General features: G+C 40.0%; 2 protein-coding genes across 6 annotated transcripts; one reads left to right on the forward strand and one right to left on the reverse strand.

Moving 5' to 3' along the window:
- The first annotated feature begins 14,857 nt into the window (after positions 1 to 14,857).
- On the forward strand, positions 14,858 to 30,044 carry LOC131233856 (probable ribose-5-phosphate isomerase 3, chloroplastic). 3 transcript variants are annotated; one of them, XM_058230674.1, is made up of 2 exons: positions 14,858 to 15,890; positions 29,657 to 30,044. In XM_058230674.1, the coding sequence occupies exon 1, from the start codon at positions 15,031 to 15,033 to the stop codon at positions 15,871 to 15,873; it is 843 nt and encodes a 280-aa protein (XP_058086657.1). In that variant the 5' UTR covers positions 14,858 to 15,030; the 3' UTR covers positions 15,874 to 15,890; positions 29,657 to 30,044. The 3 variants fall into 3 exon arrangements, with proteins under 3 accessions (XP_058086657.1, XP_058086658.1, XP_058086656.1); XM_058230675.1 differs by lacking the exon at positions 29,657 to 30,044 and adding an exon at positions 27,547 to 28,158; XM_058230673.1 differs by lacking the exon at positions 29,657 to 30,044 and adding an exon at positions 27,580 to 28,158.
- On the reverse strand, positions 29,220 to 42,032 carry LOC131233854 (uncharacterized). 3 transcript variants are annotated; one of them, XM_058230670.1, is made up of 7 exons: positions 41,804 to 42,032; positions 41,565 to 41,714; positions 35,556 to 35,639; positions 35,355 to 35,480; positions 35,143 to 35,247; positions 29,956 to 30,168; positions 29,220 to 29,503 (listed from the first exon to the last, which is right to left on the reverse strand). In XM_058230670.1, exons 1-7 carry the CDS (start codon positions 41,895 to 41,897, stop codon positions 29,412 to 29,414), a joined length of 864 nt encoding a protein of 287 aa, XP_058086653.1. In that variant the 5' UTR covers positions 41,898 to 42,032; the 3' UTR covers positions 29,220 to 29,411. The 3 variants fall into 3 exon arrangements, with proteins under 3 accessions (XP_058086653.1, XP_058086654.1, XP_058086655.1); XM_058230671.1 differs by having other exon boundaries at positions 29,224 to 29,503; positions 30,052 to 30,168; positions 41,804 to 42,031; XM_058230672.1 differs by lacking the exons at positions 29,220 to 29,503; positions 29,956 to 30,168 and adding an exon at positions 32,510 to 32,822 and having other exon boundaries at positions 41,804 to 42,029.
- Positions 42,033 to 54,378: the final 12,346 nt, after the last annotated feature.

The following is a 54,378-nucleotide window of genomic DNA, read 5'->3' on the forward strand; positions in this document are numbered from 1 at the left end:
CTTGCTAATCCCAACACGTAGCAATCTGGGCTTCCTAAGGGCCCAATAAGCACAAGATGGGCTCTACAAGTCATGGTGGAAGCACAATCCATAATGAGAGCTGACCAGTTTGGGGTTAGCCCAATAAGGTGAGATGGGTCACACTAATGACAGTAGGGGCACAACGATTTGGGTTAGCCCACAAAGAGGGGATGTGAATGGGCCTATCAACAGGCCCTAGGGAGGATTACAATGTAAACATTTAACCACCATTGCTCCCAAGGCATGGCCCATTTAGAACCTATCCTATAATAGGTCCATAGTCTTTACACTAACTAGGAGATAGATGGGCATCATAAACATACACATCATGGTGGAATCACATATCACAATTACACACACACACACACATACACACACACACACAATGGGCCTCACTCAAGGGCCTCATAGGCATCACATTGGGCCTCATCTCATGGGCCTCACATACATCACATTGGGTCTCACACAAGGGCCACATATACATCATATTAGGCCTCACACAAGGGCCCATGAGCTAGGCACAAGGGATGGATAGTGTGTGTAACTCATACAACATAGTGGGCCCGATTGGGATAGCCCATGGTTTAATAAAAATGGATGGGTAACATGTGTAATATATACACTAAGGTGGGCCTCACAGGTCAGCCCCTGTGGTCCAGAAAATCAGGTAAACAGTGTGCCTATAACACATAACAAGTTGGGCCTGGTGGGGCAACCCATATAGCCTAGAAAATAAGTGGACAGACATGAATATAGAATACACACATTATTGTGGGCTTGTAAGATGGGGCCTAGCTGAACAGCCTGGATGATATACACATCATGGTGGGCCTGATGCATCACCAAATGGACCTCATGTGGCAGCCCATTGTCCAGCCAATTTAGCTGGGCAGCAACTAAATTCATCAAGGTGGCCCTACACATGCAAGATGGGCCCCACCAGATGGACATCGTAGATATACAACACATACGTTTTAAGTAGGCCGTCTGCCCCAAATGGCGATGATGAAACACGTACAACATGGTGGGCGCTGCGATTCCACAGCAGGTGAGCCATGCGTTCATGGCTGGGCAGTGTAGATGTACAACACATACATCAAAGCTAGACCTACTGTCCAGGGGTCTGGACAGTGTAGGCATCACAAATACATCATGGTGGGCCACGTCCTGAGATGGATGGTGGATATACATACCTCATGGTGGACCCCACACGTCCAGCAGATGGACAGTGTGGATATATAACGCATACATCATTGTGGGGGCACGTCCCACGTGAATGGCCACACACATCAGGGGCCCACCGTCCCTATGTGGGCAGTGTGGATGGCATAGATGAAACACATACATCAGAGGCGGGTCCACACGTGTGGCCCACCTCAGCTTTGAATAAAGCTGATATTTATGTTTTCCCTTCACCCCATCCAGGCATCCTGGACATCTAGTGGATGGATGACTTAGATGGAAATCAAGATGGCCTCAGGTCTCTAGTTTGGACGGACGGCCTGGATGGAATCAAGGTGGGTCCCACGTGTGGGCCACCATAGCTTTAGATAAAGCGGGTCCTTACTCTTACTCGAGTGGTAGACTCTTAGGAGTTTCAACACCTGGCCAAGGGTTCGAGTACCCATAGGTGGTGAAATTCCACTAGCATGAGTGTGTGGGGTGTGTAAAAAAAAAAAGCTTTAAATAAAGCTGATATTTGTGGTTTCCTGGGCGTCCAGGCCTACTGGATGGTACCGGCAGTGCTGGGCCGTCCAGGTAGCTGCTGGACGTCAGTAAGGTGGGCCCCACGGATGTTCGGCATGGATAAAATACATACAACATGGTGGGCATCCATGTGGGTGGGCAAACCATCTAGAAAATCAGGGCGATCTATATATTTTCCTTTATCCAGATTGGCCCGAAAATGGGCAACAAGGTGTCCCAAAAATTTGGATATGTGATCATCCCATACATGGACAACAACATGCATTAGGTGGGCCATCATGTAAAGGATCAAAAGAGGGAGAGAGAGAGAGAGAGAGAGAGAGAGAGAGGAAAAATGAGAAATGGAGGGGCCCCGCCACTATGGGTCTCTCTAGGATCTACATCTTACATTGTACATTCATCAAGATGGGTCTCATGCATTACATGGCCCTCAAATCAGTAAATCAAGGTGGGGATGCCATCCCCAACACAAATCAAGGGTCTAGATGACCTGTTAATAGCATGGATTAACTCAAAACATCATGATGGGGTCCATGGAAAATGGCCCTATCATGGATCATGCATGCATCAAGGATGGGCCATTGGCCAAATCCAAAGGGTCAAGTAGAATCTCTACCATTGATTGGTGGGTCCTACATGATCCTAAGCAATAAAAGGCAAAGATCTAAGAAAGAAAAGCAAGATCTAGTCCTAAACAAGCACCCACCTTGGATCTTGAACTTCTTCTTCCACCACTAGGTTCCAATGCTCCAAGGAAAAAGATTTTATAGTTGAGATGGGGTTTGGAGGGCTGGATTGGTGGAGAGAATGGGTGGGAGATGGCTGGATTTTGGGGTTGCTTGGACGTCCCAAGCTTTACTAATGGAGAATGGAAGAAAGAAGGATGGAGAGAGAGATAAGAGGAAGAGAGAGGTAACCGTTACTTGTAAGGTAATGATGATAGGTGTAAGGAAATCATGGTGGGTGTAAGAGTTGACTTATGGGGAAGGGAGAAAGAAATCATTACCTAGCATGGGGTGATGACATCACCCCATGATGGCCAGAGGAATGGTGCCATTGAGATAGGTAGGTCCCGAAACGTGAGATCCACGACCATTATAATGCACGGTCCACATCTTATGATTTAAGCTTCGCATTGATACACGAGATGCGACGTTGGAACTGTGGTGACTATGCGGTCGCAATGGCATAGGTCTCTGGTTGAGTCATCTCGGGTTTACAGGATGCGACTCAAGGGTGTGCGCAAATGATATATATGCATCACGAGTCGCTGAAATTTGACTGAAATGACCGTGGAATCCTAAGGAACGGAATGGTCACTAGGACACAGGCCTGACAGCTTTCTCCTCCTAATAAACATTTTATCCTTGAAATTTACTATCACGCAGAACAAATTAAGGGGTGAGAAGCATCATCATTTATATATAATAATCAATACAATACAAAGCATAATCAATCTACAAACAAATGGGGATGGTGCTCTTTAATCTCAGCCCTGCCCTCCCAAGATGCCTCATCAACACTGTGGTGACCCCTACTTAACCTTGGATCCTGGATCAGAAATGATTGAAACTGGGATACCTTGCAGCCTCAGAATCTCATCAATGATTAATCTAACAAGACGGTCCTAAGGCCTAGTCGCGTGAATCATCGGCGACTCCTCCTAATGACTGAGGGTCCTGCTGGGCTGCATAAAGTCTGCCCTAGGCTTGCTGGGGAGGTGTGTGTCTCTTCTGTGGTCATTGCTGCTGCGGTCCCGGTGGTAAGAGTTGCTATCGCTGCTACTGGTGTTGAAGGTGAGGACACTCCTGCCAACGGTGTCTTGTCTTACCGCATCCATGATAGACACCGACGAACTGCCTCGGAGGTGGTGCTGGGGGTGCTACCGGTGTTCGAACGGCTGGGTGGTTCCTGTGCCTATGCGGCCTTCGATGTTGCTCCTGTTGGGAGTTACTGGAGGGGGCCTGCCTCTTCCGGTCTCTTCTCTGATCACGATCCTTCTGCGAACTAACCCACTCGGACTCATAAATATGGGCCCTCCGTACTACCTCCTCAAAAGTTAGGAACATATGCCCAATAACACAGCCTCGGAGACCGTAATGCAAGCCATTCTCAAAACGGCGGGCCTTCTGCCCCTCATCATTAACCAGATACGGCGCGAACCTAGATAGCGCGACAAAACGGGACTCATATTGAGCTCCGGTCATATCCCCCTATACCAGAGTCTCGAACTCCAATGCACGCTGCTGACGAATGTGGTCGGGGAAATACCGTCGATTAAACCGATCCACGAAGTCCTCCCATGTCCAAACGAAATCAAGCCCTGCAGCACGTCAACTGAGGCCCACCAATGCTCGGCCTCATCCTCAAGTAAATATACCACCAATGGGACCCACTGCTAGGTCTTACATCTCATGGTCTTGAATATCTTCTCCATCTGGGAGCACTATCTCTTGGCTACAGACGGATCGGGCTCTCCCTAAAATCGCGAGGGATCGATTTGAAGGAAATCTCGCAATAAGGTGCTCGCACGCTCCTGCTTTGCCTGCTTCGGGGTCTCAGCAGGGCGCCTTCCCTGCCCCTAGAGGGCAGTAGTCACAGCCTGTAACATCTGTTGTAACTGGTCAGCACTCACTGACACGGTCGGTGTTGCACTAGTCTCGGATGGAAGCGCAGGGTCTGCAGGAGTCTCGGGCGCAGAAACAGGAGGCTTCGGTGAAGGAACGGGAACCGCGGGTGGTGGAGCGAGAGTCGCTCGGGTCACTCTCTTAGGCGCCATGTCTTACAGGAAGGAACAAGGGACCTATCAGCTTTGAGAACTCTCGAAGACACACATGCGTTAAGGAACTAAATCAGAAGGTCACGTACTCGGGACCTAATCGTCCTAAGTTCGTGGCAGATATGTGACGTTATCCTCATGTATTCCCAAGTTATGCTCTGATAACAACTCCTGTCACGCCCTAAACTCAGAAATCGGGATCACAAAATTCCCGATTGCCGAATCTGGTGCCGATAGCCTCCGTAGTACCCTATTCTCGGCTCCTGACACCCATATGCCAAGTTCTGATCTTAGGATCCTATAAGGAAGATTTTAATCATAAACCTTTTTTTTTATAAGAAGCATAACCATAAGCATAATCAAGTCACAAATAACATCACTACATATTCACTAAAATCAAAGCGTTTGAGTATAATGCGGAAGGGAAATACAAGATAGGTATCAAAAACTCCAGAAGCTTTACTGCACGCTCCTGCCTCGGCTCGACTACTTCCTAATGTCACTTGCACGCATCTATCATGCATAAGCTTATAAAAAACTTAGAGGGTGGTGTACGTGTGTGCGCGACGCAAGTGCCAAATATACAATACAAGTCCATAAATGACACAATGTCGGAAATACTGGCAAGTTCACAAGTCATATAATTTCAGAGTAAGCAGAAACAATTCCATGAGTCGTACAATATCAGAGTACGCAATGCAGATCGGTTATGCAATGTGGGTTCTTGGTAAACCAAATGCCATGTGCTGCAGATGCAATGCAATATGCAGTGCGAAAGAAATGACCAAGCTAGAATGTGAAGTCGGGATGATAGTACGTGGCATCACAGGCTGTAGGGTCCATCACAAGGGAATTCTATCCAAACAAGTCTTATACCTAAATTTGCATAGCCAGACTCAATGTGGTAAACTCTTGATCTCATGTTGGTCGCGTGCCCCAACTGAAATCCTGACCATTACGAAGGTACACATAACAAATTAGTTACGCACCACTAGCCCGAGTGGATTATGGTGAATGAATGAATGAGTAAAATGTTAAGCATGCAACTCCTGCTCAGTAAGTCTATATATCAGTACCCTACATCTCTAGGATCATCACTGAGGTCTAGTACACTCTACACCAGCTTGTCGCCCCATCAAGCGCATAACTGGGTAAGTGGAAGAGACCTCATTATCCGCCTGCCAATATCAGCCCGGCTCATCGATAGTAGACCCATTTCTTAAGCTGGTCAGACTCAGCCTAACATTGCTTACTCCCTCAGGCGGATAAGGCTACACCCCCTTCCAACCGACCACGACATAGTGGGAGACACGACCTACTGGTATACGGCCCTCATGCACTCATGTATATCCACTCAGTCTAGATGTTGAAGCATCCCCTGGCCTCAGGGGTTTAGAGAATTTTACCTAGGGACATCTATCGCACCCATACGTTAGAATTAAACATTTCTGGTGTCCCATCTGATCATCCACGATATGCCTCTAGAAGCCACGACCTTGATGTCGCTAGGGCGTACGGTGGTCATATCACAAAATGTGAGATGCATAAGTTACACCATCCAGTCATGCATCGAACCTACGCGTACCGCGCGCTCACGTTGGGCAACTCCGCCTCTCAAGGAATCCTATAAACAATTAGCTCAATGGCACATGCTATGCTCAATCACTCCTCATAACAAGCATGTGAATGATGCATATGGGCATGTATCATGAAGTATACTAAGCATGATTATCCATACATCATGATGGGCTTATATAACACAGCCCATGGCCCGTGTAAATGAATGAGTGGTGTGCACATAATCACACACACATGGTGGGCCTCACACATCACAATTGGGCCTCATATATACAATGGGCCTCACGCATATAATGGGTCTCACATAAGGGCCTCATACATCACAATCAGCCTCACACAAGGGTCTCATACAATCACAATGGGCCTCATGGCATGGGCCTCATACTCATCAAAATGGGCCTCACACAAGGTCTCATACATCACAAGGGGCCTAATCACATGGGCCTCATACAACCACAATGGGCCTCATACATTCACAATGGGCCTCATACAATCCCAATGGACCTCATACAATTACAATGGGTCTCAGACAATCACAATGGGTCTCATACAATCACAATAGGCTCCATACAATCACAATAGGCCTTATACGATTCCAATGGACCTCATACAATCACAATGGGTCTCACATAATCACAATGGGCCTCATACAATCACAATGGGCCTCGTACAATCACAATGGGATGTATGGTTCTCATACGATCCCAATGGACCTCATACAATCACAATGGATCTCACATAATCACAATAGGCCTCATACAATCACAATGGACCTCATACAATCACACAATGGGCCTCATATGATGACAATGGGCCTCATACAATCCCATGGGGCCTCATATGATCATAACGCTATGCTAACACATACTCAATGCATATATTAATCATAGTCGTAATCAATAATCGGCCTATATATATGGTAGGATCCATAGAAGGACATCAAATCTAATTCATAACATGAGGATCGGTCTTCGACAGTGGATATACCAAATCTGATACCACTGACCCTTCCATCTACGATGACGATGCACTCTCCTCATATCAAGGATGCGCCTAGATGACCTACTCATATCAAGAATGGGCTTAAGATCAAGGAGTAGGCTTCCTTGCCCGTCCCATCACGTAGCAATTTGGGCTTCCTAAGGGCCCAATAAGCACAAGATGGGCTCTACAAGTCATGGTGGAAGCACAATCCATAATGGGGACCCAACAATTTGGGATTAGCCCAATAAGGTGAGATGGGTCATACTAATAACAGTAGGGGCCCAACGATTTGGGTTAGCCCACTAAGAGGGGATGAGAATGGGCCTATCAATGGGCCCTAGGGAGGATTACAATGTGGACATTTAACCACCATTGCTCCCAAGGCATGGCCCATTTAGAACCTATCCTATAATGGGTCCATAGTCTTTATATTAACTAGGAGATAGATAGGCATCATAAACATACACATCATGGTGGAATCACATAGGCCATATATATATATATATATATATATATATATATATATATATATATATATATATATATATATATATATATATATATATATATATATATATAAAATGGGCCATACATCACAATGTGCCCCACTCAAGGGCCTCATAGGCATCACATTGGGTCTCATCTCATGAGCCTCACATACATCAAATTGGGTCTCATACAAAGGTCACATATACATCATATTAAGCCTCACATAAGGGCCCATGAGCTAGGCACAAGGGATGGATAATGTGTGTAAATCATACAACATAGTGGGCCCGATTGGGGCAGTCCATGGTTTAATAAAAATGGATGGGTAACGTGTGTAATATATACACCAAGGTGGGCCTCACAAGTCAGCCCCTATGGTCCAAAAAATCAGGTAGACAGTGTGCCTATAACACACAACAAGGTGGGCCTGGTGGGGCAGCTCATATAGCCCAGAAAATAAATGGGCAACATGAATATAGAATACACACATTATTGTGGGCCTGTAAGATGGGCCCTAGCTGAATGGCCTGGATGATATACACATCATGGTGGGCCCGATGCATGACTAAATGGACCTCATGTGGCAGCCCATGGTCCAGCCAATTTAGATGGGTAGCAAGTAAATTCATTAAGGTGGCCCTGCGCATGCCAGATGGGCCCCACCAGATGGACAACCTAGATATACAACACATACATTTTAAGTGGGCCGTCTGCCCCGAATGGCGACGATGAAACACGTACAACATGGTGGGCGCTGCGATTACACAACAGGTGGGCCATGCTTTCATGGTCGGATGGTGTAGATGTACAACACATACATCAAAGTTGGCCCCATCGTCTAGGGGTTTGGATGGTGTGTAGGCGTCACACATACATCATGGTGGGCCACGTCCTGAGATGGATGGTGGATATACATACCTCATGGTGGATCCCACATGTCCAGCAGATGGACGATGTGGATATATAACGCATACATCATTGTGGGGTCACGTCCCACGTGAACGACCACACACATCAAGCCCCCACCGTCCCTACGTGGAGGGTGTGGATGGCATAGATGAAACACATACATCAGAGGTGGGTCCACACATGTGGCCCACCTCAGCTTTGAATAAAGCTGATATTTATGTTTTCCCTTCACCCCATCTAGGCGTCTTGGATTTCCAGCGGATGGACAGCCTGGATGGAAATCAAGATGGCCTCAAGTCCGTGGTTTGGACGGACGGCTTGGATGGAATCAAGGTGGGTCCCACGTGTGGGCCACCATAGCTTTAGATAAAGCTGATATTTGTGGTTTCCTGGACGTCCAAGCCTGTTGGACGGTACTAGCAATGCTGGGCCGTCCAACTAGCTGCTGGACGTCAGCAAGGTGGGCCTCACGGATGTTCAACATGGATAAAATACGTATAACATGGTGGACGTCCATGTAGGTGGGCCAGCCATCCTGAAAATCAGGGCGATCTATACATTTTCCTTCATCCAGATTGGCCTGAAAATGGGCAGCAAGGTGTCCCAAAAATCTGGATATGTGGTCATCCCATGCATGGACAGCAACATGCATTAGGTGGGTCATCATACAAAGGATCGAGAGAGAGAGAGAGAGAGAGAGAGAGAGAGAGAGAGAGAGAGAGAGGAACGAGAGATGGAGGGGCCCCGCCACTATGGGTCCCTTTAGGATCTACATCTTATATCATACATTCATCAAGATTGGTCCAATGCATTGCATGACCCTTAAATCAGTAAATTAAGTTGGGGATGCCATCCCCACCACAAATCAAGGGTCTAAATGACCCATTAATAGCATGGATTAACTTAAAACATTATAATGAGGTCCATGGAAAATGACCCCATTATGGATCATGCATGCATCAAGGATGGGTCATTGGCCACATCCAAAGGGTCAAGTAGGATCTCTAGCATTGATTGGTGGATCTTATATGATCCTAAGCAATAAAAGGCAAAGATCTAAGAAAGAAAAGCAAGATCTAGTCCTAAACAAGTACTCACCTTGGATCTTGAATTTCTTCTTCCACCACTAGGTTCCAATGCTCCAAAGGAAGAGATTCTATGGTTGAGATGAGGTTTGGAGGGCTGGATTAGTGGGGAGAATGGGTGGGAAATGGTTGGATTTTGGGGTTGCTTGGACGTCCCAAGCTTTGCTAGTGGAGAATGGAAGAAAGAAGGGGGGAGAGAGACAGAGAGGTAATCATTACTTGTAAGGTAATGATGATAGGTGTAAGGAAATTATGGTGGGTGTAAGAGTTGACTTATGGGGAAGAGAGAAAGAAATCATTACCTAGCATGGGGTGATAAGATGGCCTAGGGAATGGTGTCATTGAGATAGGTGGGCCTCGCAACGTGCGGTCCAGGGCCATTATAATGCACGGTCTACATTTTATGATCTAAACGTCGCATTGATGCACGAGACGTGGTGTTGGAATCACGGTGACGATGCGGTCGTGATGGCATAAGTCTCGGGTTAAGTTGGCTTGAGTTTATAAGATGCGACTCAAGGGGGCGCGCAAATGCTATCTACGTGTCGCGGGCCTCTGGAATTCGACCGGGAGGACTACAGAATCATATGGAACGGAATGGTCACTAGGACAGGCTTGACAGTGGGTCTCATTGCGCGGGGCACAATAGACCATCATGACCTTCTAATGCACGGTTAGTTTTTCATCTTTGCGTGCCATGCAATGGAACATTATCAACATTCTGTTGCGCACCGCGCAAGGGAATGAAGTTGATTCTTAGATTCTTCTTTCTCTTAATTAGTGTTTGAATTATCTTTGTTATCATCAAAATATCTCCGATATTATCTTTATCTCCATCTCAGCGATACCGATAACACTGGTAGCGATACCGATAACGTTGGTAGTATTAGAAATTCCAGGTATTAGCAATGTATCACTAAGTATCTTCGACGTATCAACATCGCTAATGTAATTGCCAATATTTTCAACTATGTAAATTCTAGGTGTTGCTTGTATTGCCAATGCATCAATATCACCAATGTGCCGCCAATATTTTTGACTATGTAAATTCTAGATAATGCTTGTATCATAAGTGTATGGATGATATTTCAATGGAAAATTTTTATTTCGATTTTTTTATGGGCTCATGGTTGTATGTAGTGTTCAATTTGTCATTGATAATATTAATAATATCTTGATATTATCGATATCACAACATGTGAGATATTGAGACCACAATCTTTCGTTCCCTTTCCAATTGTTGATGATTTCTTGGTGAAATATCATGTGTTGTTGATATTTTGCAATATCGATGGATGTTTGGATGGAAGGTTAAGTAGTTAAATAGGTCGGATGGGATGGTTGCATTGATTTCTTACAACAACACATGCTTTTAAGGCCTCATTAAAAGGAAGCTTGTTACGTATGCATTCTTTTGCAATTTTTTTTATATAAATATTTCTAAATATGTAAATATGTCCATTTTAACGTCTCTTAAAGTTTCGCTAAAAATTCCACCGTTTTTCCTATGTTTCCCAGCATTTCCGGTTATCAATGATATTATCGACGATATCGATATTGTTTCCATATCCCTGACCAAAGAAACTTGTAGCGATACCGATACTTCGAGCATTGCTCTTAATTTTGTGCTCCAACAAGTAGCATACTATAATTTAGAATTGTTTCAAATAGATGTTGAGATGCTTTTTCGTAACAAAAAATTAAAGAAAAAATATATGTGAAGAAACTTAAAAGTTTTTTCGATAAACTTAGAAGAGTGTACAAATTAAATAAATGTTTCTATGATCTAAACCAAGCATGTATTTGACTTTTCTAATGCCTTCATAAAGATGGTAACTAATCAATAGACTAATATGTCTATGTTTCAGAATATTGAGAACAAATTCACTATTTTGTCACCATATGCATATGATATATTGTTAGTTAAAAATGATCCAAAATGTTAAAAACACCAATTTATAATTAAACTCTCAATTTAAAATTAAAAATTTAGATGAAGCATTATATGTATTAAGAATAAAATCATATTTGGTGACAGCATTGTGAAAAGTTATAAACCACTATATATATATATATGTTTATTTCTAAGTCAGGAAAGATAGAAAAAAGAACACTTGAGAGGTTTAATACGAAGAATTCTAAACTAGTGTATACCCTTTATAAAAGAATAAAGTAAGTTATTGTTTCTATATGATGAAGAAGTTGATACCTTGGAGGCTACTCTATATACAAAAGCCTTAGATTGCATGTTGTATACTATGTCTGGTAATAGGCCTAATATATTTCATGCAGTAGTCATAAGTATATAACAAAACACACTAGGTAAATACTAACAAGAAGTGAAATGGATCCTTAGATATCTAAAAAATTGAGAAGATTATAATTATACTTTTCAGGGAGATGTAGTAGAAAGTCCAAAGAATACCATGATGCAGATTTTATAGAGAGCAAGTTTCTTTTAGGATGTGTGTTCCTCTTTGAAGGAGTTACTTTTATTTTTTGGTAAGGTAAGAGTTATAGATGCATTTCTTACTATACTTAAGAAACATAATACATTGATGGTATTGTCGCAACTACCTATCCCGTCTACATAAAACACTTTACAAACTACTTGAATCTTAGTATAATAGATGGACTGGTTTATGATAATATGACTATAATTTTATTAATCAAAAGTGGAACAAATAACTTCAAGGATAAACACATTGATATTTAATATTTCTAAATACAGTGTGAGTATTAGCTACATAGAGACGAGAGATAGGGCAATCACTCCTTTAACAAAGGGCATTTCTTTTGAGAATTTCTAAAGGCCTGTAAGAGTAAGTAGTCGTTTGGCACTGTGGATTCGAGTGGATTTAAAAGGGTTTCAAATCCCCTAGTTGCTTGACAACATAAGGAAATCGGGGGTTTCAAATCCCCTCAAAAATCCATAATGAGAGCTTGGATTACACCTAAAATTATTTCAATAGTTGCAGGTGTAACATGTGTGTCACTATACTATCATTTTATTAGGCGCATGCCCCACTAATGATGATCAACACTGTCCAAACATTGTCCACGTAAATCAGCACCGTCCAAACATTGTCCATGTAAATCAACTGTTAAAAAATCGTTGGTTGGTCACTCAGTCATGATCTTGTGCTTGTGGCCCATTCAAGACTTGAAATTTCATCATTTTCAGGCAAAGCATATATTTCAACGGGCTTATCACAACCATTGTATCAAAAATTACATATCTCACTAATTAGAGATATTAAAGTTGATTTAGTAATTAAATTCAAACCCTTATAAGTATACCATGCATAGCTACTTTTGGATTAAAGTTGATTCACACTCCAAGGTGCCAAACAGGCTGGGAGGATTTCAAATCGAGGGGGTTCCAAATCTACGCTCTCAAACAGGCCCTAATGAGACTTAATAATGTCCAAATTGGAAGTCTCAAATTAGTTAGGACTAAATCCAGTACTTATGAGTATAAAACCTCATGATCGAAATCTTAATATGTGGCACCTCTAGTCTCACGGATGGTGAATTAGTTGAAGAGGTTAACACCAATAATGACCCGTGGAAAATTTTAATCCCAATTGCATTAGTTGTGGAGGGTAAAATTAATGATGGAAAAGAAATAAAAAATAAAATCTGATGATGGATGTGTTTGTAACAAGAATACATAAATACCTTGCGTCGCTAAAAGGTGCAAGTATATATGATGGCCAAAAAGCCTCTTCATACCTAAGATTTGAAATTGAAATCAATTTCTTACATTTTTAAGAAGAGATTAATATTTTACTACTTACCATTATAGAGAAGAGATCCATGTAAAAATTTTGAACTATAAAATGTGTTCTTGAGGACTTATGATTATCTAGAAATTTTAACTCACCAGCTATCTGAAAATCATAGTGGTAATTCATGATTATGGATTCGAGACAGGATTCTACTCCTTTAAGCTTGGAATATGAATAATCACAAAAGAAGAAATAGTAAGCAAGAAACTCTACCAAATGGAATATGCAACACTCATCAAGATGATTAGATGGTGCAAAGTCTCTACACCCAACCCGCTGGCTTTAATAGAAAACAAACTATATAATGTTTGTGATTGATTGATATAGGAGATTTCGTCTGTTTCTAATCCAAGATGCCGTGGAAAAAATGGATCCAAATCACAGATTAAACGTTGATCTAACCAAAGAAGGTGCAATTTCATGCTATACATTATATAGTGATGAGATATACATTGATATGAATTACATGAGTTGAAAATTGGGCCATGACTTGCCAAAAGATTAAGTGGTCCACTAATTAAGCTGAATAATTAGCCATTCTTTTAAAAGGTCTGTTCGTTTTTCTTTTTTCCTTGTGAGCCCTTGTTTTTGTTTTCCATACCTGATGAGTAGACCAGAGTGTTGGGTTAGGTCATCTACATGGTTAGCACCTGATGCTCCACGGAAAGGGTGTGATGGGTGGGCCCAAAAAAACCAAATTTCCATCAGTCCATCCGTACGAGTTATAATTAAATATGGACCTGGGCCCACATATTGTTAGTGTTACACTGGTTGGATGGAAAGGTGGTGGTAGTGTAAGGTTTGGGTTTTTAGCTTGCACAGAGGCAAGTGACGCCCACCGTTCAGTGATAGGAAACAGTTGATCTTGTGGGCCCCAATTTGGATGGGCCATGCACCAAATTTGCCCAGATGGGAAGAGTTTTAGCCGTTCAGTAGTGGTCAGGAAATGGACGGTCAGGAGTAGGACAGATAATAGAGCAAGTTAACGTTCTAGGAAGAAAAACGCCAAATATCGTTGTATGGTCCATCACGTGTTTAGATCACTGAACCATGGCCCCACCAGCCTGAATAGCAATTCAATAATACGCCCCCACATCTTTCCACAATACGCATGCCTTTTCAATTCTGATAACTTGGGCCCATGATTTGATAATCAAGACCGTTGGTATACTGATTCCCACCATGGATGGAGAATTCCCAAAAATCTAACAAATTTTAACTTCCCAATGACCAATCTGAGGATAATTTTCAGTTGAAGGTGAACCACTGCCGAATTTCCTAGACCACAACACATGATCCAACCATTGATGTCATTGATTGAAAATCCAGATACAGATGGTACACAATAGATCAACGATCTAGATCACTAAAACACGTGTCCCACTTGCTGGTAGTGAAAGCCCGTGCATACCGTTAAAAGATGTGGGCCACGTACATCACACAAAATCCTCTTCCTCGAATGGTTGGAGGGAATTTTTAAGTAGGAAAAGGAGAAAATACTGAAACAGATCCTAATCCTTCCCAATCTCCATCACTCTCCCACCAAAAATCCACATCACACCTCAAAACAACAACAGCAACAACCACAACAAAAGGGTGGGAAGGAAGAGAGAGGAGAGAGAGAGAAAAAAAAAAAAAAACCCACCTTCCATTTCTCATCCCCATCTCCACAACCCCAACCGCAACCATGGCAGCCACCTTATCCCTCCTCCTCTCTCCTCCCTCCCTCAAATCCCACCATGCCCTTATCCTGCGCACCCCCTCCCGCCTTAACCTGCGCACCCCCATGTCCATCCGCGCCCTCTCCTCCCCTTCGCCCGCTGCCCTCACCCAAGACGACCTCAAGAAGCTCGCCGCCGACAAGGCGGTCGAGTACGTCCGCAGTGGTATGGTCCTCGGGCTCGGCACCGGCTCCACCGCTGCATTTGTTGTGGCGAAGATCGGTGAGCTCCTCAGCTCGGGCCAGCTCCGCGACATCGTCGGCGTCCCCACCTCGAAGCGCACTTACGAACAAGCTGCCTCCCTTGGTATCCCACTCTCCGTCCTCGATGACCACCCCCGCATCGATCTCGCCATTGACGGCGCCGATGAGGTCGACCCCTACCTCAACCTCGTCAAGGGCCGCGGCGGGGCACTCTTGAGGGAGAAGATGGTGGAAGCTGCGTCTGCCGAGTTCGTTGTTGTTGTCGATGAAACGAAGCTCGTGTCTGGTCTCGGTGGGAGTGGCCTTGCAATGCCCGTCGAGGTTGTGCAGTTCTGCTGGAAGTACAACCAGACCAGGCTCCAGGAGCTGTTCAAGGCAGAAGGGTGTGACGCGAAGCTGAGGGTGGATGGGGATGGGAAGCCATACGTGACTGACAATTCCAACTACATCGTTGATCTCTACTTCAAGACGCCAATCAAGGATGCAGGGGCCGCTGGGAAGGAGATATCGGCATTGGAAGGGGTGGTGGAACATGGGCTGTTTCTCGACATGGCTAGCGCCGTCATCATTGCGGGGAAGGAAGGAGTGAGTGTGAAGTCAAAGTGAGCTGCTTTGAGAGATGGGTAAGAGTTTTAAAACTATCTTCTTTCTCTTCTGGCCTTTCTTATTTGGAAATTTTGCAGCCTTTTTTGATGTTTTATGATTGCATTGTTGTAAAACCCTTCTTGTCACTAATAGAGGGAAATAATGGAGGGGATGTTCTTTATCTAAATGAACCTCATCTCATCTAAAGAAAAGATATAAACAAATCTCTGTGTCGGCACACTCAACTGATGGATGGCTGCTTTTGGTAGAAAGTTTGTAACTTCTCTTGGTCTGCATTTTGATTACAACATTAGGATTGGTGGGTTAGGGCCTGTTTGGATGCCTGTAAGTTGGGTAAGTGGGAAGTTACTTATAGGGAAGTCACTTACAGGTGGTGTTTGGGGGAGAAAAATCACCTGTAAGTCACTTACAGGCAAATCTACCAAAAAACTGCAGGGGGATGGGGGTGGGAAGTCACTTCCCTGTAAGTCACTTACAGGCTCAACGGTCAGATTTTTAAAAAGAGGGGAAGAGGGAGAAACGCACCAACCCACCAAATCTCTCTCCGTCTCTGCAATCTCTCGCTGCAGTTACTGTCTTCCGTCTCTTCTCCTCTTACAACGGTAGGGTTTCATGTACCCTTTTTTACTCCTTTGAAAACGGGAGTGGTTTGACGTTACTCTATAAGGCACGCTGGCATCCAAACAGTCACTTATACGCACCTGCGTATTTTTTCACACGTGTCATGGGCCTCTAATCCGAACGGACCATGTGATGCAGCATCCCATGAAACCATCAGAGACTGTGGCCTGTGGTTGGTGATCCTGTGATGTACTCGCAGTGTTGGTGAATCTCTTAGATTGCACAGTTAGAATGCAAGTAATTTAACGATCTACATCAGTGTTTGTGAATCTCTTAGATCCTGAGCATCAAACTCCTCATTAGAGAATGAGAAAAACTTTGATGATAGAGTGGGATTGATGATGCGCTGGCCCTTGGAAATTACATCAGATTGCACAGTTGGAATGCAAGTAATTTAATTACTAGATTTTCTATTAATGTTTTTAAGTTTATTCTCAATGCTTAAATTGAGTTATTACTCCATATTATAGATTTTTTGAATTCGTGGGCCCACTTTTATAGCCCACTTGATGATTGTTTTAGCTTAATAATTATCTCAAATACTCATCTTGACGGACTTAACAAAATAACATATTTGATCTCATGTTTTTTTATATGATTATAACATTTTAGAACGATTCCCCAATCTAAGATATGCTCGATGTGAATATACAACTTTCTACCTGTAAGTAACTTATAGGTTATCCAAACAGAAAAAGTAACTTACCTGTAAGTGACTTACAACTTACATCCAAACAGGTTACCTGTAAGTAACTTTCACCTGTAAGTCACTTACAGGTAAGTCACTTACAACTTAAAAGAACTTACAGGCATCCAAACAGGCCCTTAGTGTGATTTTCAAGATATGCTCCATCCATGGTGCGCCCCAGAATTTTGATGGCGTGGATAATGTGCCCAAGTGATAGACAACTGTTATTTTGGGTTGAAATTTTGTAACTTCTTTAGGCCTGCATTTTAGATTGCAACATGAGGATTGGTTGGTTAGTGTGATTTTCAAGAATATGCTCCATCCAGTGTGCCCCAGCGCATTCATGGGCAGGGTCAACTGATGAACATCTGCTTTTTGGTAGAAATTTTGTAACTTCTCTAGGTCTGCATTTCGATTGCAACATTAGGATTGGGTGGTTAGTGTGATTTTCAAGAATATCAGTGTGCCACACAATTTCGATGGTCCAGATAGCTCATGTGCGCGCAGGCCCAACCGATGGACCACTGCTTTTTGGTAGGATTTTATTTTTTAAAAACTTGTTTAGATCTGCATTTCGATTGCAACATTAAGATTGGTTTGTTAGTGTGATTTTCAAGAATATGCTCCATCCACAGGGTGCCCTACAATTTCGATGGTATGGATAACGCATGCATGCACAGGCCCAACTGATGAACATCTGCTTTTTGGTAGAAAATTTACAACTTCTTTTGGTATTCATTTTGGTTGCGGCATTAGGAATGGTTGGTTAGTGTGGCTTTCAAGATATGCTCCATCCCCAATGCGCTCCATGATTTTGATGGTCTGGAATGTTACATGTAAGTACAATTAATCACCCCCATTTTTGAAATGATGGTGAGCTATTGTGGAAGTTCTTTTTGTTGAAAGGTGAGAAACACACACACTACCACCCCACTCACGCATGGGTTCTTGAACCCAAGACCTTAGAGATGAGACACACAGTGTCTACCACTGAGCCAAGAGAAGAGACCGAGCTACTGTGGAAGCGAAGCCTGTAGAATGCCAAGTGTGGTCGCTTGTGTGATAAAAAGGACTTTTTTTTTTTTTTTTTTTTTTTTGAGAGTGGAAAAGGGTTCTTTGCCCAGTTCTGCACAAATGGGAACTAGCTTGGAAATGATGGTGTTCTGGGAAAGGTGTCATCCAAGCACGCCAAGAGGTGATTTGGGTAATAACGTCAGTTAACAGTCATCCAAACAGGCCATTATGCTTCACCACTCTTGTAAGATCCAACGATCTAAAAATCCACTCTTGTAACTTGTTATCTGCTTTTGTTCTTTGGTTGATAATAGATCTTTCTTTTTAAAGATATTAGATCAGTAGAGGCAGCTGAAGGTCAACACATGCCTTTGTTGAATAAGTTTATAAAATATATCTACTGAGCTGGTTGATGTATTTATCTGGTTTCTCATTTGATGTCCATGAATGTAATTTACTCTAGAGGCCTGCTCAGCAACATTTGTAACTGAGATTCAGTGCAAATCTCATAGCAGATTGTTTGGCTGACATTGTATCTAGCAGCCTTAGTACTCAGTACATTTGTTTGTAGAACTTTCCTAGTGAATCAAATTCAACTCAAGTTTTGTTGAATCTCATGGCTTAATTGATAATTTGATAAGCAATGGTTTATTATTATTATTATTATTATTATTATTATTTTTTAATGTTCCGAAATACGGTTTGCCGACAAGTTAGCTAATTGATTACTAACAGATTTTGCAATTACTTTCTTCCGCAATATCTTCACAAGTCATGAGCATGAAGAAAGTTCTACGAGTCAGATTTCTTTTTGTAAGGGCTAGAAACATATGTGAGACGAATGCAAATTACGGATTTGGTAAAATGTGAATAAAGTTCCATTCCATCAAGAGGTATACAGGCTAATATATAAAGGGACTAGAATGGCCCTAGACATAAAAGAACACAATTAATTGCCATTTACAACTAAAAAAAAAAAGAATCAAGCAAGACAAAAAAGTACTGGCACAATTGACAGTGTGGGAGATGGGAATGGGTCAACTCTTGGAGGCCTCAAAATCAAAGAGAAAATCAGCTTTTGATAGGTATTGATTCTTTTCATTTGTGATTGGAAATGAGGGCCTGTGTATGTTATGGAAAGGGAAGGCAGAGGAATGGATTGTTTAATGTGGGGCCTTTTGGTTTGTTTAAGTGGGAGTCAATATTCAAATGCCTGGGTTAGTCAGCATTTAGGTGATCAGATTCCGGATGTGTTTCTTGACTCTTCACTCGAGATTCCTCCTCTGTTAGTTTGCAGATAACCCTTACGAAAGGATGGAGATGTTTTTGGAAATGCATAAGATTAAGATCTTACCATTAGAGCATGCTTGGGTGATACTCATTTTCATTTTCCATTAAATCTACAACAACCTGTGGCATTTGTTGGGAAAGCTGCTTGTTGCCCCCTTATTATAGGAAAAAAAAAAACAGTAGTGAGATCAAGTGATTGTTCATCTCTGACACACTTGTATATGGGTGCCAGGCCACCAAAATCTGAACAGTTCATCATAAGAAAGGGCTTCCAAAATTTCAGTCCAGTTTGCTACCTTTGTGGGCAATAATCTTCACTTGAATATTAACCAATGGGTCACTTCTGACAACCGAGTGCTGAAACACATGTTACGGCCTGTAGGGAGAAAATACATAAAAACTAGTTTTTTTATGGCAGTGCACCCTCACTTCATTCTCAAGTGTAGAGCTCTCATTGATGAAGGGTGGCTGTCAAACTCTTAGTATGCTCCATGTTTGTTGGCCCCTCGAACAGACCCTATCATTTTTGGAATCTAATCTTTTGTTTTCTTTTCAGAAAAAAGATGAAATGACTAATTGGTATGTGTTGAGGGTGAGGAGTGTGGAGATAGATGTACTTATGCATGTGAGATCATAAGGAGTATTATACTATTCTCTCTCTTTGGATTAATTTGAGAGTGTTAGTCAGTTAGATTAACACAATGTTTACCATAAATCTCTCTCTCTCTCTCTCTCTCTCTCTCACACACACACACACACACACACACGCGCGCGCGCGCGCCCTTCAAATTAAATTGGCTCGCACGCACACATATTTGAAGGCCCTTCAAATTAAATTGGTATTAGGGCATTTTCCTTATCCTGCACTAGCGAAATCAACATCAGTGGGCCTGTTGTTGATGTCACCAATCTGCACAACTTATGTAAGCAGCATACCGGTCTGATGGATGGTCCTATGAAGGACAAAAAAGTTACAGAGCCTGGTAGAGGATGATTTTAGAGGAAGCTTTTGGTGTTTTGTTTTTCAAGATTTTTCAATAAAATTTAAGTGGTTGTTTCAGATCTAGAGGAAATTAGCAAAAAAATAAAAAAATAAAAAAAATAAAAAATTGACTTTAGTATTATGCTTGTGCCATTTTTTCTGGAGTTTTAGGAGGGGTTTGTTTGCATTCATTTGTCTCAGTTGACAAATTGCAAACCCACAAACAAGAATCATGTGACTCTTCTGAGATTTGACGGAATCATGATGTCTTTTGTGGGGGGATCTTGCCACACAAGCCTTATTTTGTACTTTTTTGGGGCTGTTTTGGTTTAAACTCCCATGTTGGTGATTCTATATGGTGTTTTATGATTTTTTGTGGCTGTTTGGGGTGATATTTGGGGTTGTTTGTTTTGGTCAAAGTGTTTAGGGATGTTCTAGCATTGACGTGGAAACTATGCCACTTTTGTGATGATGGGATTGTGTTGGATTTATTTTAGATCCATGCTACTATCTAGGGATGTTTTTAGTGGTTTTTGTTTATGGATGAGGGCAGAAGTTCAGCAGAAGGTATGTTGTCAAATACAAGTGACGCTTCGGTTATGATATGATGGGGACGCTAGTTCCTTAGAAATTAGGCTATTTAGATGGTAAATCTGTTGAACGAAGTGCAGACGATCTAGCCCATGCAGTCTGGGAGGCAAAAAATATAACAATCATGTAATTTATTTTTATTTTTCCTTTTCTTAGAAGGAAAATGCTGTGAAGGTATTTCAGCCCACCAGAGGGAGGGATGGAAGGAGATTATTACACAACTCTCCATGGAATGTGGCTTGAGAACCATTGTCACCATTGATCCATCAACCCATGTGATGATATATGTAGAGCTAGGATAGAAGAATAACAAATGATTGATATGCTGGGAGGGTCATAGTCCAAAGTATGAGACGATTTGTACTCAGATTCTCAGTTGAGAATTAGGACAATTTACTCATTGTTTTAGCAAGAAGGGAGCTGTTGAAAAGTTATGCTAGTTGCAAATAGTATCACTGAACGATCTGCCTTGGTAGTCTCTTATGGTCGTGGTGTTGGTGGAAAAGGTGATGGTGGTCAGTTACACAGTTGTCAGGCCGTGGCGGACTGGCAGTTGATCTAGTGAATATGGTGATCATAGTGTTCATATGGGATGTGGTGGTGTTCGCAATGATGTTGGGTGTCGTTATGGTATTGTTTTGAACAATGAAACAGACGACCGGTTTCATCTTTTAAAAAAAATTATTACCTTGAAGAAAGAAAAAAGAAAAAGAAAAAAGAAAAAGAAAAAAGAAAAGAAATGGACAACCTGTATTGTACACACAGTGGACTGACAGTGATACGAGGGAGACATGCTGGAGTTTTGTTGGTTGTCTTCCAAGGGATGCTTATCCTGCATCTGCTGAAGGCAAAAGGGGTGCTCACATTGAGTTATATGACATATCTTACTCAGGTGTTTCCAACAAATTATCCTATGATGAGATCTCAGAGCTCAGTCGTTGTCTTACTGTTCTTGAAGTGCCTCTTCATCACTTCATTCTGCTTCTAATCAGGTAGGTATATCTGCCTTACCCTGCTTAGTCTCTACATCTTCTATGAGTCTATCCTGGATCATAGATTCTGGCTTCAGATCATATGATTCGTATGAAACTCTCAGTTTTCTTCCTATTCCTTGTTATCTAACACTGCTCGAATGAAGATTGCTGATTGGTCCTATACCCTTGTTGAGTGAATAGGTATAATCTATATACCCCTTCATTGTCTCTATCTTTTGATTTTTAATGTTCCAAATCTGTCAGTTAATTGGTTGTCTGTTAGCAGCGTTGTCAAAACCCCATGATTTATGTTTACGATATATGATTTAAGTCGAATCTTAAGCAAAATGATTTGAATCCCACCTTGAATCCCTTTTTATGTGAATTCTATGATTATATTACTTGAATCCTACAATTTACGATTCAAATTATACTTGTTCTCTTCTATTTGAAGCTTCACTTGGCTTTCATTTTATGTTTATAAATTGGTGGGGGCTTTAGGAATGGTTTAGGAAAAAACCTTTCAAAAAGAAAAAAAGAGGAAAAGGTAAATTATTTTATTTTGTTCTCTATTAGACATTAAATGGTATATATATATATATTCCGTTCAACGTTAAATCGGAGCATCAGAGCTTTATTTTTATGATTTCTTACTTCTTAACTGGTCAAAACACCAAATTGATGTATGACTTCTCTGGAATGTTTTTATGGGTGGTTACAATCATGTTGACTTATGTAGAATGATGGTTAGAAATCAAAATATCTTTTTTCATTAGCTACAAAATCAAATGCTACTTTTTCAACATGATTGATCGATGAGTTTTTTGTTTTATTTTATTTTTTAGTTTATATTTTTTACATTTTTTTTTTTCAAAATTTTAAGAAAATCATAAAAAGTCTTACAATTTATGATACAATTTGCGATTGGACCAGCCCCTATCACAATTTGTGATTCGATAATGATTTTGACAACACTGTCTGTTAGTAGTCTCACCAAATCACTCAATTGTAGTGTAACATTTTTTTTTTTTTCTTTTCTTTCTCATTGTGTGTTGCAAAACTTCAAGACTGGAGGAGTTGGGAATTCCTGTTGCTCTTTCGATCGAACTCCATTACGATAACTTGGTCGCAATCAGTGTTTGAAGTATCGGTATTGTTATAAGTTTCGCTGGCTAGGGATATGGAAACAATATCAATATCGCTGATAACCGGAAATGCGGGGAAACATGGGAAAAATAGTGGAATTTTCAGCGAAACTTCAGGAGAAGTTAAAATGTACATATTTGCATATTTAGAAATTTTTTTTTTATAAAAAGACTACACACATAACAAGTTTCCACTTAATGGGGCCTTAAAAGCATATGCTGTTGTAAGAAATCAGTCCAACCATCCCCTTTGGCCTATTTAACCATCCAAACATCCATTGATATTGCAAAATATCAACACATGATATTTTACCAAGAAATCATCAACAATTGGAAAGGAAAAGAAAGATTGCGGTCTCAATATCTCGCATGTTGCGATAACGATAATATCGAGATATTATCAATATTATCAATGACAAATTGAACATTGCATACAACCATGTGCCCATGAAAAAAATTTTGAATTTTTTTTGTTTTCTAATAAACAAAATTTTGATGATATCAATACGTTGGTGATCTTATTGAAATATCGTTGATACACTTATGATGCAAACATTACCTAGAATTTATATAGTCGAAAATATTGGCGATACATTGGTGATATTGATGCATTGGCAATTCAAGCAACACTTAGAATTTACATAGTTGAAAATATTGACAATTACATTAGCAATATTGATACGCTGGCAATACTTAGCGATACATTACTAGTACTTGGAATTTTTGATACTACCAGCGTTATCGGTATTGCTGAGTTGGAGATAAAGATAATATTGGATATATTTCGATAATATCGGAGATAATTCGAACACTGGTTGCAATCCATATTTTCGGTGATCAAACATGATGTACCAAACACATTCAAGCCAAATCTCATTTTCTCAGTGAAAAAATGTCTTCTAAGGAAGTGAAAATGGATATTGGAAATTTGAGGATAGGCTTGCTGATTTATTATTATTATTGTCGTCATCAGCTTCATTGGACTTGTTACATCCTCTGGCTTCAGGGGGAGTATAGAGCTAGATGTAGTTTTGCATGTGTGGTCATGCATAGTACCATTGCACTTCATTTGTTTCTCTTTCTATCATAGTTCGTCCCGTTCCATGTCTGTTGCTGATGGAAAATAAGAAATCAACCTTTTTTCCTTTTCCATACGGGGAGTCTCTTTTGGGATCAGGAGTAGAACTGTTGATAGAGAATTCGAAGTTCTACCTAAATTTCGGCAAGAAGCCAAGATTTTATTATTATTATTATTATTATTTTTAATCTTTAGAAAACGTACCAAAGACATGCCTTGTTTTTGTTCTACTAGCCAATGTTTTAAATATTGACGATATCGGCCGATATGTCCCACAATATATCTTGTATCCCACCTGTGTGATACGAAACGCACAAATAGTGTTGATGTATCCCACATGTTCGATCCGTGTGCATTTTCAATTTTCGATCTCCCTTTTGTTAGTTCAAATTATGTTAAATCAGTGTCAAATGGTTACAAATCCATTGGCTCTTTATGTTTTACATGAAAAATCATGGAGTTGGAGCTTTGATTTTGATATCCATTGATTATTCATGTTCTCCATTTTTTTTTTCAAAAATTTCCTTCAACCACTTGTCAGTTGACACTAATTTCGAAGTATTTAGGAGTATTTGATGAAATTTGATGAAATGATAATCACATACACTCTAATTCTGAAATTTGAATGTAGGTGGTCCAATTTGGTAAAAATTAGGAAAAATTTAAAATTTTTCCAATTTCTCTCAAATCGCTTGCAATGTATGTCGTACTTCAAACATGCAATCAAGCATGTATGAGGGTTGATCTACTGATTTGTTAAGTATTTGTCAATTCTCGGAAAATAAAAACATTTTTAATTAAAAAGTTAATAAAATTTTTTATTAAAATATTATTTTTTTCGAAATTTCTCTTCAACTAGTTGTCAATTGAGACTAATTTCGAAATATTTAGGAGTGTTTGATTAAATGATCATCACATGCACTCTAAATGTTATGCGTTCAATTTGAATATAGTTGCATTAGTTTAGTCAGATAGCGCATACAAGGTATTTCGTATTGGTAACAATGGCTGTAACAGTCACCACCATTACCGAAACTGGTATCAGCTGTAGCGGCCAATACAAGGGTGTAACGACTGTTACGATCACTGTAATGGTTGAAAATTTTCTTTTGCCTGAAAAATTTTGAAAAAATATTTAGAAAATTAAGAATAATGTAAGTATTCCAAATATGTATTCATTTTTTTTTTTTTTAAATTTATTTTGAACATGTTTGTGGTAGTGTAACGGTCTACTCTTTGGTGAGTGTTGTATTGGGTTGTCTAGCGAATTTGTGAACATGATTATATGTATCTAATGTTTACACATCACAATCAAGCATTAAAACTAGAAATAAGAAAAAAGCCATAAATACTACTTTTTCAATTTTTTGGAAAAAAAAGGCCATCGAAGCTTCTATTTGCTCAAATTGCTTTAATTCATGATTTTAATATTAAAAACTATAGTAAGAGTGGTCAAAATATATTGTAAAATGATCTAGGAGAGTTTCTGGAATTTTTTTTTAAAAAAAGAAGAAAAAAAAGAGAGAGAGGGAAGAAATATGGATTTAAATAGAAAAGAAGTGGTTGTTTTTTGACCGTTACGGGGGTAATGGTTGTTATGCTTGGCCACCGTAACGGCTGATACGGTCCCAAAAAACCAACTGCCCTATTTCACCCCCGTATCGTGTATCAGTCATGGCCGTTACCTACATGTATCGGCCTTTACGAGGGTAATGTGCATTTCTTCTTTGAGATGCTATGACTTAAAGTGTGTATTAAGATTTTTCTTTTTTAACAACCTTGAAGTTTCATTTAAAAATTCAATCATTTTATCAATGTTTCCCAATGTTTCTCAAAAAGTGATAAATTACTGATGGGGACATCATGCGCACACGCATGCCTCCCACCCTATTCACGTATTGAAGGAGGAGGAAGGCCTTACTATCGATCTGGATCGACGACAACATCTATGGATGACCTCTTAGGAGGTTGTGTTATGAATCATTGGAGTGGACTTGATCATCATGTGGATCCCACCATTGGATTTCATGATTGGGGCCCACTACCCTAGATGATCTAGGATTTTGAGTTTTGGTTATTATTGCTATTAGAAACATCATGAACGGTTTTGATTGCGTTGATTAGTTGTTATTTTTTTTACTTCATCTCTAAGTCTTAGTGTGCGCACATGGTGCGACTTTTAGGGTTTAAGGTTTTCTTATAAATAGGCAACCCTATGTAGGTTTTTTTTCATTGAATATTATGAATAAAATTTTGAGTTTTCCTGCTTCTCTAATTTTCTGAGTTGTGGAAATCCAATTGTGTGCGAAACCCTCCCTTCTTTGAAAGGCTAACTACCATGATGCGAAGCCACACCCATCTCAAATTGCCCCCATCTCCTACCATCAATATCTCTCATCTCCCACAGCCATCCATGCTTCAAATCCACCTCTTGTTGCACCCATTCCTTCCTTTACAGTAGATTTGCAGAATCAGGCCCTGCAGGAGGGCTGAAACTTCGGCGGAGCACTGTGCATAGACCGGACGTTGGATTAACCTAAAACTTGGTGTGTAGGTGGCCCACCCCTAGCCGACCAGACCCAAGCTGACCCTTTTTGGGTTTGTGGGCCCCACACGTGTGGGCAGGATCCCACGCATGTGGGTTAGGCCCGGGCCGTTGTCCACACATGTGGATCACCTCGGGTTCGTCTCTCTCCGCTGTTTCACCCCTCTCTCACCTTATTTCCCTAACCCTAACCATAGATAATCTTAAATTCCAAGTTATATTCCACTTTTGTAAACCCTAGGCTTTCCTGAATTGAAACGTGTGAATCCCTTGTATTGAGGAATAATCCTTTACAAGAGTGGATGAATCTACTCTCCTTTGAGCATTGTTTGGTTTATAATTTTTAATTGATCCAGCCCTAACATGTGTAGGCGTTGACCCATGTAGATTCTCCTTGTTGAATGCTTGACTTTATGTGGGATGTGGAATTTTTGTAATTGTTTCAAAATTAGTATGATCTAAAGCCTAAAATCTTGCATATCATATTTAATTTTAATGTCCTGCATCAATTACCCGATACAAACGATATAATACCGTGCGATAACCGATATGTATTTATATACCAAGGATGCGATACGTATCGCGATACCGATATTTCGAACATTGCTACTAGCTATGTTTGTGTCAACTATCAAGTTTGTTCACTTGGTCCATTGTGCCTTTTGATTTTGGTATAGTATTTTCTGATCTATAACCTTGGACTACTTGATTTGTTTGCCATATATTTTCTTGGTGTTTTTGGAAGGCTGTCATGTGATGAGGGTCACTTTGATACTAGGACCAATGGATCACTGACACAGTGGGGCACGTTCTGGATCATGTTATTTTTCTCAAAAAAATCAAAATCTCACTCTCTTGATGAACTGCAAAGAAATTGGGCATCTTTGGGGCTTTTTACTGGGAACTGGTAGAGTTGTTAAGGCTCCAGATTTTGCTGTCTTCCAGCATGATAGTTTGCTTGGATAGATGCCCGAGGGAGGAGATTGGTGGGAAGTTAGTAACCATCCAGCGTCATTTCAGGTAACAGCAAATCTAATCCATCTCAAGCATTTCACATGCAAATGATCTTTTTGGTAGGGTTGGTCGGTGTAGTCGTTGTTTGGAGACAGGGACAGACACTCTCAGTGCAGGTTTTACTGGAAGACCACGCGTTTGTTATTAATGGCAGAGATTTTCTGTTTGTGTGTTGAATCTTGTCCCCTGTTTTGCAGTCTCTGCCTGATCCTTTGCTGCCTCCATTAAAAGAGGCATTGGTACTGAGTACCCATTAGGTAATTGTTAGGAGTATGTTAGCCTTGCTTGTATATGTACTTGATGACTGAAAGTTTACTTTAGTTGACCCTTTTCCGCCTTTACACATATTACAGGTTCTTTGCCTCTCTTTTGATTATGAATTTATCAACTAACATGATATACTAGGAGAGTCAAATGTTTTTCTCCTCTGCAACGATCTATCTCAGCTTCATTAACTGTTGGAAACTAGAAATTCAAAAAATCTTTATTCCCATTGTTGTGAATCAAATCCTTGAAGATTTCTTAGAGAAAAAAAAAGGATCTAAAAATAAATAAATAAATAAAAACTTTGGTGATTTTAATGCCTTGAAGCATAACAGTCGCCTCCGGAAAATCAGAATCCTGATGACTGACCAGGCCCGAGAAAGTAAGAATATGAACCCAGATGATCTCTAAAATTCCCACTCAAGCCAGCTGGCCCATGATTCCCAATTGAGTTCCATCAAAGTTTAGCTTGTACCAATTGGGAGGTGGCTAGGGATATGTCAAAAGTTTGACTCTTGGTGGTATGGTTGATAGAATTGTTTTATGTGATTCTGCTTGTTGTCACTGTTAATTCCAATTCCCATGTCATTGCCCAATCACCTGCCAAGCAGCATAGTAGATTTCACATTCTCCTTTCAGTCATCTTAGTCTTACCATTGGTCTGCATCTGTCAGACATTGGAATACTGCAACATATTATACATTTTTCTCCAGAATGCATGCCAAAAGTGATAATGATGTCTGTGGACTTTCTCATAACAATTTGAGACAATAGTCTTTCAGAATACATGTATGACTGACATGCCTCCTTGAAGAATAAATCTGCGACATGAGTTGTGTCTGTGGACTTCATAGGCAATGAATTATGACATTTTCAAGAATTTGATCCATAACAATGAAATCAAGCCATTATCCTGTTGAGGCTGCGATTGACCCAAAATAAAAGTCTATGCTTGACTGTTGCAATGGAGAAGGAAGCTACAGGGGGACATAATCTAGAATACTGTGTTGCCCCTTCCCCAACTAAAAATTTGACATCTTTTTAACAATCCATCAAAATCTCGATGGAGTAACAACCATTGTTGCAGAGGGATATATAATCTAGCAGCTTCATGCGAGTGAATGATCTCTACGCCTGTAAATCGCCATATCTTGATATATGACCTTTGGACACCTACAGGATTATCTTCTATACACTTTGTTTTCTTTCGAAATAAAAATTCTTTAGCATGTCCTTTCTTAAGGAAAAAGCACTGCTTCCTTTCTTCTGATTGAACTTCCTGTCATTAAGGTTTTTCTCCTGACTTCTACTGATATAGGTTGATCCACTTGTTCATGTTATCCCTTTCATGACCCATTGACTCATTTGATGCCTTTTTACCATCATATGTTCTGGTTTCTTCTGTAAGTAATTCTGATTTGTTTCTGGAAGAATCAATGTTGAAGAAGAACATGCATTACAGATTGCTTGGGGAGGTGGGGAGGTTTGGTCGTGGAATGCTGTAAACTTTCAAAGAGCTGAGGATGATGAAATAGTGATCAGGTTATTACCTTGGCTTTCGTTGATGTATTTTCTAGGTAATGGTGTGAATTGTTGGGTTTGGAGATGGGAAGTCTTGGGATCTTCTTCTGTAACCAATTCCAATTTGTTTCTTGAAGCAATGCCATTGCAGAAGACCATGCATTAAGAGATTACTTGGGGAGGAGGCATGCTAAGGTGGTGCAATGGCATAAGCTTTGAAAGACTCTTAGAGGATGAAATAGGGAGGCTGGTTGTGTTATTACTGAGGTTTGTGGTGATTGTAATGTTGAGATGGAAGGCTTGGGATATTCTTTGTTAGTGTTTTACAGGGTTCTGCATAGGAATGATATTTTACCTACTTCTTGAGTTTTTGCGCGGTTGCTGTAATTCCCAAAGAGGCATGTATCTATTTCATGTTGGAGAAATTTCATCATCTTTTCATTCCTTGTACCTCCAAAGGGGCCTTTGTTTTTCTTTCTCCATGTTGTTGAATGCTTGATCATTGGTCCCTTTCCATAACAGGAGGTGAAATCTTTGGGGGGCTTGCCTTTTGCTGTCTTGTGGGGATCTGTAAGAAACGAAATCATAATTTGGAGATGAAGTTGCAACTGCTCTACTCATTACAGATTTAAGGAAAGAAGAGAGTTCTGTCATTTTTTGGGAATTGGATGCAGGACTTTCACCACTTTGGAACATTGGATTTTGTGAAGGGATTGGAGGACAACTGTGGATGATGAAGGTATGGCCTTGTGTTGGAGTTCTTAAACTAAAATTCTGAGAGTGGGATGAAAGGAATGGGACCCTCGCCCTCTAGGTTGAGGGCTTTCTTTTCACAAACTTTCGAATGCAGTATGTGCAAAATTTGGGCCATTCATAAAATGGCCCTCCTTAGTCCAATCATGAGGCTCTTACACTCCCAAAGTGGGCTACACATACATAAGTAGATGGACCGTTGGTGATATTTTTCTAATCCACGTGGTTCACCTAATGAATGGACTGTTGTTTTTTCGGGTCAAAGCATATTCATTGTGAAACCTGCCTGACGAAGGGGTGGATGATTCACAGATGAGGAACATGTGCACATGTACCAAAAGGAAAATACCCAATCTCATGTGGGCAAAAGTCCTGTTGGCAGGTCTCGGAGCCTGTCTCATTTTTTAATTTTTTAATTTTGTGGGGGGGGGAGTGCTTTTGCTGTTCTTGTTGGTATTTAAAGTTTTCTACAGAAGTGTTTCTGACCTATGATAATTAAAATCCTTAAGTTAGATAAAGATTAGAGAACAAGGGATCTCAGTCAGGAGGTGCGAGCCCTACATCACTGGTGTCTTGAACTCTAGAGCTATTAACATTTTAGAATTTATAGTGATCATACCAATCAGGCCACAAATTTAACGTGGCATTGTTTCAGAAATATCTTAAAATGATTAATAGATTTGAGTTGTAACCAATCTTTGCCATGTATACTAAGGATTTAGATTAAGAGGATCTTCCATACCACACTCAGTAGCTAGGCTCAAGCTGACCCTGATAGACTTGGACCTTTGTGATTTAAGAGGAAAGCTAACCCTTTAGCTGGTTCATCTCTTAGTTGGAAGGCTGGGAATGGAAATGTCTGATTTGTTCGGGATTAGGAAATGGAAGGAGGCATCTCATGTGGAACGGAGTAAGAACTACCGGAAAATGGATGAAAAGTGGAAATGAAAGAGGGGGTTCGGGAAAAATGTAAAGGGAGTTAATCTTTAAAAGAAAAAAAAGGGTTTGTTGGAATCTTTATGTGAATCTATAATTTTGACAGATTTTCTTCAATTATTAGAGAAGAAACCTAGCTCTGGTATGTTTTTGCCCTGTGAATTGGTCATTGTTGTGTGTATTTTACACAAACGTCAGTTCATGTGATTGTGCTTGTGATTCATCCATGTGGTTCCTGAGTGGTGTTGAGGAAACATTTAACCAATTGATCGTGCGGGCAGTGAGGGTTTCAAGTTTGTCTGGGTAGAATATTATAGAATCTCTTCAATTTATCAGAAGGGTGTCCATTTGGGGCATACTCCTCTCCCATGATGTGATTCATATGGACAAGATCTCTTGGAGTTGGCAGTTGAAATAGTAGAGCATTGGCATCAGATCCCAAACATCTTTCTTTCCCTCACCGTGTCTTATGTTGATGCCTGACTTTTCTTACATGAACCCAGAGCTTGTGTGGAACACATGAAATCATGGTTTCAAGATTAAGAGACTTGGACTGACTTGTTTGGTCTCAGTTGAGTCGCAGCAGATGAGCTTGAGGTGACTCAGGCCGAGTCAGTCTGAGTTGCCCCCCCTTTTCCTCAAAATAGAATAAAACAAAGAAAAAATAAATTAAAAAAATGATACCTACACTAATGTAAGATAAAATGTAGTTAATATGTGATACAAAATGCAATAAATATCAATTCTTGTGTTGAAATGCCAAGTAGGAATTTAATTATTATTATTTTAATAAAAAACTTTTATTAATTAAAAAATTGATGGGAGACCCCTAAATCATCTCTAGAGACATCAATAATATCTTGATCTAGGGTTTGGGGGGCAAAAAATGGAAAATCACACACACACACACACACACACACACACACACACACACACAAGGTTCAGGTAGGGTGGAGTTGCATGGGACTGTCTTGGACTAGCTCAACCGACTTTCAAGTGACTCCTAGTCGGCCTGAGTCTGCTGTGTTGCAGGCCTCATGGTATCAACTCGATCCTGGTCTGATTGAGTCCATGTCGACTTGGACGAGTCTTTAAGCCATGTATCAAATACAAATTGAGATGGGATGGTTTGTTTACTTTCACTACATTTGTGTTTACAAAAGAAAGCATGTACTACAAAAGATGATAACAAAACACATTCAGTTCCCATCAACAGAAGATGCTCAAAGAAAATTCATGGTTACTAAATGTCTGTATACAGATGCTCCCTCATTATTCGAGTGTCCTGGATCATGGCATTCAAAAATGGGAAAAGCATTGGACCCTCCTTGTTTTGATGGTCAGAATCAGGACATATTTACAAAACTCACACTCTGAATTTTACATAAGAAAGAAAACTATTCGGTGTAGACTAGCGGTATAAAAGGGAGAAGACCTTATACTAATCCTTTGGGCTCTATATCCATGGAATTAGTAGTAGAGAAATCATTAAGCCAATCAACCAGAGCAAGTTCCCCAATAGACCTGAGTAAGCTGGGTTTAAGAAAAAATGGAAAAAAAGAAAAAAGAAAAAGAAAAGGTCAGCCATGTATGTGTTATTTTGGGTGTCCATGATCATGAGACATGAACCATGGAATTGTCAACATGCTTGCAGTGCCTAGGTCACAGTTGAATTCCAACTTAGCGATATAAAATGTAAAAGTAATTGTATCCAAAAAAAAAATCAAGATACCATAAATTGATAATTAAAAATAAAAAGGAAACGTTCTTGTAGCCCATGAATGTCTGGGCTTTTGCAGCAAGGTGGGTGGGTCGGGAGTTCATTGTAAGCTTGACCTCAAAAAGGCATGATCATATAGACTGGTGTCCTTTCTGGACTACATGTTGGATAAGTTGGGTTTTGGAGATAATGGAGTGCTTGGACCCAATCCTGTGTTTCCTCAGCTCAGTTTTCAGTCCTTACCAATGGTTCTCCTTTTGGCTTCTTTAGGGCCTATGGGGGTCCTCTGTATTAGTCAGGTCCGGATGCAGGCCTCTTTAGGGGATTCTAGGTACAGAATTTTTCTCAGTGCATCTGTCGCCTTTAGTTTACTGATGATACATTGTTGTTTTGTGAAGCCAACGAGAATTCATAGTGGTTTCTTTAAGCATGTCGATTTGTTGGTTTGAAGTGGTCTCAGGTCTGAATGTGAATTTGTCCATGAGTTAGTTTTTTGGGATAAATTTATCCTTGGAGGTAATATCTATCTTAGCAGAGTCTTTTGGGTGTAAAGTCAGATCCCTATCTACTACATTTTTGGGTCTTCCTTTATATATAGGAAACCCCCTCTGTTTTTGCGGGATAAGATCATAGAAAGGATGGAGAGGAAATTATCTCCTTGGAGGTAATATCTACTTATCAGTCTTTGGGGTGTAAAGTCGGATCCCTACCTACTACATATTTGGGTCTCTCTATATACAGGAAAATCTCCTATGGTTTTGTGGGATAAGATCATATAGAAAGTATGGAGAGGAAATTCTCCTTGGAAAAATCAATTCCTCTCATTGGGTGGTAGGTTGACTTTGATTAAGGTCTCCCTTTCTAATCTGGCTATTTATTTTTTGTTATTGTTTCATTGTCTCAAGTTGGTCCTCAAAATTTGAAAAACTCTGCAGGAAGTTTTTGTGGCAGGGAGGTTTTGCTTCAAGGAAATTCCCGCTTCTAAGTTGGAAGTAGGTTTGTTATCCCTCATTTGAGGGTGGAGCGGGAATTAAGAGGCTGGATTTGGTCAATGAGGCTCTCTTAGGCAAATTGGCTTGGAGGTTTGGTTGTGAGGACAACATCTAGAGATTGGTTATTTCTGCTAAATATGGGATGTCTCCCTAAGGATGGTGAACTAAATCCTCCTCTCTACCTAGCTTCCTTTTTATGGAAAGGAATAGCTAAGCTAGGCCCAAAAGTTTTCCAAAGGATGTCTTTTTTCCTTGGGCGATGGTTCAAGGATCAGATTTTTGTCTGATCTGTGGTGCGGCACCCCTTCCATCTCAAAAGCTTTCCCTACCCTTTCTGCTATGTGCCCCCTATCTGAATATTTCTGTGGCAGATTGTTTTTCCTGGAGAGCGAGAAGGGGGAATTTTCGCTTCATCTGTTTGAAAGAAATCTTTTTGATCCTAAAATTTTGGATACTATGGCGCTTCTTTCTCGTCTACAGGGTCTTTCCCCTTCCTTGAACTCGGAAGATTCCTTTGTCTGGTCTATTGCAAGCTTGAGATCCTTACAGTTCTCTTGCTCTCCTGCCCTCGTCAAATAGATGTCATACTTGAGCAGTTTGGTTTTATGGAGTGCCTCATAAGGTTGCAGCTTTTTGTGGCTGGTGGGCAAGAATCGGGTGCTTACAATTGACAACTTGAGGAAAAGAGGCATGATTCTGCCTAATGTGTGCTTGTTGTGTCTTGAAGATGCAGAGTGTGCGGATCACCTCTTCCTTCACTGTTCTCTCTTTGGATGTTTGGTGGAGAGCTCTCAACTTGGCTGGGGTTTCGTGGACAATGCCTGAGTGAAAATCTCTCCCTATGGTTGTCATGTGGGTTATGTGGGCAGAGAGAAATAATCGTTGTTTTAAAGATATGAAGGTCTTCTATGCGTGAGTGTTTGGTGGGGTGCTTATGTTTTTCAGAGACTAGGCACCTTAGCTCTTTTCTAGGGTTTTTTTTTCTTCAGTCTTAGAGGCTGGGTAGTTGCTTTAAAAAATAAATTAAAAAAAAATTCCTGTTTTGTTTCCTTTTTTTGCTTGTTTTCGGTTATGCCTAATAAATGATTTATCTTTCAAAAAAAAAAAAAACTTATAAACAGTATTTGCATGACATCCTCACCTTGATTTGCTGCAACACCACTATCGGAGAAGGTAGGCGGTGAAGTAGAAGATGAACTATTTGTCAATCCAATTCCAAGATTCACACAATCCGCTCCGATTGAGCCTGGAACCACAGCAAAACTCTCATGTGCCAATTATGGGTAATATTACACTGGATATAGTAAACATATGAGATTGGAATTTTCTGAAACTATGGGTGGATTTTCTTACATTCTCTGAAACATGGTAAGTCGGTGTCATTGAGAAGGTTGGCGTAGCCTGTTTTACACTCACATCTATGCCCAGACTCCGGTGACTTCACGCACGTGCCTTCTCCACAGTAGGACCACTCACAAGCTAGACTACACACATGAAACTTAGTATAAACTGAAGGTGATGACTGGCGGTGGTGTCATTGGTAATGGTGATTACCGTCGAAGATGGAATGATTTGTGGGAGGTGGCAGTATTGCTGGAGTAGGGGCTGGTAACTGCTCGCATGAGAAATTGACAGTACCTGTGAAACCAGCGACAGTGGCAAGGTACAAGACGCTCTCAGCAAGGACATAAATATAAAAGAAACAGAAAGTAAATGGTCTGACTGGGTTTTTAACTGTATGAATGTTTCATATCTTAGATACCGTGTATTGTGGAATTTCAGCTACTCAAAAGAAAATTTTCAATGGTTCATACTCTACAAATTAATATTGGTGGTGCACAATCTTCCTTGTTGGTTCTTGCTACTGTCGCCATGTAAGAATGGGAATTTGGCAACCATCTACCTAATCTTCCTTCAACATTGTTATCCACAATAGCAATAAATGATAGACGAAAACAGAACTGTTTTTGCAGCTGGATTTGAAGGTGAGCTCAAGAGCGATGTGATATTGCCTTGAGAAATCATATGTGATTGTTGTGCTATGAATTGGAAAGTTTCATTTTGGTTCAAAGCAATGATCTCCTGGCATCATGGGATTCATCAATGCCTCTGTAACTTCAGAAGAATCCAGACCATCTATTTCCAACAATGACACTGTTCTATGACCCGCCAGAGTACTTTGGGTTTGCGTTGCACCTCCAGGCTATTCCTATATTTGACTTTAGTGCTTGCGACCTCAACCTGTTTTTTAGGCAGTTCAGCCCTGGCTATGGCTCGTTTTTGCTTGGAAATCTGTTTCATGTAAAATCATGGGAAAAAAAGAAAAAGAAAAAGAAAAAAGAGTCACTGTTTGCCTAGTAGTTAATAGTGTTTGGTTTTTAAGCAGGAGTGGGAGTGAGCCAACCCATTTTGCAAGGGAACACAGATGGCTGGGCCAGGTTCAGGCCAGGCTGAGGTCTGCCAAGCCCAGCCCAGCCCAGCTTGTGATGAGCCAAAACAAGCAGTCTCAAGCCCAGCCTGTGATTATTACACATGGCTAGGTCCGATTCTGGCCCCATCTCGGCCACCATCTTTTGTGCAAGAACTAGGCTTTTTGTTAGGCATCCAAAATCATGCATGATCTTTTAAAAAAAAAAAAAAAAAAACCTTGAAACCCTAAATGGGCTGGGCTGACAGGCTCTCAGATGCAGCCTAAGGCTAAGCCAATTAATAAACGAGCTTAAATTTTAGGTCCGGTCCTGTGTAGTATTTCAGCCCAAGCTCAGCCTGAAGTGGGCTAAACCCAAAAGTTCAACTGGCCTCAGTCCATTGACAGCCCTGAGAATAAAATAAGCTGACTCAGCAGAAACATATCTACTATAAAGTACAAGGTAACGAATTATTGTTCACGGCATTTTCTTTGTCCAGAAATTTCTCACTAGATTTTCAAAATTTGAGGGTTTTTTTTTTTTTGGATATCATCAGAAAAATCTTGCCAAAAAGAAAAATATTTAAAATATTTATTGTAAAGAAATGTTCCAGTGCTCTTGGGCAATGTTAGTGCTCCTAATGGCCTAAGTTCACTTAGTCAAATCAATTAATCTGAACTGTCCATTAAGTTCAGAATATGTTTCTTAAGCTACTTTGCAAATTTTTTTTACTGATCAGATGATGTAATCAATCCTTAATTTGGCCTTATTATCCATAACTATCCTTTTTCCAAGTCATGAATTGGATGGGTACAATTGCTCGTGATTCAGGCTGGACACAATGAACATTCTAAATATGGGCTAAGCTTTTGACCTATCCAAGTCAACTCGGCTGAGTTCCTAGTTGACTCGCATTTTGGGGCCAGGCATTTGACCTAGCCGAGTTCCTATTTGACTCATTGATTTTCAAACAATGGTTATAATATAATTACTAAATTAGAATTCCTAAAGTTGATCCAATATGATAATAGCAGGCAGAGGCTTCATCAAGCTTATGACAGTACCATGTGCGTTTTTTCACCTGTTTGGGAGCTTGTGAATGGGAAATGGAATTAGTGGTAAATGCGTTGGGAATAAATGACTTGTGAAATTATGTTTAGATGGAATAAAAGGGAAGAATTGGAATGCATTTAAAAATGTCAATATATTTACATGAACATATGCGATATTCTAAATAAACTTTAATATATGAAATTAGTGCACATATATGATATTTGACAAAATGATTGTAATAAACTCATTGAAATATATACTAAGCCAAAAATGAGAAAATTACGAGCGAGAGCCTTAAGTGGGCCAAAAACGTAAGGATCACAAATAAGTGACTTGTCAATGTTTTTAAATTGTCCATTTGTACGACTAACTTAGGACAGTTTAGATCATTCTATTAGTGTGATTTTAGTGATGTAGCTGATGATTAGCTTGTTTCGGAGTATCATTAGTGCACCACGTGTATAGTGGATGCATGCGTAGCAACTCTCCAAGGGAGCCCAAAAAGGCATTTAACTCCAAACACGTGCCGTTTAGATGTTAGTAAATAGAGATAAATGGAGGGAATTGAGAGTATATGGAGGTAAATGGTGTCTGATGTGTGTTTGGATGGAAATAAATACATGAAAATGAAATAAAATATGAGTAAATGAGCATGTAAATGAAATCCTCTCATCCTCTCCACAAGAGAGGATTTGGAAGTAAATGGGGTGACATGAGTATACAAAGGTGGTGCCACGCACATGTCCGCTGTACAGATGGCACGCTAGTGATACTCTGAAACAATTCAATTACCAGCTACATCACAAAAATCACACTAATGGAATGATCCAAATCATCCTAAGGCTGGCCATCTAAATGGACAGTTAAAAAGCATTGGCGAGTTGCTTGTGTGTGATAGATTCACAAGAGTTTCAACACGTGGTCATGGGGTTCGAGTACCCATTGTGGTGGACAACCAGTGGTATGAGGGTGTGGGTGTGGGGTGTGAGTGTGTAAAAAAATATTTGTTTGTTATCCTCACCTTTGTAGCTCACCCAAGGCTCAATTTTTTTTAATTTTTGGTGGGCCTATTACAATCAATCTATTACATATCACATATTGATGTAGAGCGGGTCGTGGACACTTCCATGTCTAAGATGGACCAGAAAAGGCTCGATTAGAGGCAGAAGCCATCAAGACCGTCAAAACCTTAAAACAGACATATCTCGCAAACCGGAATGAGTTACTCGACGTACCATATATGATTTTGGGGTAGGATGAGCTACTTTAGCCAACCAACCTAGCTATGCTAGGTTGCCCACACCAAATTTGCAAGATTCCATCCTATCAATAGTCAAATTCCAACTTTAGTTCCGTTTTTACCATAAATAGTAAGTGTTAGTTTGATTATAACTCTTCATCCATTGGGCTTTAGGAGTTGTGTCCAACATGAAAAGTGCTTAGAATAATTAGGAGAATAACATGGTTAAGCACATAAATAGTAAAAGTAAAATTAATATTTATAGTAAGTTCCGAATTTCTAGGAGTTTTATTTATAGTTTGCTTCTGATTTCTCTCATTGCTTGGTATCCCTATTTAAAGGGTTGTGAACTTATTTATTTTATTAATCATCAATTAAATTTTGAATTTATTAGATTTTATTTTTATTTTCTTGCTTTCTTTTCTCGTGGATTCGAAAAGTCTCTATGAGGAGTCCAGAGAAGTTTAGTGGATTCGGAGTAGCTATACTTGAGGAAGACGGTGATCGACCTCATCACGTTCATCCCTGCATCACATATGTACACTAATATTAAAGCTAATTTAGGATATCATTAATGTTTTTGTGAATATATTGAAAATTCTCAATTCCTCCCATTTAGTCCCATCCAAACAGAATATTTGAATTTCAAATGCGTTTCATCTACTCCCATCCAAACACAGCAAAATAAGCCATTTACTCCCTCCAATTCAATTTCCCATTTACCTCCATTCACAAGCTCCCGGTTCCATTGATGTATTGGAATCCTCTGCAACACCTATCTGATGCAGTAAGTAAAACATCAAGTATGTGGGACCCACCATGTTGTATATGTGAAATCCACACCGTCTATCAGATTCTTTGTTGATTTTACGAACAAAGGAAAAAATCAGCTAGATTCACAACCTAGATGAGCCACACGAAAAGTTACAATTGGGATAGGACGCCAACCATAGGTGTGTAGGGCTATCTTTCATCGGTTCTGTTTATCTAGCGTAACTCAATAGGATGAATAGAATAATACAAAAATCATCCTGAAACAGAACTCAGTCAGGCCACACCCGGAAAACTTAGCGGTTTTACGAGCAGTCTTACAGTTTTTTTTTTTCCATTGTTGTGGCCCATATGAATTTTTAATGGGGCTTTTCTTTTGTATTTCCAGTACAAATAATGATTGTCACCTAATGTGAGTGGATTTTACATATGCAAAATGTGGACTCACAAAGCTTAGGTGTTTTATGGTCTGCCTAATCTAGGTGATGCAGAGGATTCCGATCCTCCTGATCAACGGTCTACATTCAAGATGCATGGTTTCTAATCCATTATTAACAATATATTTGTAGGATATAAGACAAGCAGATATGAAGTCGGGCTAGACAAAAATGACTCGAGGAAGGTGACCCACCTGGCCATTGCCACCCTTAAGCAGGCACCCAAGAATTTCACACGTGGGACGTTAACTCAATTTAAAGATCCTAAAACGTGTAATCCACCGTCTCCAGGTCGGAAGTAGATTGTATGGTGACCCTGCCACTAGGTATATCCTTGGGCGCTGTAGGCTGCTAGGATGTATGTGTTTTATTCGTGCCACCGTCAGTCCATTTTTTCCAGCTCATTGTGGGGCATAAGCCCAAAAATGAAACGACGGTGATTGAATGCCCACATTTTAAAAACTTTCCAAGGCCACAAAAATTCTGTATCAAACTGATATTTGTGCTTTCCATTTATCAAATTGTGTCATTATCAGTAGGTTGGATACAAATAAACATTATGGTGGGCCCTAGGAAGGTTTTAATGGTCGGCGCACCAACTAAAATTTTCGACTCCATGAGGCCTACTATATATGATGTATGTGTTTTATCTATGTTTTCTGTCCATTTTAGGATATAAGCCCGAAATTAAAGCATATCTAAAGTAGACTGCATCATATGAAACAATAGGGTTAACGCGGCCGCCCTAGAAACCTTCCCAGTACTATTTCTCATCCTAACTTCTTTCTAATGTGACACATGCTTTAGATAAAGAGGAAATATAAATATCAGCTTGATTGGATAAAAGATATATAATGGCGGGCTCCACATAAGCCTTATACTATGTAGCTGGACTCAGATTGGGTACTACCCTGCCTGTGCCGAGCTGCCACATGGCAGGACCCAACCCAGGAAACCCTTTAGGTGGTGACCTCAACATAGGACATAGCCCACAAGTGAAGCATATTCAAAGCTCAAGTGGACCATACTAATGTCGAAAACTTCCTGGGACCACGGAAGCTGATATTTGTGCTCCCTTCATCAGGTCTGTGCCACATTATCAACAGGTTGGACGGCAAATAAACAACACGGTGGGCCCTTGAAAACTTTCAATGGTGGATGTCATCATCCCCACTTTTTGATGTGGTGTGGTCCACTTGAGCTTTGGATATGCTTCAATTTTAGGCTCATGTACTACAATGATCTAGAAAAATGAATGAACAGCGTGGATAAAACACATACATCACGGTGGGCCCCACAAAGTCCGGTCACTAGGGATGTGCTGTTGGGTTCACGGTTCAATCCGCGTCACCCAAAATTAAATTGATCCAACAATTCTAACCTCTAACTCGTGTACACGTGGTAGTTGAAATGTTTGGCATTTTAAAGCATTGTCAGCTGTCCAATAAATGTCCACCTATGCGATAGCTAGATAATCAAATAGGTCTGAATTTAGTTTACGACGCATCTAAATCAGCAAGCTTAATTTGGACAGTTCAATTTGACTGACTCGTATGTCATGTATGCAATTGCTAAGTGATTCCTAAGTGCCCGCTTATCATCCATCACACTCTGCCAGAGTATCAAAGATAAAAAAAAGAGGAAGAGATCTTACAATTGGGAATAACACAAGGGAGGAAGCGGAGATGATCACCGATATGAAATTGCTTCCATCCCTCATCGCATTCGCACACAAATCCAAACGTCTCGTTGAGATTAACCGTGCAATTCCCTTTCCCGCACTTAATTATATCGCACGCCTTGTCTGCAATCGCACATCCAAACACCCCCAAAACGAAAAATTGTCAATCAAAACCCTAGCAGAGAAAGAGAGAGTTGGAAGAGCAAGATTACCGACGATAGGAGAGAAAATCGGCGCGAAAGCATCGTCGATTGTTGCTGCGGCCATCGCTTGAAATAAGAAGAAGAGGAGAAGAGAGAGATCCATGGACTGTAGGTGAAATCGGGGGGGTTTTGCGAGTGTTTGGGAATTCAATAGGAGAGAGATGGGATCTGGGCCGAGTTTGAAATTTTGGGAGGAGACTAGAGAAAAGACGGTTCGAGTGATAAAGACGGTTCGAGTGAGTCGGGACTTTGCGGTTTGTTCCAGGACTGAAATCCTTTCAACACCTGCTACTGTAGGTAGCGATTGGAACAGCCGAGCTCTGTGGGGTCCATTATGAAACGTTTGTCAAATCCATCTGTTTATAAATCTCATTTTAACCATACATTAGAAAAAATAGCTTGATCCAAATTTCAGGTGGACTATAACACGGGAATAAAATGTAAAATCATGTCTGAAACCTCTAATTTCACTCCATAAGAGTGCCTCACCTGAGTTTTAGATGCCTATTATTTTTGGGATCTCTTTTCATCATGGTGGGTAACGCCTTATGAACGGACTGGATTTCAAATAAACTACAAGCTTGCATAGGGAGGTTTCTACGGTGGCTGTCTACATCATCACCGTTCCCTGTGGTGTAGTCCATTTCAATTATAGATCCATCTAATTTTTTAATCTTATGACTAATATTATGTTTTGAAACGGGTGGACGGATTGGATTTCACAAAAACGTCATGATGGGCCCATTGTGCTTCGGTGATGCACGCTCTTTATATATAACAGTAGTTGCGGTGGATTCCGTTCCGTCCATGAGGGAAGGGAGACGGGTTGGCTACTCCCCCTGCCACCAGCCATTGGCTGATGGTCGGTGCTCTGTGGGCCCCACAATGATGTATGTGTTTCATCCATTACGTCCATATATTTTTATAGATCATTTTATGTTACGAAAGAAAAAATGAGGTACATATCAATCTCAAGTGGACCTCATTACAGGAAACAGTGTTGAATGATTGTTGACCATTAAAAACGTTTTGGGTGCCATAAAAGTTTTGGATCAAGCTGATATTTATTTTTTACCTTAATCTGAGACCTAATAAACAGTATGGTGGGACTTAGGAGGATTTTAACGGTGGATATCCAATCATTGTCGTTTTCCTGGAGTGTGGTCCAACTAAGATTTACATCCCTATCATTTTTTTTAATCCCAAAATAATCTTTAAAAATGGATTAACAGAATGGATGAAACATATACATCATGGTGGGCCCACAGTGCGCCGACCGCCAGCCACGGGGCTGGTGTCAGGGGGAGTAGCCAATCTGTTTCCCGAGGGAAGAGCCTCTTGAACCGCGATTACGTTTAGCCTCGCGTAGAGGTACGCGTGGCAGGTGTACTTGTATCATTTTGGGACCGTTCATCTTGTTGGCCCTACTGTAGATGGAAAAATAGTTCGTAATACATGTAGGTCAGATGATCCTAGCCATCCGGTCAATAGCTTTCAAATCGATTTTGATGGAAGAAACATGATGGGTCTGGGTTTTGAAATAGGAAGCGGATTGCGTGCGGAGTAATTCGGTAGGCTTTAGCGTAATGAGAAAACTCTGTGAGACCCACCGTGATGTTTGTTTACCATCCACGCCATCCATCCGTTTCTTCGGATCATTTTAGATCATCAACCCAAAATTGAAACGTATCCGAAGCTCAAGTGGACCACACCACAGGAAACAGTGGGAATTGAACGCCTACGGTTGGAAACTTCTTGAGAACACAGAAGTTTTGGATCAAGATGATATTTGTCTTTTTCCCTTCGTCAGGTTGGATGACAAACAGACATCACTGTGAGCCCTAGGATTGTTTCAACCGTAGATGTCATTATCCCCACTGATAAAACCGATGGACGGGGTCGAGAAGAAAAATACATCACCGGTGGACCCCACACAGTGTACTCAGTATGCAATCCGCGTCCTTTGAAATATGGGCCATCCGTAAGAGTATCCATGGATGAATGGTTCCGATTATTGATACATCACTGCCAATTGGTATGGAGTGTTAGAGGCAGGGGTAACAGTTTCAGTGGGTGAGGCCATGATTGTGGGGCCCACATTAATGTATGTGTTTTATATCCATGCTGTCCATCCGTTTTTCCAGATCATTTTAGTTCATGATACCAAAAACGAGACGGATCCAAATCTCACTGGACCACACCACAACAAAACAAGTTGATTGAACTCCTATCATGAAAAACTTCCTAGGGCTCACTGTAATGTTTATTTTCCATCCAACCTGTTGATAAGGTCACACAGACCTAGATGAAGGGTTAACACAAATTTCAGCTTGATCTAAAACATTTTCTGGCCTCAAGAGGTTTTTAATGGACGGAATTCAATCCTTTATATGTGGTCCAACAGAGATATGGATCTGTCTCATTTTTGTGACAGAAAACTGAAATGATCTGGAAAATCTGATGGACGGCGTGGATATAAAACCAATACATCCATGTGGCCCCACTGTTAGGGCCTCACCCACTTAGCTGCTACCCTTGCTTCACCTAATCCGCGTTACCCCCATTCGGATCCACCACATTCTACCGAATCTACTTTTTGTTTTTTCGAATCTAACTTTTAAAAGCATCCACGTGGGACATGCTGTTGTCGCTAGTTTGTTAGTTGGGATATAATAGGGTAGACTTGGAAGTACCGTAGTATGGTAGAGCTATGTCTCTTATGCAAACGTGGCACAGTAAATTGTCAATCGTAACCGTCCATCCGGTGGATCTCATTTAAGACATCTATTAGATGTTTATATCATCACTTTTCTTCACTTTTTGGAGCATTTCTAAGCCTACACGCGTGCTCAGGACATGTCATCTAGATTCCCCCACATGTGCCACCATTGCACACGAGCATGCGATCCAAAGGGTTCATCGGGAGGGTTCACGTTGTTTTGATTCTCTGCAGAAAAGGTCTGGTTATTAAGTACATGGGCCACAATTCACGAAATATATAATAACGTACCAAAGAGTTTTGGGCAAGTTCCGTAATGTTTCGAACAACGTGGATCACCTGTAGCATGGTTACTGTAAATGGTGGGACACACCTGATGGATGGCATGGATCTCGTGTCGCTCAACCATGCTGACAAATAGGAGCGTGTACAGGAACTTCAATGTACACGCGCGGGGAATTATCATTCATTAACGTTGCGTTCAATTATTTGGGCGGTCTGGATTTGAGGTGTATTCCACGTGTAAGGTAGGAGGCTCAGCCACGTAAATTTCTTCACAGAAACGAATGATCTGTTCTTCTTCTTACATAACATGTACAAAATTGCAGCAGCAGGAATTCCATGCTACAGAGGAAGAAAGAGGCATCCTGACTGGTGGGGATGGTTCCATGTGGGCCAAGTAGGATCGCACACAATCCGATATCACATGTTGCCTGTTAAATAGAAGAGTCATCACTATTTTAATGGTGCAATTAATTTTCTTTTATAAATGCAATTATCACAAGGAGCATGACTTTATTATCTCCCCGAAAACGAAGGCATGTCATGGAGAACGATGGATAACCATCAAAGACCTAAATGTTGGGAAATTTGGAAACAATAATTTTGGATTAAAAAATTGATCAAAATTAAGTTAAAGCATGCATTAGATACATTCTCTTTAAAGTATAATTTGCCCCCTCTTCTCCGAGATTAGAGATCGCGGGTGGGTTGTAAGTTAAGTGCTTCGAAAGGCATTGTTTGGTGATGGGTGTAGCAATCACAGAGAGACCACCTTGAAAACTCGGCTAAAATAATCACCTTCTCTGGCAAACTCAATGAGTCTTCAGAATTAGTAACTTAGTGAGTTTGGGAACCCAATTTGTTATAAAACAAAGAAAAAAAAGAGAATTATTATTATTATTATTATTATTTTCTTAGTTGAGATCATTGTTTTTGAATTGCTATGCACTTGGAGGGGTCTAGTTTATATAAATAGACATAATGAACTGTTGCGGTTGAAGTCATCAAGGATCAGAAAGTTGCAAAAATGTTGTTGATTGTTGGCTCATTAATTTAATTAAAGATTTACTATTTGGATTACTAATGGCTGACCGTTTTTGCACTGTAAGCATTAATCAGTGTCAGTTTCTAACTGTTTTTTGCAACGGACAAATTAGACTATTTTCAGAAACTAATATAAGCTTCCTTCGCTCGCACTTCGTACCTCTTACACCGCAGTCACATTGTCTTGCGAGGGAGTAACTACTCGTGACACGATGCGTACATGCAAAGTACAAACTGTGCTATTAACGCCTCTATAACCATTCGGCCACTCAGCCACATTGCCCACACCCATGCCCTAGCTCTCACTCGCATAAGCACGTGTGGTTATGTGCGTGTGTTCTAGTACTTCGCATGGAACACGCAACCCAAGTTCTTTCCCTCTTTTCTCCAAGTAACCTATTCATAGGATAATTTATAAAGCCAAATAAATTTTCATCTCTAAGTTATGTAGGACATGAAAATCCACATTTTTACAATTTTGTAAAAAGGTTTTAAAGGAAAATCGATTTTTTTGAACTTTTGATTTTAAAATTTTCAAAAACAAGTATAACTATTTATTTTAACAAAAAAAAGAAAAAAGAAGAATTCTCAACAATCCCCCATTTGATTAAATTAAATAGTGAAAACATCTGTCGGAGAATAGATATAATTCTTATGCATACAGAAAAATATATTTCAATTTGAATATTTCTTTAGTGTAAGTATTTCAAAGTTCAATCAAAATTTCTAGTAGTCACAGTTTTAAACAAGTTATTCCTTAATGAAAAAATTAGATATACCACACACACAATCACATTTGTATTATATAAATTCACTTATATTACTTGCTTAACATATTTAATGGTCATGTGCTCATCCAGTTTCATGAACGATCTTAAGAGAAACTCTAACTCTCATGAGAGATGGTATCACATTTACGTTCACATAGGTAAAATTCTTCCAGTGTTTCCATTACTATAAACACTTGTCATTTATACTGGATTTCATTAAAAGTCCTAGATGAGGTCATATCTTATTATTTTTATTGCTGAAAATTTTCACATATCGGTGACTTCTTCTTATTTATTGAGCCCAAAGTTAGAGATTTTCTAATGTTGAGTTGGGTTTCTATCACTGGTGGAACTTTATGTTAAGAGTTTTAACCACATCCCTCTAGATGATGTCCTTATTACCTTTCTTATTAGAAGTTTAGTGAAAGGCTCAACCAAGTTATTATTTGACTTTATATATAAGATCGTAATGATTCCATTTCAAATAATTGCCTTACATAGTCATGTCTCAGACTTATGTGTCTATATTTTTCATTATATATGCCGTTGTAGGCTCTTGCTAGAGTGGTTTCACTATAGGCTTCGCACAAAATGTGATTTCTAGTAGAAGATTCCTTAGTCACTTAATCTCTTTGTATGTTGCTGCTAGAGCTATAAATTTAGATTCCATCGTTGAGTGTGTTATGTCTGTTTGTTTCTTTGATCTTCAAGAGATACTTATACCTCCTAAGATGAATACTTATCTTGTTATGAAATTATTGTCCTCTGTACTCGATATCCAACTTACATTGGTATATCATTCCAATATGACCAGAAATTTTGAGTAGAATAGATTATTTCTTTAGTTGCTTTGAGGTAACCAAGAACCCTATCAATAGCCTTCCAATGTTCTAGACTGTGATTACTAGTAAACCTGCTTAGTTTACTCACAATGTATGCTATATCTGGTTTTGTACATTATATAACATACATAAGATTGCATATAGTATTAGCATATTCAAGCTGTATAACTGTTTTACTATCATTTTCTTTCAACTTGATACTTAGATCAAATGGGGTATTTACTTCTTTAAATTTCAAGTTGTTAAACTTGTTCAATATCTTCTTAATGTAATGAGACTGACACAGTGCATAATCCCCACTATATTTTTTAAAACTTTGATACCTGGTATGGTATTCACTTATCCAAGATTCTTCATTTTGAAAATAGAAGAGAGAAGCCTCTTCATTTCAGTTACACATTTCATTGTATTACTGATAATTAGCATGTTATCAACATATAGACATATAATAATAATGTAATCACTACATACCTTATACTAAATGCATTTATTAACTACATTATGTATAAAACAATGAGATAATACATTTGAATTGAATTTTTTATGCCACTATTTAGGTGCTTGCTTCAATCCATACAATGACTTAATGAGCCTACGCATTTTTTTTTTCATTTTCTAGTAGAATAAACCCTTCTGGTTGCTCCATGTATACCTCCTCATTGAGGTCTCCATTCAAGAATGTTGTCTTTACATATATTTGATAGATGTAAATATGATGTTTGATGTCAATGTGAATAAAATCCTAATTGATGTTATTCTAGTCAAAGGTATTCGTGTCAAAATAATCAACTCCTTTATGATAGAATCCTTTTGCTATTAGTTGAGTCTTAAAGGTCTAAATAGTACCATCAATGTGGTATTTTCTCTTGAATGCCCACTTGCATCCTATAGGTTAGAACCAAGAAATAGATATACCAGTTCCTATATTTGGTTTGACATAATTAAGTTTTTTTCATCATTAATGCCTTCCTTCCAAAAGACAGAGTCTCTTGAAGACAACCTCATTTAAAGTTTTAGGGTCATCTTCTATAGTCAAAACTATAAGTATTTTCCTAATAACTTTTTATTTATCACTTTCAACAAGATGAAATGAGATACGCTGAGAGTTTAGTTGATCAGGATTAAAACTCTTCTCTACATTTGCCCTCTGATGTCTACGAGGTTCATAAGGAGTTTTAACCGTTTATTGAGTTTCCTCTACAAGATCACTATTAAAAGTTTGGATCTTTGTATTCTTTGTCTTTATAGATAGCGTGTTCTTAAAGAACTTTACATCTTTAGATTCTATGATTACATTAGATTCTAAGTCTAAGAGTATATAGGCTTTACTATTTTGCGCATAACCCACAAAGTCACACTTAACAGTCCTAGGTCCTAACTTAATTCTTATAGGTTGGGAAGGTGTTCTACAATACGTGAGACGTCCCCATACCATAAGATATCCTAAGTTTTATTTTATTCCTTTCTATATCTCATAAGGAGAGATTTTAATATTCTTAGATGAAATCCTATTTATGACATGACACACTACCAGCAGAGTTTCTCCCCCAAAACTAAATGACAACTTTACTTATAGTAGCATTAAGTTGACCATTTCTACTAAGGTACTATTTTTTCTCTTAGCCACACCATTTTACTATGGCATATAAGGTATTGTGCATTGGTGAATTATGTCATGTTCTTCACAATAACTGAAAAAATCATTAGAGAAGTATTCTCTTCCTCGGTCACTATAGAGAACCTTAATTTTTTATGTTCAATTGATTTTCTACATCGATTTCGTAGATCTTAAATGCATTAAATGTCTTATCTTTAGATTTCAATAAGTACACATACACATACTTAAAACAATAATTTATAAATGTTATGAAGTACCTTTTATTTCATCAGGTAAAAATGCCATTTAATTCACATATGTCAATGTGCACTAGGTCTAACACTTTAGATCATCTTTAAACACTAGGAAATGATTTTTTTAGTCATCTTAAACCATACGCACACTTCACATTTATTATTCTCACTTTTCTTATACGAGATTAAGCCATTCTTAGCCATGAGTCTTATGGTACTATAACCTACATGTACTAATTTACCATGCTACAAGGATACAGATTCAACCATATTATAGAAAAATTATTTTCATTAAGTAAGAACTTGATCATCCCATTACAAGTATACCATTTTTCAACAAAATTTCTATTCTTGGATAAAATTAACTTATTAGATTCATATATTACCTTGATCCCGACTTTGCCCAAAAGATCCCTTGAAACTAAGTTTCTTCTAATTTCTAGGTCAACACATTGGTCAGTATTATCTTCTTTCCAGAGATAAATACAAGTTTCATGATTCCTTTACCGATGACCTTCCATCGACCTTCGTTCTCCATTTTAACCCCTTGACGATTGGTCATACCTTCATAGGGTTTGAAGGTAGATCTATCGTAGCATGCATGGAGTGCCACCAACAGGGGACTTTCTCTTGAACTATTTTCACGCTTTGAAAATCAATACTAAGTACGTTGACTCCCATCCAGAGTTTCCGTGCGAAAGTGTAACAAAAATACATGTGCACAATATCCCACGTACCCGCGCAATCTGGTTAACATTCACCAATGATTAATAATCAAAGTAGCTTTAAATCAGCGGTATTAAAAGGTAAGCAGAAATAACTAAATATAAAAATATATGGGTAATATTCAAAATATACAATTTCAAAAGTAGTGTCCGCCCAAATATGGATTACATAAGCCACAATAAACATGTTAAAAAAAGTGTAAAGTATTCTATTTTCACCTAATGTTTTAAAACATCACAACGATATTATAAGTTAGTCTATACTTGCATGTTTGAGACCTCGGTGGTATCTGTATCAATAATATTATCTGGTTGGTGTTTTAAAACACCGTCCTAGGTGGGAGTGAGTAGTTAAGTTAGTGGTAGTATTATCTAAGTTACATATGTTATCAACACAATTAAGCGCAAGTAATAATATCATAATAAAATAAATAATTTTGTATCTAGTATTTTTAGATGCATGAATGTTATACTATGATGGTGCATGATCTTTACAATCTAACACTCCATCAATAAGTAACTTTAATGCATAATTCGTAAAATGCAAACACTCAGTCATCAAGTGTGAGATCCGACCTTAGTTCGCATGTGTGTGTGTGTGTGTGAGTATGCATTCCATCTATTTCGGTCCCGCGGTCCTACCGGTCAAATTCTGGCCACTTGTGACCCTCGGATTATGTTTGCAGTCATCCTTGAGTCTGGTCACATAGGCCCGACTCGGATCGACCCTAGACCTATGCCATCTCGATCGTATCGTCGCCGCGGTTCCAATGCCGTGTCTCATGCGTAAATCCGATGTGTCCATAAAAAGTTATAGGCTGCACATTATTTGGGCCATCGATCATGATATGGGGCCCACTTTACCCATGTGCACATTTTTCCCTGTGGGCCCACCCTATGTTCCATGTGCCTAACCTAATCTAATGCCTAGCCTACCCTACACCTCCCTATAACTAGCAATGATAGAAGTTCTCTAACCTAGGCAAAGATAGCCTCTTTTCTAGAAACTCATGATGTGTTGCTCTAACCCAAGTCCTCTTTTCTAGCAAAAATATGGATTTTTCTCTTTTCAAGAGAGAAAAATCATCATTCTCCTCCTCTTTCTAGAAATCCCATCATTTCTTTGTTATACCTCTCCCATTCCTCCTCTTTTTCTCTCTCATTCTCTTATTTTCCTCTCCTCCTAGCAAAAACTTCCAGCCCCTTCTCCCCTCTTTTTCAGCCCTTTCTTTCCTCATTTCCTCTCCATCTAGCCATTAGCAACCCATCTACAACATTTAATCATCTTCCTCTTGAAGCCTAGTATCTAGATCTTGGAGTTTGAAGGCATATTTCTAGGTGGGTGCTCTCTTTAGCTTCTTCTCTCTTTTTTCTCTTTTCTTTCTTTTCCTTGCATGCATGGAAGCATGTAGGACCCACTAATCCATGGTGGAGGTCCTACATGGTTCCTAGGATGAGGCTATTTCTATCCATGGTGGGCCATTCTCTATGGACCCACCATGATGCTTTCTCCTTCTCATTTCTTGGATCCCATGGGCCATCTAGGCCTTGCATGCATGTGGAAAAAAAGATCCCTACCCTCCAGCAAGTTCCTTTGATGTATTATAGCATGCATATATCATAACATAGTGGACAGTGTGGATTTGGGTGTGGGAGGTCCATTAGTGGCGGGACCTTCCACCAATGGCTGATTGCTTCTTCCTTCTCCCTTTCTCTCTATTTTTCTCTTGTGTATTCTGATGATGTGTGGCCCACCAAGGAGAGGTCAGCAACATCTCAGACCCTTAGTTAGATGGGAAGTCCAAGCCCACTTTGACTAGATGTCCAAGCCCACTATGCATGCATGGTTTGGTGGCCTCCAAAATGACTTTTTCATGGAGGTCTGAGTGAGCTCATGGGTCTAAATTTTTTTTTTAACCCATCAAGGTGGACCCCACATGTTGAATTAGGACCATAAATCCTTTAATTAATTTATATAGGTTGAAATATGGACAACATATGTTGCTGTCCAGATTTTACGCCCAGTTTGAGTATGACTTTTGAGCTAATGTTTGGATCTATTTTTATGCCCTTGTCTCCCAAATTTCTTTGGGGTTTTTTTGAGGCATGGACCCCACCTTGATGTAGGATGGGCCCCACATCATTTAACCCTTCACTGAGGCCTATGGGATGGGCTAAAGTAGGCTGGATGTCCAGAAATTTCTAAACAGTCCAGCAATGTTGCATGTTGGAGAGGAGCCTATTGTACCTTGAATTTGGGGAAGTGATCTACTCCAGTAAACCCCACTTACTATCCTTACATGGAAGTACCAAACCCACCTATTTTCCTAGTGAATTGAGTGACCTATGCCCACCCCATGAGGTGCCAATCATGGGGACATCAACATTGTGCAGTAGCAAAAATTTTTTTGGAAAACATTGCTGTCCAGAATTTGTATCAATTAAATAAAATACTTCTACTACTTCAAAAATTTTAAAATTTTTTAGGAGGATATTAGGATACACCTACAAAATTTTAGGGCTAATGGACACTTGTACACACCATGGCAATAGTTGAACAGGCCCACTATATTGTGGTGTCCAGAATAGGCAGAATCTCAGGATAGTTTGTCTTCTTAAAATGAATTAAAATATTTCTAGTTGTCCAAAAATCTTGAAATTTTTCAGAGAGGTGTCCCACTCATGGTAGGACCTACCTACAAATTTTTGGGCCAATAGACACTTTTGTACACTGTGGCAAGGGCTGGACCGGCTCACCATGTTGAGACGTCCAGGTTAGTCCAATTTTCTAAACAGACTGACTTCTATAAATTAATTAAAATACTTATAATTATACAAAAGTCATGAAATTTTGTGGAGGTATGGCTCACCCATGGAAGTATCACCTTTTAAAATTTCAGACCCAACAGACATTTGAGCTGACCATGGTGCGGCCAGGAGTAGCCCACCAGTCAGGGACGCCTAGGCTGGGGCGTCTAGCCTGGGCTGGCCGTCCAACCTGCTTCGTGGGCCCACCTTGATGTGTTGTATATCCTACCTTCTATCCATGTGGGGTCCTTAGGGGATTGATCATCCTCCATTTTTTTTGGTATTCAATTAGGGCCCATTGGGTGGATTTTGGGCTAGATACCCCGGGCCCATAGGGCTGCCTACATATGGGACATCCCTGCCTTAGGCTACTACTGGGCCTACATTCCAACAGCTTGGCCTACTTGATATATGTGTTGCATATCCTCTCTCATTTAGTGGGGCCCACAGTGATGTGTGTGGGCCATCAGGGATTAAATAACTAAGAAATACTTTTATTATTGGACTTCAAACAACCCAGAAATTTGGGTGGGCTGGAATTTGGCAATGGGCCCAATGTTGCCACCCATAAATGAATTGGGACAGCATGACCCACTAGATTTGGAAAGGATTTAGATCAGTTATCTTACCTTTTCTCTATAGCATTTGGGGTGTGATTAGGTCCCAGCTGAGGCCCACCCAAGTTGAGTTTTATTGGAATGTTGCATGTGATTAGTTAACTAATTCCTTAGGCCTTGTGGACTAGATCCTTTTAGTTGGCCCATTGACCTTTGGGCCTAGACTCTTCTACCTATTGTGATGGGTTTACTACAGTATACAAGTAGTTTGGCCTTTTTGCTACCCACTAAATTGACCCCATACTTGGGGTAGGATGTGAGGCCCAACTCGCTTGTGTTAAGTGCAAAATGGCGCATGTGAATGAACTACTGGGCCGCCCATGAGGCCCACCATAATATGTGAACTTATGATGGTTAGGCCCAAACCTTGCTTGAGGGCCCACCATACTGTCTATGAGTTGGGCTCATGTATAGCCCATCAGGCCACGTATTGCTTGGGCCTTAGACCTTATTTTATATGCGTAGCGGGCTACCTTTTGGGACCCAGTTGAGGTTGGATGTCCTCCTTGGTGGCCTTAAGGTAGGCCCATAAGGCCCTTATAGGTGGTTGAAGGCCCACCTTGGACCTTGTTAGGCCCGTCTCCTCCTTGAGGCTTTATGATTCTCCTAGCTTATGGGTTATCCCAAAGTATTGGGCCCCCACTAGAGGACTTCGCTGGGGGGTAGATTGTAACGACCTTGTAATTTTTGTGCTAATCTTTCCTTAAGTAGTTGTTTTTGGGGTAATTAGCGCTTTACTTGATTGCTTGTGAAATTCGCATCAATCACTTTAAATTGTATCTGCATGGCTCTAAACGTGTAGATTAGTGAGCGCTACGTTACTCTGAAATCTGGGATCCATCGCTAAATCCAGTTGTTCTGGGGATTTGGAAGATCTGGATCGGACCTGGACCGCGCGTCGAAAGTCCGATAGCGATGATCTTAGG

This window comes from Magnolia sinica, chromosome 18, assembly GCF_029962835.1.
Source record: "Magnolia sinica isolate HGM2019 chromosome 18, MsV1, whole genome shotgun sequence".
Classification (NCBI taxonomy): domain Eukaryota; kingdom Viridiplantae; phylum Streptophyta; class Magnoliopsida; order Magnoliales; family Magnoliaceae; genus Magnolia; species Magnolia sinica.

Excerpts from the sequence above, each read along its gene's own strand:
- LOC131233854 (XM_058230670.1), bottom strand. The coding sequence starts at position 41,897 with ATGGATCTCTCTCTTCTCCTCTTCTTCTTATTTCAAGCGATGGCCGCA. Across the intron at positions 35,248-35,354 it reads CTTACCATGTTTCAGAGAAT|GCTCAATCGGAGCGGATTGT; the intron begins GTAAGAAAATCC and ends CTGTGGTTCCAG. Across the intron at positions 29,504-29,955 it reads CGCAAAAACTCAAGAAGTAG|AAACAAATCAGAATTACTTA; the intron begins GTAAAATATCAT and ends TGATTCTTCCAG.
- LOC131233856 (XM_058230674.1), top strand. The coding sequence starts at position 15,031 with ATGGCAGCCACCTTATCCCTCCTCCTCTCTCCTCCCTCCCTCAAATCC.